General features: G+C 30.0%; 2 protein-coding genes and 2 pseudogenes across 3 annotated transcripts; 1 reads left to right on the top strand and 3 right to left on the bottom strand.

Moving 5' to 3' along the window:
- Nucleotides 1–22,220: 22,220 nt before the first annotated feature.
- On the bottom strand, nt 22,221–23,014 carry LOC125857541 (uncharacterized; annotated as a pseudogene).
- A 203-nt stretch (nt 23,015–23,217) lies between these two features.
- LOC125858746 (uncharacterized) lies at nt 23,218–23,996 on the bottom strand (annotated as a pseudogene).
- A 13,944-nt stretch (nt 23,997–37,940) lies between these two features.
- Nucleotides 37,941–44,374, top strand: LOC125858501 (S-type anion channel SLAH2-like). Of its 2 annotated transcripts, none has more exons than XM_049538293.1 (5): nt 37,941–38,083; nt 41,617–41,811; nt 42,282–42,740; nt 42,829–43,599; nt 43,704–44,374. In XM_049538293.1, the coding sequence occupies exons 2-5, from the start codon at nt 41,632–41,634 to the stop codon at nt 44,130–44,132; spliced, it is 1,839 nt and encodes a 612-aa protein (XP_049394250.1). In that variant the 5' UTR covers nt 37,941–38,083; nt 41,617–41,631; the 3' UTR covers nt 44,133–44,374. The 2 variants fall into 2 exon arrangements, with proteins under 2 accessions (XP_049394250.1, XP_049394249.1); XM_049538292.1 differs by lacking the exon at nt 37,941–38,083 and adding an exon at nt 40,605–40,871.
- A 12,238-nt stretch (nt 44,375–56,612) lies between these two features.
- Nucleotides 56,613–58,660, bottom strand: LOC125859366 (probable membrane-associated kinase regulator 6). Its single transcript, XM_049539098.1, has 2 exons — nt 57,774–58,660; nt 56,613–57,201 (listed from the first exon to the last, which is right to left on the bottom strand). Exon 1 carries the CDS (start codon nt 58,448–58,450, stop codon nt 57,776–57,778), a length of 675 nt encoding a protein of 224 aa, XP_049395055.1. The 5' UTR covers nt 58,451–58,660; the 3' UTR covers nt 56,613–57,201; nt 57,774–57,775.
- Nucleotides 58,661–65,104: the final 6,444 nt, after the last annotated feature.

The following is a 65,104-nucleotide window of genomic DNA, read 5'->3' as shown; positions in this document are numbered from 1 at the left end:
TTTTTTTTTTTTTTTTTTTTTTTTTTACAAAATCGCTGCTGTGGCAGCGATTTTTAATAAAAAAAAATTTAAAAAAAAATTTACACGAAATCTCTGCTATTTCGTCCTTTTGTCAGAGGAAAATCGCTGCTGATGCAGCGATTTTGCCCTTTTGGCTAGAATAAAAAGTGATGTACCCTTTTGGAATTTTTGACAATTTTTTTTACCCTTTAGGCTCCGGACTCATTATTATAGACAGATACTTATTGGTGTAGGTCATATATATTATCTTGATCGTGTAAAAACAAAATACATTATCGATGTATATAAAGTAAACGACTTTATTGAATGAGAGGTCTCAACTATAAATTGCTCACTATTCCATATAGGAGCTAGGTAGCTACGAATAAGAGGTTCAATTGACTTTAATTTGTTCGTTGAAAAATTAAATTATTGAAATAATTAAAAAAAAAAGTGTTTGGGGTTATATATCAATGTTGAATCTCTAGGTAAATTCTTGTGTATTGTCAATGGAAATTCAAAAATTACTTTTGAAAATAAGTTCAAATATAGTACTTATTGACTCCGAAACTAATCCCTTAAATAAATTAAACCAATAGTATATATGTATCTCCAATGAGAGAAGTTACGTTGCTGGGGTAACTAGTATATATATCACTATTTTTTATAGGAAAAAAGTCAAATATATCATCCAACTATCATAAGTGGTTCATCCATGTCAATTGTCATCTAAAAATTGAACTCAGCTACATCATTTTTGGTGACGATCGAAACTTCAATTGTAACTAGAGTATATATATCACCATTTTTTTATGAGAACCACAAATAGAAGTTAGTCCATACTCCATACTTCCTTTTTAAGGTTGCAGTTATAACCCAACAGATGGAGAGAACAAATTAGGCTAAAGTAGGTAAAAAAGGTGGCCACAAAGTGTATAATATGGGCTTTTGTTTCACTATTGGAATCTCTAATTAAATAACGAATAACAGAGAAAGATTTAGGTATTTTTTTTGGTTAATTATCCGCACCAAAGCTATTGGAATACTTCCAATTGGAGCAAACCTAAAGTTATAAAGTTAATTAGTATATAGTATAATGCTGCATATTTTAACAACACCACTGCCACGATTGCCCCCGACAAAATCTATGAGAAAAAAAAAGGGGTACAAAATAAAAAGTATGAGAAAGAATCCATTAATTGGTTGGTGTGTGTGTTTGGACGATAGAGAATATCTTTTTAAGAAAAGAAATAGTTTTAATAGAAAATACATAATTTTCTTTACTTATTTATGATACTTAATAAGTAAGGAAACAAATACTGTCCCAAAAACGAATTTAAGTATGGAAATAATTTTGGTTAGAATCCTAGTATGATTCAACTACCTGTTGATGTTCTCTTTTTTTTTAGTAAATTATTGATTTTCTTTTTTCATGAATTATGATTATTTTATTAAAGTAAGTTACAATGATTAAATTTAATTAAAAATAATTGATGATATAGAAAATTTTATATATCAACGGTGCACAAAACTTAAACTCTTAGAAAAGTAATATATATTGGTCTCTTTTCACTCTTTGCAACTTCAAAAATGCCTTCTTTATTTTTTTGGCCTAGCTGAAATTTTTTGATGGGTCCGTGGGATCTGTGTATGCATGACTAGATTGCCTCGTGTGATAGTAACTTTTCCAAGAAATAAAAGAAAATATTATTGGGCCACTTTATTAAATTATAACGACAAATCATATACATGTATGCACGTTCTAAAGTATACAATATAAAGAAGGTAACTAGGAGTCTCTACCTTTAATTTCTTCTATATATATATAAGCATCTTTGAGCTGTGGGACTACTTATAAATCAACCCAACTTAACTTTAAATGCCCCGGCCACCTTGTTAATTTATACAATAGTGATTTTACTATATACTCTTATAATATCCAAATCATATATATTTGTACCATAAGTCATTTCATTACGCATAATTTTTTTTAAAAAAATATACAAAAATTTCGTCCTTTTTGATAAATTTTAAAAATGTAAATCACAAGAATTGAAACATAAAGATCACTAATTATTTTGTCTCAATTTTTTTTAATCAAGCATACTATTATTTATTATCATTTCATTATCTAAATTAGTAATTAGTTATTTGTAAAATCAGTTCAGCACGTTACACTTATGTAGGAAAGTGACTGACAATATAAAATTGAACGGTTGAGAATAATGAATTATTAATACCAACATAAGTTATGGTGCAGTGGTGAGACTATTTCACCCTTAATTAGAGGTTTAAGGTTTGAGCCCTAAGTATAAAGAAAACGTTGTTGGGATGTCACCAGAGGCGGACCCACACTTTTCGTTGGGGTGCACGCAAACTTCGAAACTAGAATATAGATCACAGTGCATCCATGAGAAGCATAAGAGTGTCATTGTGTTGTTGGTACAAGCTAGAAAAGTCACCCCTAAGACCAGGTTTTTGAATCCAACTAAAGCCTTTTTCATTGTTTTTATTTTAAGTTTTGCTTAGAGATAATATTGGTGCACCTGAAGTCTTCAAATTCTTGATTCGCCTATGATTATGTCACCCCCGAATGGATTCTACCGTGAGCAACTCGAATTTAGTCGGGACTTCAATGAAACACGGATAGGGAAAAAGAAGAAATTATTAACAGAGTAAGAAAAAGGTAAAAGAAGAAAGTAGGGTTAGGGTTAGGGTAGGGTCTGGGCAATGAGAATTAAGAAATAAAAGAGAAAAAGAGTGATCTGATACATGTTGGCATCTACGCAGCAGCCAAGTTATTCAATTTATTTTACACATCAGCTCCACATGATTCCTTTATATTTCTTTTAATTTAATAAATCATAACTTTATGATTTGTGGATGACACCCAATCCCATTATATTACACTCTCTCCCCTACTATTTTGACATATCTTGACCCCACCTCCACATTGAATCTTATAATCTTTATTATTATTTTCTTCATAATAAAAAAAAATGGAGACCCCAAAATAATTTATTTTTATTTTGAGGGAGATACAGCGACATTCGAATCCTCATTAATCCCCAGTCGAGTGAGCGATGAAGGTGTGGATAATTCTCTAATTAAGATACACTCTAACATTTAATTTTAGGGTAAACTACACAAATCCCACTAGTTTAGGTCCTAATTACTAGGATTCACGTTAGTTTAAAATATTACTTCCTATATCATATTTCGGTATTTGGATACATGTATCATGACTTGTCAGATACATGTATCTGATAGTTAAAAAAAAACGAGATACATGTTTTATTATTTTTTAATTAAATGTGTGTAACTGTTATCCTTAATTAAAGGAGTAATTGAGTATTAATTAAGAACTCTAGCAAATTTTGGCCTTTGAATACATGTATTTGAAGGTTAAAAATCGAGATACGTGTATCCAACGGGTAAAAAAGATCGAGATACATGTTTTATTAATTTTGAAATAGATGTGTATTACTGTTTTCCTTAATTAAAGGAGTAATTGAGTATTAATTAATAACTCTAACAGATTTTTCCTTTGAATACATGTATCCGAGGGTTAAAAAATTGAGATACGTGTATCTGACGAGTAAAAAAGATCAAGATACGTGTTTTATTAATTTTGAAATAGATGTGTATTACTGTTTTCCTTAATTAAAGGACTAATTGAGTATTACTTAAGAACTCTAACAGATTTTGGCCTTTGAATACATGTATCTGATGGTTAAAAAATTAAAATGCGTGTATCTGACGGATAAAAAGGATCAAGATACATGTTTTATTAATTTTCTGGGTTTGTATCCTTAAGAGGATGTGTTAGAAACAACATCTTGCACTAGATGTGTAACTGGGTTTAGTGATGTATCTATTTTGCTAAGTAGAGCTTCGCGTAGTTCTTTCATTTATATTGGGTCGTTCCCGTGCTTAGATCTATTCTCGACTTGAATGTTAGCGGATGGAGATTAATTCAACCCTGCAATGAAAAAATCTTGAGAGAAAACAAAACTATAAAGTTCATATCTCATAAACATATTGTATATTAATGTTAATGTGTTGTACATTTACAGAGAATCATTCAATTTTGGGAATGGTCACCCATGACAGAATAAATAGCAACAAGATCATACTATGTAGAACCTAATTTGTAAAACCTTTTAAAATTGAAATTTAAAACGATATGAACTCTATCATAGATATATGAAAAGGGGGAACTTTATTCTAGATACCTGAGAATAATGAAACAAAGTTGCAAATTTCTACATATAATTTTGAATGCCAATATTTAATTTTGATAATTTGCTATTAAAACGTAATTTGAGAGAAAGAAAGAAGAAAAAGATGGTTGATGAGAGAGAATTTTTTTATGTTAATTCACCATTAATTTAGGTGTTTAAATATATAGGATTTGCATATCTGATTGTATCTTTTAAAATATATGGTATAAAATATTAAAAGTGGTAATATAAGTAATTGTTTGAAACTAGAGGTAAAATTAATATATATGATAGTGATGCATGTCTAATTAAGTAGTTTTTCCTTAATTTTATATCTGCCCCGGGGCACAACTCGATTTAGATCTCCTTTAGTTTTAGAAAGTCTTATTAAAAAATATTTTCCTTAATTGTTGGGTTTTATTAAACAGATTACACATGAAATTCAATTTTTTATTTAAAAAATGAGTTACTTTTGCGAAAAGAAAATATAGTTAATTCATTTTTAAGTTAAAAGTTTTTGAAGTAAGATTTTCAAATCTCTCGGAAGGCATAATTATTCCTTAATACATACTATATGAGAAGCTCTCGGAGCGTTAGCGCAAAATAATCGGCCCTTCACTTGCAGCTCGTTTTGAAATATTTGAAAAATTGATTTCGAAAGTCTTCAAAAGAAAAAAGCAGATCGAATAACAGTTCTCTTTTTGTAAGCAAAAATCCAAAAACAGTTTGGTATTGCCAGGGATGGTGGATGGGGCGGCGGTAGGGTACTAACTACTGTCTACTAATATGACTTGGTCATATCAGATAACTTTCTTTCTTTTAAGTGTTTATCAAATCTTCAAGTATATACAATATGAACCCTTATGCTTCTATTTATAGTGTAACATAGAGTTAGAGGCATACAAAAGGTTAATCATAAACATGACATTAACATGAATATAATGGAGGAGGTTATAGAAGTGAAAGGCTACAAGAATAATGGTTATAAAGTTGGAGGTTATGGTTATCTTCATAATAGAGGAAAGTAATGGAGTAACTTCTTGATGTAGTGGATATCCACAATATATTATTTTATAACACTCCCCCTTGAATGTCCATAGATAATATGCCTCCTTGACTTCCACTACTATAAACATAGCGTTTTTCATTGCTAATTAATGAAAAATTAGTTTGTAAAACATGTTTTTTCCATCCATTTTTACAGCCGGGCTAGTTTATGTAAAAATGCATTATGCGAACAGATTTTGACTAAAATATTAAGAAGTTTTTTTATTTATTCGTGTAAAAATAGCGATTTTTAATAGTGAATGTTAACGGTCATAAAAATAATATATCCTTTGGCTACTTGAAATTAAATCTTTGACTGGCCAATTTTATGGCCAACTTGCCGTTTTATATTACTTATCTTAATTCTGATCTTTGCAGAATCTACATCCAAATTCAGACTAAATAGAAAAATGTTTATCTTTAGAACTTCAAAATATATAGCTAATTATTCGTTCATTTTTTATTTCTGCAAGTAGTTTACCAAATTCTAGTACATCAATCTCACAGTTGTTAAATGTATAAACTTATCATAATGGATTAAACCTGTATACACTCGAGTACAATATTTTTCTTTTGCACTATTGGTGTATTATTAAACTAATTAATTATAGCAGTAATTCAAGATTTTTTAATTAGAAAATAGCCAAAAAAAAAACTCAATCTATTAGCTAATTCTCAACTACATACTTATTCTATACGGGGTCCTATTACCCCTGAACTATTTAAATATGGAATAATCACCTCTCTAAAAAGTCATATATCTAACCAGTTTTTTCAAAATTGTGCAGCACACGCGATGAATCACTCTACATTCATTTTTTTAATTTTTTTTTTGTTGTAAATTATAAACCTAATCAAAATAATAATTTAATAATACCCTGTAAAATTATGTAAAGTTTCCATGTTTATCAAACCTGAAAATTAAAATTAAAAAGAAATGTTTTCAAATAGAGATTGCTTTTTCAAAATACTAATGATTTCTTTAGAGAATAATAGAAGAAAATGATGAAAAAATCTCTACACCAAATTAAAGAAGAGGAACAACTCCATAGCTAGTCTACATAAACTTTCAATTTGAAATTGAACCCAAAAACAAAATCCACAAATTAAGTATTCACAAATGTGGGAGTGAAAAACAAATTTGGTAAGAATGATATTAGAAAGTGAAATTTCAAATTCACCATTGTTGGTTCATTGTGGTTTGACTTCTTCTTTTTTTTTTTGCGAAAATTATGAGGGGCATAAGAAAAAACTTGAACTCCATTTTTGAGCTTCATAGATGAAAGTTTCTTATGATTTAGGTGATTGTTATTGCTAAAAACGGTTAATGTATGATTAACTAAGCAAAAATCTGTAGCTACAAACTGATTTGAATCTCCTAGAGAAGAAATTTAGAAGACCACCATTAAAGGACTTTGAGAAAAACTTAAAGAAATCATGAAATGGGTATAACAATTTTGTGATATAAGAACAAGGAAAGAATTAGAAAAAATGAATTAATTGTATAATCTCCAGTGAGAGACTGCCACATGGACTATTTGATTCAATTTTAGTCATTTTATGTTTTTTTTTGAACCCTTACGCGCCTACAAGAGGTGTATTCACCTTCTTGGACAGGTCATTAAGAGTCACAAAATATCGAAAATCAAAAATTCAGGAGGGTAATAGGACCCCCGTAAAATATAAGTGTGTAGTTTAGAATTGGTCAATAGGTTAAGGGGGCATTTGGCTATTTTCTCTTTTTTATATAAACCAAACTAGGATTATTATAGACAGATACCTATTCGTGTAGGTCATATATATTATCTTGATCGTGTAAAAAACAAAATACATTATCGATGTATATATATATATATATTTTTGCTTAATTAAACGGAAGGTTTTATTTATTTATAAAGAATTATCCATACAAAAGGGAACTGATCCTTTGTTTTTCTTCCGTATTCAGCTAAAGCATCAACGACTCCATTAGCCTCCCTCGGAGGATGGTGGAGTGTTGGTCCTTCCAATTATTGCTGGAGCAATCAACACGTATGTTTGAGCACAAAGCATCATCAATGTATAGGGAATTTAGAAGTACTTGTGAGTCGGTTTCCACCAGCACTTTCTTTATATTTTTTGTTTTTGCTAGTGTCAGGCCATGTAGTAAGGCCAATAACTCTGCTTGGTAAGCACTGTCCACCTTTGACTGTTTTAGGCTTAAAGGATCCATCAATGTTTAGTTTGAAGTGGTGATCAGGTGGTTTCTGCCATGGTAAGCACTGTTATCGATGTATATTAAGTAAACGACTTTATTGAATTAGAGGTCTCAACTATAAATTGCGAGCTAGGTAGCTACAAATAAGAGGTTCAATTGACTTTAATTTGTTTGTTGAAAAATTAAATTATTGAAATTAAAAAAAAAAAGTGTTTGGGGTTATATATCAACGTTGAATCTTTTGGTAAATTCTTGTGTCTTGTCAATGGAAATTCAAAAATTACCTTTGCAAACAAGTTCAAATATAGTACTTATTGACTCCGAAACTAATCCCTTAAATAAATTAAACCAATAGTATATATGTATCTCCAATGAGAGAAGTTACGTTGCTAGGGTAACTAGTATATATATCACTATTTTTTATAGAAAAAAAGTCAAATATATCGTCGAACTATCATAAATGGTTCATCCATGTCAATTGTCATCTAAAAATTGGACTCAGCTATGTCATTTTTGGTGACGATCGAAACTTCAATTGTAACTATAATATATATATCACCAATATTTTTTTTATGAGAACCACAAATAGAAGTTGGTACATACTCCATACTTCCTTTTTAAGGTTGTAGTTATAACCCAACAGATGGAGAGAACAAGTTAGGCTAAAGTAGGTAAAAAAGGTGGCCACAAAGTGTATAATATGGGCTTTTGTTTCACTATTGGAATCTCTAATTAAATAACGAATAACAGAGAAAGATTTAGGTCATTTTTTTGGTTAATTATACGCACCAAAGCTATTGGAATACTTCCAATTGGAGCAAACCAAAAGTTATAAAGTTAATTAGTATAATGCTACATATTTTAACAACAACACTGCCCCGATTGCCCGACAAAATCTATGAGAAAAACAAAGGTACAAAATAAAAAGTATGAGAAAGAATCCATTAATTGGTTGGTATGTGTGTTTGGACGATAGAGAATGTCTTTTTAAGAAAAAAAATAGTTTTAATAGAAAATGCATAATTTTCTTTACTTATTTATGATACTTAATAAGTAAGGAAACAAATATTGTCCCAAATTTTTTTTTATCTCTAATCTAGTAAAATATTACAAGGCCCCCAAGGGTGGCCTGGCCATGAGTTGGGTTGATAGTGGGCAAAGTCAATGAACTTGATATGTCACAATAAATTTTAAAGTGATTGAAAATAAATTGTAATCAATAAATAGTGTAGTTACTATATTGTTCCTTTCCTTGATTATTTCTCGAACATAGGACATCACATCTTAATCTCTTTATAAATATTCCATGAATTTATGGAATTTTCAGTTGTCTTTTAAAGAGAATATAATACTCTTATATAATCATATGCTAGGTATAACTCATTTTGTAAAGTCCTACAAAATTTAAATATTTACCGTGACTTAATTATAAAACTCATTTTTCCTATTTCGATGAGAGAAGTCATTTTTTCTCATTTTAAATAAATAAAAAAATCTGTAAAAAATATTTTGACCAGACACACAAGAATTGAAAAATGTTTTCTCTAATTAGAAAAGTAGTATATATTGGTCTCTTTTCACTTTTTGCAACTTCAAAAATGCCTTCTTCTTTTTTTGGCCTAGTTGAGAAATTTTGATGGGTCCGTGGGATCTGTGTATGTATGACTGGATTGCCTCGTGTGATTATATTATTGGGCCACTTTATTAAATTATAAAGACAAATCATATATATGTATGCACGTTCTAAAGTATACAATATAAAGAAGGTAACTAGGAATCTCTACCTTTAATTTCTTCTATATATATATAAGCATCTTTGAGCTGTGGGACTACTTATAAATCAACCCAACCTAACTTTGCATGCCCCGGCCACCTTGTTAATTTATACAATAGTGATTTTACTAGATACTCTTATAATATCCAAATCATATATATTTGTACCATAAATCATTTCATTACGCATAATTTTTTTTTAAAATATACAAAACTTTCGTTCTTTTTGATAAATTTTAAAAATGTAAATCACATGAATTGAAACATAAAGATCACTAATTATTTTGTCTCAATTTTTTTTTAAATCAAGCATACTATTATTTATTATCATTTCATTATCTAAATTATTAATTAGTTATTTGTAAAATCAGTTCAGCATGTTACACTTATGTAGGAAAGTGACTGACAATATAAAATTGAACGGATGAGAATAATGAATTATTAATACCACATAAGTTATGGAGCAGTGGTGAAACTATTTCACCTTTAATTAGAGATTTAAAGTTTGAGCCCTAAGTATAAAAAAAAACGTTGTTGGAATGTCATTTATGTCACCCCCGAATGGATTCTACCATGAGCAACTCAAATTTAGTCGGGACTTGAATGAAATATGGATAGGGAAATAGAAGAAATTATTAACAGCATAAGAAAAAGGTAAAAGAAGAAAGTAGGGTTAGGGTAGGGTCTGGGCAATGAGAATTAAGAAATAATAGAGAAAAAGAGTGATCTGATACATGTTGGCATCTACGCAGCAGCCAAGTTATTCAATTTATTTTACACATCAGCTCCACATGATACCTTTATATTTCTTTTAATTTAATAAATAAATCATAACTTTATGATTTGTGGATGACACCCAATCCCATTATATTACACTTTCTCCCCTACTATTTTGACATATCTTGACCCCACCTCCACATTGAATCTTATAATTTTTATTATTATTTTCTTCATAAAAAAAATGGAGACCTCAAAAGAATTTATTTTTATTTTGAGGGAGATACAGCGACATTCGAATCCTCATTAATCCCCAGTCGAGTGAGCGATGAAGGTGTGGATAATTCTCTAATTAAGATACACCCTAACATTTAATTTTATATCTGCCCAGGGGCACAACTCGATTTAGATCTCCTTTAGTTTTAGAAAGTTTTATTTAAAAATATTTTCCTTAATTGTTGGGTTTTATTAAACAGATTACCCACGAAATTCAATTTTTGATTTAAAAAAATGAGTTGCTTTTGCAAAAAGAAAATATAGTTAGTTCATTTTTAAGTTAAAAGTTTTTCAAGTAAGATTTTCAAATCTCTCGGAAGGCATAATTATTCCTTTCTACATATTATACTAGAAGCTCTCGGAGCATTAGCGTAAAAGAATCGGTCCTTCACTTGCAGCTCGTTTTGAAATATTTGAAAAATTGATTTCGAAAGTCTAAAAAAAAAGCACATCGAATAACAGTTTTCTTTTTGTAAGCAAAAATCCAAAAACAGTTTCATNNGAATCCTCATTAATCCCCAGTCGAGTGAGCGATGAAGGTGTGGACAATTCTCTAATTAAGATACACCCTAACATTTAATTTTATATCTGCCTAGGGGCACAACTCGATTTAGATCTCCTTTAGTTTTAGGAAGTTTTATTTAAAAATATTTTCCTTAATTGTTGGGTTTTATTAAACAGATTACGCACAAAATTCAATTTTTTATTTAAAAAAATGAGTTGCTTTTGCGAAAAGAAAATATAGTTAGTTCATTTTTTAGTTAAAAGTTATTGAAGTAAGATTTTCAAATCTCTCGGAAGGCATAATTATTCCTTTCTACATATTATACGAGAAGCTCTCAGAGCATTAGCGCAAAAGAATCGGTCCTTCACTTGCAGCTCGTTTTGAAATATTTGAAAAATTGATTTCGAAAGTCTAAAAAAAAAGCACATCGAATAACAGTTTTCTTTTTGTAAGCAAAAATCCAAAAACAGTTTCATATTGCCAGGGATGGTGGATGGGGCGGCGGTAGGGTACTAACTACTGTCTACTAATATGACTTGGTCATATATTTTTCTTAATTTTTTTTAATCGACATTGGATCGATTGACGTTTAATTAATGACGGTAAAATATTTAGCACTCTTTGTTAATGTGTATATATTTATTATCGCTAAAAGTTATTTTTGTTATAGTGAAAAGGCAATATTGAAATGAGAAATTGAACGAAATTATGTTGTTTATATATACCAATTACCAAATGTGTTTCTAATTGAAACTGATGTTTTAACTTCCATTTAATGCGTTTTAAAAGAGTTGTTTAATTTCATGATGGTTACTCAAGCTTATCAAGGGTAAAGTAACACTTATTCTGTTTTAATGAGTACTACTAATTCATATTTTAATGGATAAATTATTGTAAAATCCCAGAAAAGGACATTTTGTAAACCATGTCACCAATTACATCACACAGGGGATTAGCACTTTTTTAATTATTACTTCATGAAGCAATAAATATAGTGTCAAGTTGTGCATTATTCTAGTGAGTGAAAACTTCAACATTAGGAGCAAAAAAAAACCATTCATTTATCAATAAGCCAGACGTTGTAATTAATGTATTAACATAATAAAATAATAATTATACTCTAATAATAATAGGATTAACACATGGGTTTGAAGGTGCTAATAATTGTTAATTATATATGGCAACATTAGCCAGACTCATGTTGTATACTTGTATATAATATAGATAGAATGTCTTATAGGAGAATGGACCATATATAAATATCTCCACTAAGTCCATTCCTAGTTATTTAAAGAAAACCATTATTAATCTTGACAAAAGTATCTCTACGTATTAGTTGATTTGTTGCAGCTGGTTATATCGTTAGAAATCAATTTCTCCAATTAATATGTTTTCGGTTGAGCTCATGGTATTGTACTTACTTAATGCAATTTACATCTCTATTAATGCATGCGCAATGGAAAGATAGCGATTGCAAATTTCGTGAGGATTAAAAAAAGGATCTGAACAAAGAAGAGTTGTTATAGTTATAATATTTGTTAATGATGAACGACAATTAGGAAGGGTCAAATGTGTGTCAACTTTTAAACATCTAAAATGATGAGTATTTTGAGCTAAGGTATTTATAATAGGGAAAAAGTTCTGAAAAATATTTTAACTTTTGGCCGAAATTGTTGTTACGATATCAAACTTTATGGAGGATCTTTTACCCCATGCACTATTTAATAGTGTATTTTAAAGGTATGTATGTGCCCACTTGAATACATTACTATTTATAATGATGCAACATTTATGATGTCCATGTGGACACATATATACCTTTAAAATACACTATTAAATAGTGCATGGAGTAAAAGGTCCTTTCCAAAGTTCGATATTGTTACAGCAATTTCAGACCTTTTTTCCCTTTTAAGAATTACAAATATTTTAAGACGGAGAGAATAATTGACTAGGGGACTTCAAACATGTCGTTCACCTTTGTCATTGAACTAATTAAGTAACAACTCTCAAGCAATTTTAGGCTTAACTCATATGCATAATTGAATAAATCCTTTTTCAATAAATTAACAAACATGACATTGAAAAACTTTTAATTACTTGTAGTGCAGGTCCCTTTTTAAGTTCACTTCCATGCATATTGCTTCAAAGTAGCAAATTTGCTCATGGTATTTTTCACACTAATTTAAAATTTTCCATCCGTGTCTAACAACATAATTAGCTTGCCACTATAACAAGAAGGAAGAGTGAAACATATATATACTTGGACTATTCTCGATTATTACTATCCACTTTATTCTAATTTACAGGATATAGTTTGATTTTTAAAAAAAAAAACTTAAAGATTTGTGAAATTGTGAGAATATAAGATTTGGAACTTGTAATCTTAAAGTATCATTATATTTATATGATATAATAATAAACAAAAATTTTACAAAGCTGTTGGCTATGGGAAAGTGGGAAAGAAGAACTATTCCAAAATTACGTTGATAGTGATATAGACCACTAAAAACCCAACAGAATATTATATTGATCCTATTTTATTCCCCACTTAATTTTTGACACGTCACACACACTAAAAAGCAAATCACACTAAGTCAAATGAGTGTGTCCCAAGAGTCTTGAATTTTTATTTTTTCTCCTAGAAGTGGCTATATCTTACTGATAGAGGAATTTGCTTTTGTTAATCAACGTAGCTTTCAAAGCTTTTTAATTACTAGTAGTAGTGTAAGTTTCTTGTTGGTTATAGGATGGCAACATGGTCATGGAAAAGAAAAAAAGGACTTTCAATTGTAAAAATAAAATAAAAATAAAATTATTGTCTTTTTTAAAAAAAATTGACAGATAAATGAGAAGGGGATTACAAGGTCGATGAAAATAACCCTCACTAATATTGTGAACATTTAGATAGACAATCAACTGAGTTATCTGAATCTCCAAAAAAGACTTTTGAGTACTCAAAACTTGCCGTCATTAGTGATAGTGTTGGATGTTGCATATTTTGATTAGGCCTTACTATTTACGTCTCTCTTTGAAAAATTATACTCATCAGATTGTTCATCTCAATAAGACAAAGCATGTCAATATATTTTAATGATGATCCCTAATTCAGTCATTGAGTGATAAGTTAGTACATCAGAGTGTTCCATATAATAGCTGGTGAGAAGGTATTGCTTAGTGGCCAAATCAAAAAATTTGAAAAAAGAATTCAACAAAATATAAAAATAACATATTTTTGTATTTTTGAACAGCTTTTTGCCAACAATGTGAGCTAAGAATTATAGCTCCTATGTTTAAATTTAAACAGAGAAAAATATTAGATGATTTCTTTTATTTGTCCAAAAGAGTTACTCGATAACTGTATTAATGAAAGGTAGCAAATATATATCTAACGAAATTAGGTTGAGCTGTGTGAAAACATACTTAGACACCACTGCCTGGTAGTTTTGCTGGTGGGTCCATGTCATGAAATTAGTCGAGTTGTGTGTAAGCTAGCTTGAATAATAATATTAATCGACATCAATTTTGGTGTGAGGTAATAGGTATGCTGTGAAATTAATCAAGCCGTAATTAAAAGTTGATCCAGACACTATCTTCATAGAAAAAAAGGTTATTTATTGTTGGTTTTTTTTAAAGAATGTGTAGCAAAAAGGGCTCAAAATATTAGTGAAAATGTCTCTCAATTATTTTATTAAGCATATGAAGGTTTTAAAGCTAACTTAAAATTAAACACAAAATTTGTATAAATTAAAATTTGAAAAACCTAAAATATCTATCCGAAATTCAAATACTATAAATGAATTAAGTAGATTCCTTCAACAACTATACTGCTTATTATTCAAATCAACAAAAGTAATTTTCAATATAGATACATAAGAAAATGGTTTTACCTGAATCCCTTCCTAAAACGTGGATTTTCTGTTGATTCTTTATATAATTTTGGACAATTTTTATCTATTGAACTAACCCGACCAATAAATTTCAGCATAGTAATAGCCTATCGAAGTATTTTATTTTATTTTTTAATGTAAAAAGGGATATTTGTAATTTTGATTTTGCAAACATAAGAGCCGACCCATGTGATGCAAAGCAAATATATAGTCAGAAAGGGTCTTTATTAGACCAGGCAACGAATTGCCGCCCGTGCCCACTATTTCATTTCTTGGTCTTGCTAGTGCCCGCATGCATGCTTACATGGAGAAGGGTCATTCACCGTGACAAAGCGATACGTACTCCTTCACCCTTAATCATATATCTTAGATTCAAACTCTAATCCGTGCAAAATTGCCTTTGTTAAAGAGTTTTTTTCTGAACGTGCGACTCCATCCAAATTTATCAAACTTCAATATAAATACCTGACCCCAAACGAATAGGAGGAAAAAAAGAGAGGGTCTACTCAAGTAGGTCAAAAGTGAGGCCAATAGATGTAATAAACAATTCTAGTCAATTTTAGGACCAAAACAGGACAATGAAATATCAAATCAGGGCCCTCAAAAAGTTTTCAAAGCATATGAAAGCCACAAATCTTCGATTGATGGGAGATATATTAAAGAGCTTGTTAAGATTCAATTTGTTAATGAGCCATTTCTTGGACCAAAGGCCAATATTTCAAGGTTGTCATGATATAAAATGCCAGAATTGAAATAGTTAATTTAGATCATTAATTAACCACAGCATGTTGCATTGCTACGTTGATAGGGTACCACACCCATGCTTTGTTTGCCCAACTTGTGTCCAATTATTGACTACGACCTTCATATATATGCTACTATACCACCCATGCCTTTGGAGTTACTATCAAACAAAATGTCTAATCATTATATTTTTATTTATATATATAAAGCAAAGACTAGAATGAGAAATTTGCTTCAAAATATCACTCTCGCGACTTGTGATCAGAGGCGGATCCAAAATTTAAGTTTTATGGATTTAACTGTTGTATTTTAAAATTATGGATTCTTATTGCAGTTTTAATACTTTTTTTACAAATAAATTGAACACATTATATTCAGACGAACGCGCAACTATTAATTAGTTGCATCTACCCGTTTCAGTGACAATAGACAACACATTCTCTAAAGAATACATAATATTATTGTCATTTCTAGTGTTGAAATTATTTCTTTTATTAGCATCAATTTGATTTGATTTGAACTTTTTGAGTCTATAACATGCATTTATGAGCTATAATTTATTTTGGACCATTCAAAATTTTAGGTTAAAGCTTGAAAAAATGTGTTAAAAGACAAAAATATTGAAAATTTTAAAGAAATAAATAGAAATTATATTTTATTTTTACATATAAGGCCGAGTTAGTTTGGTTTTTTCTCTTCAAATTTTGATAGTTAGTTTGGTTCAGTTTTTTTTTTTTTTTAGTTAAAATCAAATCACACCAATTATAATGGGTATTCTCAAACAACAAATTCAATCGCTAGTTGATTTGTTTTTAGGCCAGCCACAAACTCGAGGAGCAGAGGCTAGCTTTCGTCCTTAATAAGGATTCATTAGAAGGCAAGTCTGGTGCCAGCAACCGTGGTAATTTCAGCTTCATTAGAGTATATTTTAGTTAATACAGTTAAAAAAAACTTGTAACTGAACTTTGGGATGGGTCGGTCGGTTCACCCAAGGTGTTATACATCATTGTCAACTCTCTATTTAGCCCGTCCAATACCCAAAAACTTTTTCTTTTCTATTTGACTTTGTAGGTTTGTATTGGGCCTTCAGATGAAAGAAACTCAATCCCTTAACTTAGATCTTCTTACATAATCTGGGCCTCTATGATGAAGATCCCATTCTATTGTAAAAAAACTTGGGATAATTGTACACGATGGCAAATTATTAATGTAAATAAATAGAGTAGCTATCATTTCATTTATTTTTTTTGAGAAGCAAAAATCTCGGTCAATTTGCTATTAATGGGCCCCACCGATTTGTATAAGTAAAAAAATAAAAAACTAACGTTATTTCCTTTTATACAATCTCTTCTTCTCGTTTATATCTCCTATTTCCTTCAATTTCTCTCAAATTCTCTCCCTAAAATCACTTTTGAAAATTCAAATCTTCACCACCACGTTCTCAATTGCAGTTTCAAAAATTTCAGGTACTGCCAAAACTTATCTCAATCGATTAATTTAAATTTTTGTCTAGTTTTTTTTTCCCGTTTTTTCAAGCTATTTTTCACATCAGTTTATAATCCATACAGAGTTTCATTCGAACAATTGATCACAAGAGGTATACAATTGCATAGCGAAAATAGTGTTGAACAACCATCGTTTTCCTTGGGTCTAACTCAGGATTTTGGGGAGGTTACAAGTTCAATGTCCAAATACAATGCAATGTAAGAGATCAGATCCAAATTGAAAAATGACCTAATCAGATTGAAGGAAATGAGTGCAAAATTGAAGCAATCCAACATCAGAATTGTGGAGGGAGGTAAGAAAGATCAGTTTGATGCTGGGTCAAGTAAAAAAAGGAAAGAAAAAACAACTAATTATACATATGACAGTGCAAAAAGAAAGGAAGTGGCTGTTTCTGGCTCATTGAAGCATGATGAGGTATTTGTATAATCATTATTTTTGCATATGTTACTATTGTCTATTATTCTTGTATTTTCTCTGTTGATTCATGTCTTGTATCTGTTTGTTTATACAGTTGTGTATAGTCACTATGTTAATATCCAAACTAAATGTATAAAATAGAACTATTTAACTATACATACAAGGTAAACAATTATTCATTTGAAATTGGTTGTATAATGTTTAATATTAATAGTTATTGTATTAGTAGTGTCACAACAACTTCTCTATATATACAGTATAAACATTTATACATTTGATACAATTTTGTACATTATTTTATGTATAAGTTTTTGCATTTGTATAAGGATACTTTATGTACAATGGTCATTTAGACATATACAATTGCACAAACTTATACACATACATAAATTGTTTGTATTTCACTATATATATAATGTAAATAATTATACATTTGAATTTGTTTGTATAAGTATAATATCAATAGTTGTTGTATTAGTAGTGGTACAATAATTTATCTATATATACAATATAAATATTTATACAATTGAAATCAGTTTGTATAATGTATTTTTTCTTTATAAAACTTGTATAGGTTATTTTCATTTAAAATCTATGTCATACATTTTGTTCACTATATAATTTTGTGCATTGTTTATACATAAGTTTTTGCATTTGTATAAGAAAACCTTTTGTATAATGTACAGTTAGATATAATTGCGCAAAATTATACAAATGCATACATCATATTTGAATGGTTTATTAATGAATATGTCAATATGAATTTGTCTATAATTTGCAGCTTGTTTTTCAGAATCTAAGTCCAACTCCAATGGAACTTAAGATTCTTGAATTGCCTCCTGAGTATGTTCAATCGGGTCAACATCCAACAAAAATATCAGCTGCAAATGATTTGGACGATGATTTTCAGGATCCTCCACGTCCAAAAAATAACAAGGAAAAAGAAAAGGTTGATACTTGTTCGTCTCCTCCTAAGAAGAAATCAAGGCAAACAGTCACTCCTATTCAGAAGAAGACACAACCCAAGGTTATTTCAAAGCAGCCTTGTTTAAGAAAGTCTCCTCGACATGCCAATGTTCCAAAAAGATCCAAGCCACCACTTCCAAAAAGGCAAGCTAAAGAACGTGCTAATGTTGCTTCCTATACATGCACTAAGCAAAATGTTAAGATTAAATCAAGTGTTTCTTCTGAAATATCATCCACCAGCAAGTCACCTGATTTCAATATATCGCGTGATGAGTTTGATCAATTCAAAATATCGGTATTAATTTTTTTAATTTTCTCTTTATTCAACTACTATTTAATTTGTATATTTAACATTAAAGTTACTTATACATGTCCAATTTTAGATGGGGAAACAATTTACTGATTTAAGGAACTTAATTGAAAAGAACTTCAAAGTTGTGTTGGATTCTATCAAAACCAAGAATGCGGAGGATAAGATTTGTTAATAGAGATCAATACATAGATTTTATACATAAAAAACAAATATACAATTAATGTTTTCACTTCAGGGCGATGGTGTAGAAGTTACACATAAAGTGCCAACAGACAATGTCGATTAGTCCGAAGAACCTTTTCGACATTCACCTTCTGAATTGTAATGTCAATCTGTTTATAATGATCTAAATGATCAAGAGGTATTATACTTATTTATCTTGTTGATCATTCAAACTTTTATGGCATTTTGTATATAATGTATATTTTCTGAAATCTTTTGCAGAAGATTGTCCGAGTAACAGTCCCATCATTTAATCCATAAGTTAGTATTCATCAGTCACATTTATAGTCTCCAGCTGGACACTCAAGATTTAGCCCTTTAGGTCAACAATTCAACACTCCCGAGCCACATATAATTTATTAATTTGGTCTTATAAACAACATTATCAATTGGTATATACAAATAACAATTTAAATTTTTCCAAATAAATAACATACATATATGTATACGTATACAGATATGGTCAGCAATTTATTAATTTTTTCATATACAATTAACTAACTATCCAACACATGTATAATTGTAAGTTGTATAATTTAATATCAACATTCAATTTGTATAACAAATTGTATAATTATGTACACATAATTATTATTAATATATCAAGTGATATTTGCTGCGGGTTCATAACAATTATGAGGTTCCAATCACTTTTGAGGTTCAGAACACTTCAAAGTTTTCAAAAATGTGTTCAAAACACTTCAGAAATTTGGATTTTTCAACAACTGTTTTTATATTTTTATAATACATAAATATTTGTTTATATTACATCTATTATATATTTAGAAGGAGGATTGTCAAGATATTCCAATTGAAGTTAACAAACAGGGATCCCAAATCATGAATGATCAAGCAGACTTCAACAACTCATCATTTGTATGTAGTTCTCAATTTTTATCTTCATAAATTTGACTTTATAATTGTATATAATCCGTTCATTTGAATTTTTTTTTGTTTATTATTTTATAACAGGCAAAATTTATTAAATGTTATATACGATCAAATTGAAAAGATGGAAAAGGAAGAATTTACAGATACAAACAAATCAATATCATTCGATACCAATAAATTAGTTGTTGAAGAAGTTTTCATGTGTCCATCACCTCTTCAGATGGTACATGATGACCAATCAAACCTTAATCAGAAAGAAGCATGGTGTTACATCCTTTGTTAGTTGTGGACGAGCGCACACCATTACCAATTTCTAGTGAAAGGCGTCCAGGCCTATTCAACACCTCGCCTTATGTGACATCATTCGAATCACAGGCTGGTACAACAAAATTTATTATTTACACAATAATACAGACATACCAATAAATGTTAAGTCTTATAATGATTATTTATGACTTTATACATTTCAGGTAGTTCATCAAGGTTTCCTTTCACCTTTAATTTGAAATATTCATTTGCTTCAATGTTGGATGTGGATCTTATAACTCTGTATATGCATTTTTGGAAATAGTTAAATGAAGGCATGCTTGTTAAGCACAACACAAAGTAAATTGTTTTGTACTTACTAAATATACAAATTTAATTATATATACGTATATTTGTATAAAGCTTTTGATTTTGATTTGTTAGGAAGGGCAAAGAAAAGCGATACAAAAAGGAAAAGGTTGTCTTACAATTGTGGTTTCATTTTGGAATTGTCACTGTCCAAACAAGAACTGTTCTATAAGCTTGCATACAAATATCAATTGCTTGATGACTCAGTAAGTGTGATATTATTTATTTCATTATACAATTGATATATTCTGTATAAATGACATTTTATATAAATTATACCTACTTATTTTTACAACACATAGATGTCATTTTATATTACATACACAAAAAAGCCAAGTACTCCGACTACAACACATTCAGTTTTATCACTGCTGATTGCAATTTCAATAATTTGATTGACAAAACCTGGAATGCTTATTATATCCATTACTGATATGGTCTGCACAAGCAACAACAATAGTCCACAATTGTTGAAAATAAAATACATCAAATTTTATGGTCAGTATAAAATTAACAATTACAATAGAAATAAAAATAACTATAATAAAACTTACAAGCTTCCTTCAGTTTGTTGTGGTATATCCTTGACATAAATCATTTCAAACGAGTCAAATTCAGAGTGGGACTTGTATTTTGGGTGTGAATATATGCCATTGTCTTTCTTCCCGTAAAAATCAGACTTAGATAGATACATGGGAATAAGCTGTGCATATTTCTTGATCTCATTTCCAACTTTTGAATCATGTAGTGCACCACCACTAAGAGAATCATAGATCTGTATACATCTATCATTAAAGAACACAACGATCAAAATCCAGTGAAAGATCTCTTTAATGTTAACAGGAATGATAATGTTATCAATTGTGTGCCAAGGTGCAACAACATGCATTCGATTCAGAGTTCACACGTATTCGATATGCTGCATTATTGTGGAATTATGGAATGCAAAAGATCCAAGCTGATGCCACTATTGATAGCGAGGCACCAGAAAGGCCAATCAGAATTCATAGGGATTGCGATAGCAGTGAAAGGATCACAATTAATTAGAACAGTAGTACTAAATTTCCGTTTTCTTTTGTATATGCAAATGACATGCATAATAACCTTGAATGTTTTGAACTTTCCAGTTTTTTGGTTGTAATATACTCGTTTGATCATTTAAGTCTTTTACTTGTTTGTTTTTTGTTAATTTCATTATACATGCAGCTTAACACTTTAATAATTATACAATTCAACATATATAATGTATATTTATACATTAACTATATAAATCTAGGAGTATATTTTATGTTGAGTATGTATATATATATACACACACACATTGTTAGGCTTATACAGTCGTTCATAAAGTATAAATATACAAACCAATTTATACAATGTATATTTTTACATTAACTATATAAATCTGGAAGTATGTTTTATGTTGAGTATATACATATACATTGTTAGGCTTATAGAATTGTTGATAAAGTATAAATATACAAACCACTTAAATAACAACGTATATTTATACATTAACTATATAAATCTAGCCAGCTTATGCAATCATTCATACAGTATAAACATAGAGTGTACATATACATTTTCTGTTCAAAAAGAGAAAAATATTTCAATAGAACAAATACACATAGAATTATTTGTACTAGCATAAATACAAAGATAATAATATGTTCAATATAACTTATACATATACAATTTTTGTATACGATGGACAATATATACGACAACGATAACTCATAGTATATACAGGAGCATGAATACAAAAAGAAGAACAAAAATGCTCACTGTTAATAGGACATAACAAATTTATTTCATCATCACCATTCCAACACATATAGCTTTAAACACAAAATCAGTTGAGAATAACATTCAAGTATCTATAAAATCTAATATTACACTCTAATATAATCGAAAGAGCTCATTAAACTTCTTGAGGCCTGTTTCGACATGAACACCTTTTGTGAGCTGCAACTCCATATGTGCTACATGTATGCTTCCCTTTGAGTCCAACCAATTCACGTGTTGTTTTTGAACGAGGTTTCTTTTTTGGCCTTCTTGGAGGTCTTTGAATTTTGGAGTCCAAACTTCATCATACATTATGTATTCAAGTATCACCCATTCTGCTACATCAGGCAGCAAATAAATCGATATCTCATAAATTTTTAAAACTGTCATTGGTTTATACAAATTCGAGCAATATCCATCAGCTACTAGACTTTTCCGCTTCAGTACAGCCCAAGCATGTTCACATGGTATTTCTTCGTATTGAAACTTTCCACAACTGCATGTTTTATTCTTTAAACATACACCAAAACTTCTACCATCGTCAGTCACATTGTGTATATATTCAGTCGATGGCACAACCTGTTTCATACAAACAGATTTATATATATGTATAAGTTTATGCATTTGTATATGTATTAATTCTAACTGTGTGCACAATTGCCTTTATACAATTTTAAAACAATTAATTATTGATTAATCAATATTAGATATACATAAAACATACCCCCATTCTTGTGCTCATTGCTTCATTTTCGACCAATATATTCTGAAATTTTTTAATCAACGGAGTAAATGTGCATGCTACCTCGTGTTTGTTGTCTTGATTTCATCTCCCAAACATCAGTCTAACCTCTTTCAGAAATTAAAAATTGGTAATTCCCTCACAGACACTAGTGCAACATTTATACTCTCTGCAATATTAGACGTCATGCCCATCCCCGATGAGTTTCAGCATGACACCTTGACCACTTATCATATCCAGCTAGCTCCAAATACTCTTTAACACCTACATCAACCTTTTCTACAGTATCTAGTAGCCTATCAAACTCAACTTTATTGCATGTTTTTGTCATTGTATAAAATACATGACTTAGCTCCTTTTAGGACTTTCTAAATTTCTTTTCAACATTGCCTCACAAGTGCCACATACAAGCATAATATAGCACATTATTATACACTCTTGTCACTGCCTTTATAATGCTTTCATTTCTATCAGAGACAACACACATATTACTCCTTTACCCATACGCCTCCCTTAGTTGTACAAAGAATCAAGTTCAAGCGGCGTCATTTTCCGAATCAATGATACCATAGGCCATGGGAAAATATGTCCTACATTTTTATTTATATACAAATTAACATAAAATCAAAAATAGATATTCAAAAACACATTGAACATACATGCTCCATCCATTGTACTTGCAACCACAAACGTCTCATTATACGGTCCTCTTAGGTGGCTTTCATCAACAATGATTACATGTCTGCAATGATCAAAGCCTTGTATGAAACTATTTAACGCAACAAAAAGATATAAAAACTCATTTTTATCGATTTTCTTTAGACGTATATGCGAGCCTGGATATGTAATATCCATCATATACAAGTATGCTGGAAGTTTGTTGTAAGATGCAGATGTGGTGCTCCTCAATGACATCAAAGCCTTTTTTTTAGCCATTCAAATCAACGAGTAATTTACATCAACTCCCAGATATATTTTCACATCACTCCGAATATCAAAAGGTGTATATTTTCTCTTGTGATCAACAAGATTAGGCTTAACAAACCCACCAATCAGTATGCTTATTGCATGTTTTTGTGAATATACTTTATCCTTCAATGGACAAGTATGATCTATATTAAATGCTCGGATCCTAAACACTCCAGACTTGTTGATATTTGATGCTTTCATTAACCATTCACATTTATCAGAAATACATTCCGACGTATAACTAAATCAACAAATAGAGCATAACACATCAATATACGAATAACTAAAACAACATATACAATTATGTATTTGTATGTACAAACTATTTTCCTAATTGTATTTGACCTCACTGTCCTATATTGAAATCTCTTTTCAATTGCATATTTTTTCATCACAGATTTCAAAGTGGCTTTATCCTTATACACTTGGTCAACCTTCACGTACTTATTACATGTATCTGAAATGACTCCATCACAACTCCCTGACCCCAAAATACAAAGCGGCTCTACCAATTCACCAATTGTCTTCTGCCTAGTCCCAAATTCAACAATACCATCTATACAAATAGATCTAACCATACTATTCTCCTGATTTGAACTTTCACACAGTTTAGTGGTATTATTACTATTATCCCGTTTGCTTATACAAATTGGATACTTGTTGAAGTTATTTGCAGCCTTTTTAAGCATGATATACACTCTAACATCCATGTCGTTGTGAATCAACATTGGTGTGTTGCTTTCTTCAACCTTATACTCAATTTTCAGCTTAATCACATTCATATCAACTCCGAGTTGCATTGCAATAACATTATACAACTCTTTATACGATGAACTTTCTTTAAAAATCACCCCCTCAATTGTATAATCAACGTAACAATAGTCACCGTCCCATCTACCAGAATGCATAACCAACATAGCTAATGAAGCCATTTTTAGAATTTATGTATAAAAAATTAAATTATATATACATATATATTTATATGATTGAGAATCTCAACAACAAAAAGAACATATACTTATACAAATACTAGCGAATTCAGTTTTTCAGTTATATACATATTCCCATTATATACTTATATAAATGATTATATACACAAATTAAAGCTTTATACAAATATACAATTGACAAACCTAAAATAATTGACATATACATATACCTATTATATATAAATATACAGAATCAAATATCCAAAATAAGGACGAATCTGCACTGTATAAATATACAAATTTGAATAAACAATCAACAATTTCATATATTTATACAACTCACAACAACACTAATAGGTATATGTATATAACTTACAAATTCGAATAAACAGTCAACAATTTCATATACTTATACATGTCACAACAACACTAATATGTATATGTATATAACTTACAAGGAATTTAGTTTTTCATTTATATACATATTCTGAATATACACTTATATAAACGATTATATACACAAATTAAAATTTTATACAAATATACAAAGCTTTATACAAATATACAATTTCACACAGTTCAGTGATTTTGTTACTTTCACACAGTATAAGTTTTTGCATTTGTATAAGAATCATATATCCAAAATTAAGATGAAGATGCATTGTATAAATATACAATTTCGAAACAAATAGTCAACATTTTCGTATATGAATTATACATATCTTACTAACACATATCAAAACACTTATACGTATAAACTCTAAACAAATCATAATACAATTTCATCTTCATTCATAGTTTCAACATCAAATATATGAATTCGAACAAAAATATTACTGTGAAAAAAGCGAATCTCCGATCAAAAATTCAAAATAATCACAAATTTTCTTAGAATTAAAATTAACTATACAAATCATAAGTGTTAAACTCTATTACGAACAAAATATACACCTCTGAATCTAAATTCTATTGAAATTGATGAAAGTTTAAAAGAAAATTTGATTTTGAATACAAACTGAACACCAATTTCGACCAGAAAAAAATAAAATCAGAGTATTTTTTCATCATGAAATTACCTCCTGTTGTTATCTCTGAAAATAATATGATCTCGATTGTTTGTATAGTACCATCACTAGCTTGATAGATATTTTGAACAGAGTTACAATGGAGTTCTTACTGTTGAAGAAGACGTAGAAGGAAGGAAATTCAATTGAAACATAATGTGCGTGACTTCATTGATTTTTTTCCTTTTTTTCTAACCGAAATTATCGCCTAATTTTTATTTAACTTTTAAAAAAATCAAAATGTATATTACATTGAAGGAATATCGACATATACATAAAGACAACTTCATAGCAAAACTAAAAATTTGCTATAGAGTGCAATTATATAAACTATAGCCATAACATACAATTATGAGTTTTATATTTGCTATACATAAAATTTACTCAAAAAACTTCACGGCCTGACCTATTTAGGCTCAAGCAAGTCCAACTAGTTTAGGCATCGCCTTTCAGACTTCTAAAATTGTATTCATTTGTAAAAACTATTTAACTAATACCAACATTTCTTCTTTAACCACTCTTCAGTAAATTATAAATTTTGTAGAAGATCGGATGTGATTTAGAGGTGATATTTGGAGTTAAAATCGACCTGGAAAAAATTACAGCGATAATATATCATGTGTATATATCATGTATATCATGCGTAAATTTTCTCGGATGTGCTAGACTGCTAGGAATTCATTGAAAACATCTGCGTGAAGCTATATAATTATTTTTTTAGGTAGACTGGTTTGAGTCAAAATTTAAAGTTGAAATCAATCTACAAAACGTCACGATAACACGCATATTTATAACTTATTCCACCATTTTAATATAAATGATGTGTTAAGTAACTCCAGAGGTATGTCATGTCACTTGTGCAAGGCCTTCTTCTACATTTCAAGCATGATATGATCTGATATTAATTAGTACCATTCAACAAGTACTCTAATGTGCTCTTTAATGATGAAAGGAAATATTTCATTTTTAATCAGAAGTCTCAGATAGAGTCTTAAATATGAAAGTGAAAATTTTATAAATGACATATATAAGACTAATATTTTCATGTTATGACAGTATAATAAAACTTTCAAGTTGTAACAATAAAAAATTTCAGGTTGTAACATTTTATTAAAAAAAAAATAAATTAAAATAATAGTAAAAAATGTTTTTTTGAAAATCATAAAAAGAAAAAAACGGATGTCATTAATTTGAATACATTAAGGATAATCAATAATGCCATAAATTTAGGGGATTCAAAACAAAATATTTTGTTTTCCTTTTTTTACTCAATTAGTTAAAATTAATTCAAAAAAAAAAATATGTGTTTTCCTTGTTTAGCTCAAAGCCATTAAAATTCATTCAAACATATTTCTTTTCTTTTATTGGAAGATTTCTCTTTCTTCTCAATATTTTCTCTGTAAACTGTCACTCTCATCTAATTCATATTCATTTTTATTCAATAATCTTTATTTTCTTGTAATGGACGGCTTCTTATGCAACACCCCATAAAATTTTTTAGCTAAGACTCGAACCGTTTTTCGTAGTGAGTGAGATTTTTGCAAGAAATTTAAAATTTCTTGAGTATTAAGGTCACTAGATGTAGCACCTTGAGTTCCAAGAAGAACCAAAGAGAAAAGCATTCAAGTCATTCCTAGTTTTCTTAAGTTTTGGGTCAACTTCAAACGATCATAACTCCTAGTAAAAGATGAGTTAGGTGATCTACTAGATATAAAATTAAAGCCCTTCGAGTCCCCTTTCCAACGCCACCGTGCTTGCTAAATTTCGAGCTCTGAGTAAAAAGTTATGACTGATTTACTAACGATGCACAAACCTGGCAGCAGCTCTGAGTTACGGAGCCAATACAAACCTCACTGCCTGGTGGAAAATTATTTCGACTCCTAGCTCGTTTCAATTATTTCTTTGAGGGTATTTTAGTCATAAAAAACCTTAGGAAGTCCTCTAAATTACCCTAAACGAGTAGAAAATCAGTTTTCTTAAATCAAACCCTCTCATTCACTCCAAAAATTCTACGCTCAAGGGATTCAAGAAAACTCTAAGGCTAGGGTTCAGCTTTCAAAGGTTTTCCTTCAAGTTGCTTCAAGAGGATAATTCTTTCAGGTATGTAAGCCTCCATAGTGTTGGGTTTGCTCATTCACACGCCAATCATGTAAATTTCAGCGTTAAGTTCGTTCTAGAAAGTTGAAAATCTGATGTTATTGATATGCGTTCTTGAATTTGCTTTCATTCTTGAATTGGGTTGAGATTTAGGAGTTCTTGAGATTATTGTTTCGATTTATAGAGTAGTTTGGAGTTAGATTCTTGTGTACATGTGATGGTTATCTGAATCTAAAGAGAGGTTGAGCAAAAGAATCGAGTTTAGGTGAATTAGGGTTAGAAAATGAAGAAGGAAAAATGTTGGGTGAATCTGGCACCTTGTTCCGCGTCGCGGACCTGCCTCCCCATTTCATAAAGTTTGTCTTCGCGTCACGGCGAGGTCACAGACCTCTCTGCCTCAAAAGTTAATTCGCGACCAAATAGTTTAATTCATTGGAAATAATAAAATAATCAAAATAAAAATTAACTAATTAGGAGAATATCAAGGGAAAGATTTATCTTGTCAATTATAAATTACTATATTTATGGAATAAATATTTTGAGAGTAATGTGAGGGTGGGGTGTGGGTTGACATGTTATAAGTTAAAAAAATCCCTTAGAAGGTGTAATAGATAATTACAAATTGATTCTCTCTCATTAATATTATTTCTCTCACCTATTAATTATATAACATTATATAGTATATATTAGTTAATAATATATAATTAATTAATTTATAAATCAAAACTAATATGTTAATACTTGTAATTAAAATGTTATAAGTAGTAATATAAAAAAAGTAGATCTAAAAGTTGTAATATTAACCCTTAAATAGATGTGTGGTGTGATTTTTCCAATATGAAATTATCTTTGGTAGGATGTAGAAAATGCATATATTACCTCACAAAGTGAAAATTTTCAGCGTGAATTCAAACTAATCAAACCCCAAAATAAATACTAGACATCAAGTAAGAAACAAATTAAACCAACAAAAAAGTTGATGAAAGAAAATGATTACTGTATTTGCTACAACAAAAGTATGCAATATTGTTTGATCCTAAAGTTAAAACTTAAGATAGTTAAAGAGTTGTACCCATAAGTGCGGTAATGCCAATTTATTATCCAATAGGAAAAATGCTCAGTTTAGTTGGAAAAACCAATTAATGCAACTATCATATTGTCCAAGATTTCATATAATCATTGTGGGACTTCAAATACCCATCACACATATCGCTAGACTGATCTAGATCGTAAATAATATAATATGAGACTTAACATCGAGTTGATCTTACTCTAATAATACTTCGATATGAAATAGATTTTGGGCCTAGTTATAGTACCATAACCTTGGGCCTATGAATGGACACATCACTTTGCTTTGGTAGAAGTGAATGAAAAAGTTAATTGAGAGATGCTTTTGTTTACTTTGAATAGTTTAAAGTTCAGTTTTTTTTATATTGAATGAGATATATATTATGTGGATTATACATAGTGAAAGCTGAGGAAAATAGTTTTTTGGATGGTTTTGCTAAAAAACTCAATGAAAGTCATAAAGCTAATTAATAGTAAATTAAAATGGAGTGATTCTAACATTCTCCTAAAATTTTATTATAGATTACTAATGTGAATGGATAAGTAAAGTAATAGAGGACAAGAGTTTAATTATGCCAAACTTAACAAACTCTTAGCTATAAAAGAAAAAAAAAGTGCTTTAATGATAACTAGTGCTCCATAATTAAAACAGCCTATGGGTATCTGTGAGATATTGTGAAAAATGCTACGTGTTATGTTATTAGGTAAAAGTAGATGACACCATTATATTAGGACAAAAAGGAGCTACCTAACATATGCTTTTGGTAGAACCAAATAATAGTACTCTATTAATTTTCTTAATTTTTATTACATGCATAAAAAGAAAAATAGATCATACTTCACCAAGACTATAAGGATGGATTATTGATGATATATAATTGAGATAATTACAATTCAATGTCTTTGAGTGATCTTGTTTACAGAGTACTGAATAATCAATATATTATTTGTATATTCAAGTGTAATATACATAATTTTGTTAATAAATTTGATCGAACTATACATATTGATGAGTTTCCCTATATAATTTAGTGCATAGTCCTATTCCTATTTTCATTTCCAAAATATCGCAATTATATTGAAGTCTACATATCTCTGTCCTTTTTCACTTAGGTCCCATTTATTAATTAGACAATTGCTCTTCCTTTTTTTCCTATAGCAACTTTATATATAATTGGCTTAAAATTGAATGTGAACCAAAAAAATACACACTCATCACTACTATACAAATTATGTGTGGTCCAATCTTTGAAAGGGTATAACATATCTTAGAATATGGATCTATTGGCGGCAGTACCTTTAAATTGGTACAAATAATTGTGGTAGACAAATTACATATATTTTAAAAATATATATAAAGAAAACATTTAACAAAAATTATGGAAAGAATAAAGCTAATAAATTTTATGATAGTAATGAGTTGATTTGACATCTGTGAATTGACTTAAAATGAGGTTTGAGTTATGGACAAAAATATTTGGTTTTTGGAAAAAGTCAATATACATTTAATGTCAAATCGTCCAACTTTAATAAAATCAAATGTTTATTAGTGAGAAAAATGATAAATGATAGCATGCCCCTCGTAAATAGCTTAGAATAAATCTATGGGCTCAAGAAAGTTTAAAGTCTCGGATGTACCTAATAGAACTATATTACAAGTTGTCCAGGTGGAGCTAGAGGAATAGAAGGAGTTTATTCACATTTTTTTCATCGAAAAATTATAAGTATATATATGTAAAATTGATTTATTTATGTTCTTAAATTGAATTTATAGTAGACAAAAATTGATAATGTAAAGGTAAAATAGATATTTTTAAAAATTAATTAGAATAAACGAGGGAGATGTTTATATACAATAATTAAGAAGGAGTTTGATTTTTAAAGCAAAACTACGAAGTGTATATGATTTTTACCCTATAGTAGATGATTAACTCTTTTGGTGAAAAATTTATTTTTGTTGCTGACTCCAATATCTACACTAATTAGATTGTGTATCATTGGATTGCTCAGATAGTCAACACCATCCACCTCCAATTCTAAAATTGTAAATTTGAGTAGAAAAAAACAAAAATTTCTAGAGAGGGGTGATTTTTATTTTTTTTCTTTTTTGTGTACACACAATATGTGCTTTTATGGAATAAATTAAGGTAACAATAGCTATCAAAATTATTGTATCTACCTTTCTAAAGCACCTCTATGGGGGACTAGAACTAAACCCAGAAATCTCGAATTACTTTAGTAATTAGTTGCAAAAGTAAAAGAAAAACCCTTCGCAGTTCGCACAAGATGAAAATGTGTGACTTGGCTTATGGTTTATAGTTGTGAATAACTTAACGAGATAGGTTGGAAAACAATAGTAACGACTCTTATCTTGCCAACAAAATTTGTGTACAATTAAAGGAGGAGATTATTTCTCCCAATACTATCAAATAGACGTCATCTAATTACTTCATTAAAGTTGTGATAAATGATAAGTACTTCTACATTTTTAATCCAAAATATGGGATTTCAATGTTGGGTATGAAGTCCTTTTTGATGGAGGCATTTTACTTCAAAAGTAAATATCCGACACAAAATAAAAAATAATATATAAAAAAAGATATGACGCATCCTTAGTCTCTCATAGTATTCCATTTATGTATCAATAAATAACTTACCTAAAAACTTTTATCTTGCCCGTTTAAGTTGAATATGACATAAAAGTAATTTCATAAAATAGGATTATTTGAAAAGTGTTTTACCTAAAAAAAACTATTGTTATTATAACAAAAATATATTTAGTGGTAATAGATTTATTTTTCTTTTAAGGGTAATATTTATTGCCGTAAAATATTTATCAATAATTGTGTTAATGTCATGGCATCTTGAGTCGCTAAAGTTTTTAACGAAATTTATATAGAGTATTTGTTATAAATTTTCATATTTATTATTATCAGTACTTAATATAATATAACAACAATTATATTATTTCCTCTAAATAATTGTAACGTGTACTACTTGTTACCTTCTTTTTTTCTAAACGTTTGTTGTCTAGCTAGCGAGTATATAGGTATATGATATTTTATAGTTTGTTTATCTAAGTTCTTAAGAAGTTTTAAAATTTTTTTGGGAGAATTAATTAAGGTGACGATCAAGATAATTTTAAAAGTATTTTCAAGCATTGTCATGGAAATTCTTTTTCAGAGGCTTAAAAATGAGCTTCTCGCAATACTCTTTAAAAGTTTAGCCAAATTAATATATTGCTATTTTGTAGAAATATTTTTTCAAAAATCAATTACCATAAAAATGACTTGTGATACGTAAATGTTATAAAGTCATTTTCTCGATCCCACTTGTTGGATCATAACCTTTTTAGGGGAAAATTTAGTTTAAGATAAACTTACTAAAAAGGATGATTTTTTTATTTCACCAATAAAATAATTTAGATCAGATCTTTAACCACTAAAAAGATAATCTTAGAAAATGAAGATAAAAGGCAAAAGGGTAAAGTGGATTTTGTTTGTCTTTGGTGGACGAGAGCAAAATTTTGTCAACTGCATGTGTTGTGACCAACTTTAATTTTAGGTATTTTCCGGTCACCCCACACACACACACACAAAAAAAACATTAAAAAAAGAAGAAAACCTATGTAATTAGGTGGTATTTTACTATCATATATACTATTATTATTTATACTTTTAAAATATTACGTATATTTTCACTAATTACGAGTTTCTTACCATATATTGAAGAAAATATACTTAGATACATATAACTTTTTCTATCAGATACATAAAAATAGGGAGAGAGACGAGCGAGATTGGGAAGGAGGCAAGGGCGTAGCTATAATTGGACACCCTTCATCGAAAAATAATACCGTATTTATAAGTAAAATGATACACGGAGTGATTAAATAACAAGTTTTGGACACACTTGACAGAACAAGGTGTTGTGGCCTAGTGAATTTAAATGCCTTTTTTTTATACCCTTAGTGAAATTCCTAGTTCCGCCACTGGGAGGATGCAAGTGAAATTCATATATATCCCTAATATATGCAAATCTCACACACACACACTATATATATATATATATTATGTATTCCAAATACAAGCAAATTCATTTAGATATATTGTATTTAGAATAAATTACAATTAATTTTGACCATACATATCCGAGATACATGTATATCTGAAGCCACCAAGTTCCAAACAAAGAAACACAAAAATTAGGCCCCAAATTCTGAAAAAAGATTGGACCAATTCCTATGTGGTGGGCATATTCAGAGTCAGAATTCCACTTATTACAAGTATCCACATAAGTTTATTTTGATTTTATTTAAAAAAAGAACTAATTGTGTGACTCAAAAATGGTGGATTTATTTGAATTGAATCTCCAGTTTTTCTGCTATATATGTCTACAACCAACTCATTGCAATGAGCAACTTGTAATTCGTCATTCTATATAAAGTATAGTGGAGTTCGCTTTCCGCTTTGGAAATATGTGTTGTTCCCTTTATTTCAATTCTTAGACAATGACTACTTTTTCTCATGTCACTAGAAGCAATATCCTTTGCTTGGACTTCAGAGGCGGATCTAGGATTTAAAATTTATGATATCGTAAATAATTGGATTCAAAGTCATAGATATATTATGACGTTTTTTTTTATTGAAATACAAAATCTATAGAGAAGCTAATTGAGTTCTTATGAATACATAAACTATTCTTGAGATCCGCTTTTAATCCTCTATAATTAGTGTTTACCACGTAATACTATTAGGTTATCGAGTTGTTTAATTATGTTACATGGTGCTCAAAATAAAGTAGAATCCAATCTAGATTTGAGCGACAGTGTTTAATAATGATACTAATTGCAAATTTTACCAAAGTTTAGTGTACCTAAAACAATACTCCCTCCGTCCCTAATTACTTGTCTACTTTTCTTTTTATAGTTGTCCCTAATTACTTGCCCATTTTGACAAATCAAGAAAAGACAATTTTTTTTACCTATTATACCCTCAATTAAATGACTAATTACTTTGAAAAATATAAAACTTTTCATCTACTTCATAATAAATAGGGGTAAAATGGTAAACTCACTATTTCATTAATTGTTTTCTTAATATGTGTGTCAATTCAAAAGTGAACAAGTAATTAGGGACAGAGAAAGTAATATATATGATGTAATCGTACAACATTTTGATGAGTATGTTACAACAAATGATGAATTCATATAACACAACTTTAAGGTGTTAGATGTATTGTGTCTTTTTTCATCATTTTTGATAATGTGGTAGCGTGCATACTCATTCAATCCTACCGTGAAATATTGTTATATCAGTCATTCATTATAATAACATATTATTATGATAATATAATTTTCTCTAGAATTAATTTTTCATGTTATATTTTACTTCTCTCTATAATAACATTCTCCCCATAATAGTAGTGAGAATAATTATATTCNCTATATGATGTAATCGTACAACATTTTGATGAGTGTGTTAAAACAAATGATGAATTCATATAACACAGATTTAAGGTGTTAGATGTATTCTGTCTTTTTTCATCATTTTTGATAATGTGGTAGCGTGCATATTCATTCAATCCTACCGTGAAATATTGTTATATCAGTCATTCGTTATAATAACATATTATTATGATAATATAATTTTCTCTAGAATTAATTTTTCATGTTATATTTTACTTCTCTCTATAATAACATTCTCCCCATAATAGTAGTGAGAATAATTATATTCATAAAATTATCCCTTTAAAATTAACTTGCTCAAATCTTGTTGTGATAACATATTATTATGATAATTTGATTTTTTCTAGAATTAATTTTTTATATTATATTAAGAAAAATGTTATGTATAAAAATAAAATATTGAAACACTTATGACAATCATGAACATCGATATAAATATCAAAACCAAACGTCAAATGTACTTTTGTTATAACAACTAAATCAAAACCAAACGTCAAATGTAGTATACATATATATAACAATAATGCCTTATTAGTATAACAATCCAGGAATTTTCAAACAAATATTATAATTATAACGAGATTTTATAGTATTATTTTACATTATGCTATACATATATATCATCGATATAAATATCAAATAACTCATTTTCAAAATTTTCACTTGCTTCATTAACCACCACTGAAAATATTTATACTTGGTGCAAATTTTCACTTGCTTCATTATATATATTTTCCTTTCTTGCCACCACTTTGTTTCTAGTTTCCACTATGAATTCCACTAAACCTACTCAATGTACGTCGACCCTTTATTCCACTTGCTCTCTCTCTCCATAGGCATGCACCCGTTTTGGACACGCTTTATTATGTCGTACGTAAACAAATTGCACTCAAGTGAGCTTCCTAGGTTTCAAATTAAACACCTTCTATTGGATCCACTTGGATTATATTATATACCCCTCCGTTCTAATGTGACATATTTCAGATTTTGAGATTTAAATAAATCTATTTTTTATCATACATTTTTTTAAATATTTTAAATTATCAATTATTGTAACTTAAAATACTTTTTACGTAGTGTACAAATATATAAATTTTATTTCAGAAAAGTTGAAGATTTCATGCACATATTCCTGGTCAAACTTAAAGTGTTTGACTCTCGAAAAACAAAATGTATCATATCAATTGAAACAGAGAGAGAAACATATTATATTCCTGTTTTTTTATGCTTAATTTGTATGACGTCTTTTCTTTCATGTGGAACAATGTGAACGCTTCATTCCTAACAATATTAGACAAGTCCACATTTTTTTGACGTACGTAGTTTCAAGCAAATTGATCCGATGCCAAAAACATGCTTAGTCCGCGTTGAAAAAAAGAAGAAGTTAACACACCTTAAAAATGTGATGACAAGAGGCTGATTTCTCACTAGATCTAGATGACGGTTTTATTTATGACTTCTTTTGTTAGAAAAAAAGTGTTCTTTTAAGAAGAATTAATTGCAATATTATTCTTGAAATGTTTAAAAGTTAAAGACTAAGAATCAAATACTCCCTCCGTTCTAGTTTACTTGTACTTATATATATAAACAAGGACAAATTACTTAACTACACTCCTTTACTTACCTTAATATCCATTTATCCCTACTTACTTTAAAATTTTCAAAAATCCTTTATTTACCTATGTATCCCGCATGTATCCCGTGCACAACGTTATGTATCCCGCTATGTGGAATGTATCAAACGCTATGTATCCCACATGTATCCCGTGCACAATGCTATGTATCCCGCTATGTGGAATGTATCAAACCTAATCTATCTCGTGCACAACGCTATGTATCCCGCTATGTGAAATGTATCAAACCTAATGTATCCCGTGTACAACGTTATGTATCCTGGAAACATCATTTTTAAGGGATTTTTGGTAAATAGAAAACTAGAAGGGATAGGATGTTATTTAATACTTATAATATGTGGTTCCTATAATTTATACTATAAACAATAATAATAATATATTCAGTGTAATTCTACAAGTCGGGTGTGAAGAGGGTGTTGTATATATACACAAATTTGTTTTTATTTTGTAAGAATAAAAAGATATGATATTGCAAAATAATAGTATTTGAACAAAAGTTGGAAAAAATATTTCAAATTGAATTATTTTTTAACATGCATTTAACGTGAAAACAATTGAAACTAGTAATGTAACAAAAAATATAAATATTTGAAAAAAAGAACAATTTTCCCATTTAAGATTTGTGCAACATTGAGGCACTTTAAACATTTTTCTCCCTCCAGCCTAATTTACTAGTCAAATTTTTATTTGGTACACCTANTGTGAAGAGGGTGTTGTATATATACAAAAATTTATTTTTATTTTGTAAGAATAAAAAGATATGATATTGCAAAATAATAGTAATTGAACAAAAGTTGGAAAAAAATATTTCAAATTGAATTATTTTTTAACATGCATTTAACATGAAAACAATTGAAACTAGTAATGTAACAAAAAATATAAATATTTGAAAAAAAGAACAATTTTCCCATTTAAGATTTGTGCAACATTGAGGCACTTTAAACATTTTTCTCCCTCCAGCCTAATTTACTAGTCAAATTTTTATTTGGTACACCTATTAAGAAAAGGGAAAAAAGATAAATATACCCCCGAACTATCGTAAATGGTACACAGATACCCTTCGTCATACTTTTCGGACATTGGTACCCCTGCCGTCCAAAAATCAGAGCATATTTGCCCTTCACTCTAACAGAAAACTTATTAGGTACACGTGGCGCAATCCTACAGCTCAATCCGATTTAACCAATTAATTAACCCAAATTCAAATACCCGTCCATCACCCGTTTAACCCACTCGATACACTCATTACTCAGAATAACTAATCTATCTAAAAACCTAAAAAAAATCCCCATTTCTCTCGAGTCTTTCGTTCATCAAACTAAAACCCTAGTTTATCATATGTAAACTACTTCGATTCTTCGACCAATTTCTCTCAACTTTTCCGTCGATTCTTCGACCAATTTCGTCTTTTCTTAGTCTATTCTTCAACCAATTTTTGTACATTTTTTTTCTTATAAGAATTGTATGAGGAATCTACTACTTTCTTCATGTGTCTACACTCTTTTTTTTATGATTGATAAATTTATATTCAAAAAAATCATTTTTATTTTCTACTTTCCGGCTTGGATCTCTTTCCAAAACAATCATAACAAGGTGAAATTAATTGTGACAGTTGAGGGACCATATCCTTTTTTTGTTTTCCATTCGGTGTTCGATAATTAAATTGGAGCTCAATTAAATCCAAATTTGCACTGGAAAGTTCCACATTGAGGGTAAAGTCATCCCTAACAGAGACAATTCCATATTCAGAGAGAATCAAACTTGAGACCTTTAATTAAAAACGAAAGAGTGTTTATCATTCCACCACAATCCTCGTGGGTAGGGACCATATTGTTATTTGGTGGGTGATCAACTTCAATACATATTTTTTTTAATAAATGAATAGTACTCTTCATTGCTGTACAGTGGGGACTCTCTATGTGTGTATATAATCTCTTAGTGTATAACATGTTTGACCCACCAATACACTTGTTTGTCCATTCTTTAATTTCCGTGTATAAGTTTCTAAGATTCTCCTCAATTCACGGTAAGATATTCCTTTGTGCTTAAATCTACTCGTGGGCTAGTCTATTTTTTCTGAGGTAATGAAAAATTTTCTACAATTTAAATTTGAATTTTTTTTTCTTACACTATAGTTTTCAATTAATATTGGTTGACAAATTTGTTACATTAATTGAGCATTGATATAGACCTATAATATTTTTCATGGAAGGGAAAATATCTTGTAATATTAATTTGTCACAGGTTGTTTTTGTTGTCACCTATTGCTTCCGTTGATCTTTATTATATTTATTATGTTAAATCTTTGATGATTATGTGACGTTAATAGTAAGCTAGTTTATTTGGAGAACTATGGAATATATATTTCTTTTTGTTTTTTGTCAAGAACCTCCGATGTCTCATGTTCTAACAAGTACAAAAAATGATGTAATTACCAGATCTGTATGCTTAATTAGTTTGCTTGCCAAAATAAAATAGTATCAAAAAATAATAAAAGCTGCCGTAATACAGTATTAATTTTTTGAGCTGTCTTTTTCTTCAATTTTATTTTTCTCATTAATCGTTATCTTTTTCGCCAAATTTTAGACTAGCTAAATTTTATCTAGTATTTTAGGGTTAGGTTGAAATGGTTCACGTAGACAAGTCGCAATTGGAACTGATGGTTCGTGATTTATTTGTGTGTAGAGTCAATATGGGGTAGCCCACCCCATCCGGGCTAATCCATACAGACTTTGACATTTTATGGGTCAGGCAGGGCTAGCCCATTTTTGGTGTGGGCCAGAAAACGGTCAGCCCAACCCACAAGTACGTGGGCTACAGGCTTGCCGAGCCAGCCCACTTTTTTAAAAATTATATTTTTTATAATTATTAAAATAAATTATAAATTATAATTTAAAAATATTATCATAAATATCGACAAAACAATATTACATCATGTTAATGTTACTACTTGTTAATCAAATCCACAAATAAAATTATCTTTATAATATTTATTAAGGTTTTNTAATCTGTGTGCCATTTCTAAAGTGGACAACTAAAAAGGGATGGAGGGAGTAGTATTTTAGGGTTAGATTGAAATGATTCACGTAGACAAGTCGCAATTGGAACTGATGGTTCGTGATTATTTGTGTGTGTTTGACTTTAGTGCTTTCGGAATTAAAGTTCCAACTACAATAGTATTCGTCAAATTCAATAGTTTTAGCCATGACTCTTGATTTGTTTTGAACAATTCACAAGAAATATATAAATAATTTATTTAGAATTTAATATGTTCAGTAATATTTTTTTAAAAAAAGAAAAAACTTAAAATCCATAAATTGAAAGTTTTAAATCCACCTCTGAATCATAGTTGTTGTTTCTTTGTCTCTATCTTGTAGTTATCTTTCAAAAGGTGGCAAAATTGTTCCTTAATTTAATAGTAGTACCAATTTGTTAGAAATGTTGAAAATGCCTATACATTTTTGTCCAACTCCATGCCTTACTAATTATATACGTTGCTCCGCTTATTCATTACTCCCTCCGTCCCTATTTACTTGTCCATATTTCCTTTTTTAGTTGTCCCTATTTAGTTGTCCATTTTGACAAATCAAGAAAGGACAACAAATTTTTTCCTATTATACCCTTATTTACACTTCTTGAAAATTGTAAAAGTGTATGTTGTTTCCCTCTAATTTATTTCACTTGAATTCAAATAAGTGGTTGTAATTTTGAAGTGAAAAGTTGTCATAAGGGTAAAATTGTAACTTCACTGTGCTAATCATTGTTGCCTTAATCTGTGTGTCATTTCTAAAGTGGACAACTAAAAAGGGACGGAGGGAGTAGTTGGCAAATATTTTGAAGTCAAACTTATTCTCCAGTCAATGGAGGACAAATAGTCAAGTTGTACTTGTTATATTCACGTACTATTATATTTAAATAATCTAATTTATATACATCGATAAAATAAAAATAAATTAGAAAAATAATAGTAGTTAAATTAGTTGACTACCTGAATTTTTACTTTGTTGGTGAGCATACGATTCTCCTTAAAATCCTTTACCCCCAATTTAAAAAAACGAAGAAAAAAATCTTTTTAGTATAATTTTATTGTATTTATCAGATTACCATATACCAGACTGCTATAAGAAATTACTCCCTTCCAATTTATACGGCACCATATTTTTTCTTAGTCCGTCTTAAATCGAAAGATATCTTTTTGTATTGAACAACAATTTAATTCCAAACTTCCTATATTACCTTTAGGTTCTATGACATGTTTCAGAACACAAACCTCAGAAGTGTTTTTTTTCTTAAACTTCAGTTAAATACCTTCACATAAATTGAAACAGAACAGTACACAAAACTTAAAAAATAATATTTTTTAAACTTTCTTGTCGCATATGGGGTTTTATTTATGTTTTGTTGAACGGATTGTTATTAATTTTTTTAAAAATAAAATGGCAGCTGTAAATTGTAATAACACATGATGTGACTGATGTCTGCTTCCAAGAACATTGCACGACTAATTTAATTCTATTTATACTATTCTTTCTTTGGCTGGCAGAGTCGTAGTTTTTTTCTCAATAAATTTTGGTCCTTCCAAAGTTCTCCATTCTACTCTATTCCTACATATATATTGCCTGTTTCATCTCTCTCAAAACAAAACAAAAAAAATCAGATTTTTTGAGTGCCACAATTTAGATCTTCAATCAATATAATTATATAAATACTGTAGCTGGCCTCTTCAAAATTGATTTGCAATTGACATAAAAATCTCATACTCTTATTGGACTTTATTGCATTGTCTGCATTTAAGCAACACAACTATTAGAAAGGTAAAGTAGTGATTTTTTTGGTCTATTTTCTTTTTTTCATTATGTCTGCAAAGAAAGATGTTCAAAATCTAGAGAGGTCACCTGCTCTCCAGAGACTATTGGTTATCAATCTTAGCTTTTCAATTATAGTATTTTTTTCTTTAATGGCATACTTATTTTGAAAATGTTACTTTTCAATTTGTGTGTCTGGTTTTGACTTTAAACATCTCGTATTGGAAAGTTGATTTTAAAGAGTGGTAAAAAGGGAAAACGAACAAGTATATAATGATACTCCTTTTGGTTTGTGCTGTTGAGAATTTGTCTACGTTTGTCTAAAATATGCGTGCTGAAGTTTCTTTCTTCATATGGTTGAGCATAATTTTTTTTTATTTAAGTTAGATACACGATAGTGTAATGAACTTGTAATTACCCTTTAAGTGAGCTGATTGTGTGAGTACGTAAGTTTAAATATGGAAAAACTCAAAGTATCGCTCACACTATTAGAAATAAACACTTTTTTTTATCGTGAATTAATTAAAAATTTGTGTTATAAAATGTGATTTTACGATCGTCATTTTCACCGAATCAGCTCACCGAGAAAACACATCGTGGGGAATAGATTTTCATTGAAATACTGAGAAGCTTCCTAATATATATTTTTTTTCTTGTGAAAACACTCATTTTTTCTTTTCTAAATATCTGTGAGAATAACCACAAACATTTTTCTTTTTAGTAGTGTGAATAATTAATAATATTGTTCTTACAGGACTATTAAATTAGGATGGGAACAAGTGATCAACAAATTCATCCTGCAGACGAAGCTTCTCCAGAAGGACTTCCATCACTTATCAGATTCATCAGTTCTGAAATGGACCATGATTTTGATGCCATAGTGAATGACCATATTAATAATCAGTCTGCGCTTGCACCAGATTCTAACTCTTCAAACTCAGCAATTATGGTAAATCTTTTTTCATTAAAATCTTAATTAATAGTACTAGTACTTAATTACTATCAGCCAGCTGCTTAATTAGTGGTTATTATTCAGTTGTATTTATTTTATTGACTCTGCATCTTTTGCTGATAAAGGATATGTGGTACTATTAGCTAGCTTGATGTATAATATGTATTAATTTTTCTTGAGGGACGTATAATTTTGATGTTATCGTTGACTTAGATGATCATATATTTGAATTTATCGAAAGAAATTAGATCAATTTCTGGAACATAACAAGGATAATATATACGTACTTAAATTTAAATGCTTGATCTTTGAAATTGTCTGATTCTATTATAGTTGCAACAACTATGAAAATCCTCTGTTTATTGTTGATCATGTAACAAAGTAGGAGGTATATTTGACCTTATTTCCACCTTGATATGTAACATACTGTGTGACACTTCATTAGCCTAAATGTATACTTTCTATAGATATCTGAAGCTGCTGATCGAGAGAGCGAAAGAGTTCATGCAGTTTCCATTAGCATGCCACCCACTCCGAAAAAAGTTGGTTTCGCTGAGAACCACGAGACTATAGATGCTCCTGATTCTGCTGCTGCTACATCAAAAGATAGGAAAACAAAGTTTTATTCTCAGCCTATGCCAAGAGCTAATACTACTACTGCATCTTCAGCTGGAGCTCATGCAAGCTGCGAACTTCCTAGGCATCCTAGGATTACCAAGCTGAAGGATAAAAGATTTGACAGCTTCAAAACATGGTCTGGTGGGCTTGAGAGACAATTATCAAATTTGCGCGGAATTAGGAACCAGGAAACAGAACAAGAGTCTGTAGCTCAACCCTGTGCTGAACCGGAGCCTAATACTCCTGTTAATATTCCTGTGGATCGATTTTTTGATGCCTTGGAGGGACCAGAACTTGATAAGCTAAGGGTATGCTTTTATCGATTAATTTTGGTAATAGATTGCCTTTTTAACTATTTGTGTGAATTAATGGGTGTTTTATATCTTTCCTATGCAGGCTTCTGAGGAAAGTATCCTTCCAGAGGACAAGACATGGCCATTTCTACTCCGTTATCCTATTTCATCGTTTGGTATCATTCTTGGCGTTAGCAGCCAAGCTATAATGTGGAAAGCCTTGGCCACTTCTGCCTCCACCAAATTCCTTCACATAAGCATGGATGTAAACCTTGTGCTTTGGTGGATCTCTGTTGTCCTGATGGTGATTGTTACTTTTGCTTATGCGCTGAAAATCATTTTCTACTTTGAAGCAGTTCGTAGGGAGTACTACCACCCGATACGTGTTAACTTCTTCTTTGCTCCATGGATAGCACTTCTATTCTTAGCACTTGGACTTCCACCTTCAGTCTATCAAAACCTTCCTCATGCTTTATGGTATGTCCTTATGACTCCATTCTTATGTTTGGAGCTCAAGATTTACGGACAATGGATGTCTGGTGGTCAACGAAGGCTCTCAAAGGTAGCCAATCCATCGAATCATCTCTCAGTTGTGGGAAATTTTGTTGGTTCCTTGCTTGGTGCATCCATGGGATTAAAAGAAGGGCCAATTTTCTTCTTTGCTGTTGGATTGGCTCATTACACCGTTCTGTTTGTAACTCTCTACCAAAGACTTCCAACAAATGAGACACTTCCAAAGGAGCTACATCCTGTGTTCTTTCTATTTGTTGCTGCCCCTAGTGTTGCTTCTATGGCATGGGCAAATATCCAAGGGTCCTTTGATTTTGGTGCACGGATTGCGTACTTCATTGCCTTGTTCCTTTACTTCTCACTGGTAAATATTACTCTCTTTACAAAAATATTTGGAGCCTCTTCTTGTGTTATGTCATGACAGCAAGCTGATCCATTTCCTTTGTGTTTTTCTTAATTCATTTACAGGCTGTTCGGATTAATTTCTTCCGAGGCTTCAGGTTCTCATTGGCTTGGTGGGCTTACACTTTTCCAATGACCGGAGCTGCTATTGCCACGATCAAATACTCAATCATGGTTAACACGGTTGTGACAAAGTGCCTGGTTGTCATACTTTGTACCCTTTCTACATTCACAGTGACGGGACTGCTTGTGACAACCATCATTCATGCCTTTGTTCAAAGAGACCTCTTTCCAAATGACATTTCTATTGCAATTAGTGAAAGAAAGCCTAAAACACATAGACGATGGTATCATCATAGACGAGCTGGCAGCACAGATATTGATCAATTCCTTAAGTATGCTGATTCTGCTGAAGCCAAAGATATCGAAGCAGCTCTATCTGGCAGCGTAGAGTTAATAAGCACCTCTGCTCCAAAAGAAGTTAGTCAAGATTGAGTCGTTCTGTTTGAGGATCCTGCATTAAAATAGCTTGCATCGCTTGTAAAGCCTTGAGCTTTTAATCAAGTGAGGAACACCAAGAGTTTGGTGATCCTGTGAACTTGATATAGGAGAAGGCACATGAAAGGTCTTGTAAAAAGAAGGATGCAAGAGGAGGACGAGTGTCGTTCCAAGTTTGAAAGTTTTCCTTTTTGTATAAAGTGTTTGAGATGAGTATCTATAATAAAAGGGTCCTTAGTATCTTTTTTCACCTCTGAGGATTGCTGTCTTTTTGTTGTGTTTTATACAGAAGGACTGAGACTTTTAAGCATTTCACCTAGGAGAATATATAAAGTATCTTAGTATTCAACTTAGGGAATCAGATTATCTAACATACTTAACTGATCATAAAATAACAAGTCTCAAGTATTTGAAGCCAAAGATCAGAGAAGATGTTTACCATCTATATCGTTTAAATATCTTACAAAATCGAAGTGATTACTAGCTGAAAAGGAAGAGAAAGGTTTTCAGAGAAAAAGGCCATCCTCATCAGTCATCGCGGCAAAGCTTTTTCAGATGCTTGAACAATTGTCTTCTGCACCATGATACTATATCTGTAGAGCCAATAATTTTATATATGAGAAACTACTGAACTCACTCAACTATTGACATTACTATCCAATTTTCTATTGAGGTCTATTCTACTGGTAGTTGTAGTATTGCTCTGGTACTTTGATTTTTGTTAAGTATTATTTATTGTCTTGTTCTTTGACTATCATATTATGTTGTTGTAGTTACCATTTGTTACTATCTGCTATTTCTTATACTTATGTTACTTCTACATATACTTTACCCTCCTCAGACCCCACTTAGTGGGGGATTATACATGGTATTTTGTTGTTGTCAATTCTTAAAAACATGCGCGATCAAATTTAGATTGATGATCAAAGGTATAGGTAAAAGGAGGGGTTCCATGACATGCATGTATCTTCTTTACCAACTTTTTAAAAGGGAAACAGGGTTAACATGCCTTCTGAGAAGCAAGTAGCAGGACAACTCATTGATAACCTACCCTTCCAATATGTCCACAATGAATGTTTTAGTCACATGAAATTCATTTCAAATTTTTGTTTGTCCTATGTATACCTTCAAACAATTTCATTATATGAATCACTCGACAAGATTTTTTGTCCCTCATAAGTGTTGTCTCTTTTATTATATACTAGTTCTCGACACGTGTTTTGCACGTGTATATTACATGTTTAAGTTATTACTTAAAAAAAGGTAAATTACTAAAATTTAATCGGGTACATAGTCAAAATGTTTAAATGGATTTATAAGACAAATATTTGAAGTATTTAAACTTTTTATTAGTTTATTCATAATAGAATATTTTTAAAATATCTATAAAATTTTAAACGATGTAACACATAATTATATTGAAAATTGCTCAAAGTGGTAACAATGAGGTGACTTATATAGTATATAAATTTTTATATGTTGGTGTATATTGTATCCTACTATTTAAATTACTTTTATCATGATTAAAACTATTGTCACCAATATGACATAAGGGTTAACAATGCATTTTAAAGGCATAATACATAAAGAGGACCTTTAACTTGACATCAATTCACAACTATGACCCTAAACTTTGCCAGTGCACAAGTAGGCACTTTAACTATTACAAATTTAAACAATTAAACACTCATATATCCCAGGCAAAATGTGTGATATACAAATGCTTCTACGTGGCTGCCAACTAATTAAAATAAATACAAATGGATTTTTCAATTAAAAAATTGAAAATAAAAACAAAATAAATATCAATTAACAACTCTGACCTTATGCTTAGAACAGAGAACAACGTTTTCCTCTTTCTTCTCTACAAAACCCTAACCCTAAGTTCCTACATTTCATCTTTCAAATCAAAGGTAAAATTGTTCAAGAAATTGTGAAGAAAGAGAGGAAAATGGCAAAAGGCTATTGAAGAAATTAGAAAGAAGAGAGTAAAGTGAGATTTTGATTTCAAAAAGGGAAATATATATATATATATATGAAAGAGATTCATTAAGGGTAGAAGTGTCATTTAAGTGTTTTTTTACCGTTGGGGCCCTTTATTTTTACCATTGACGCGCCTAATTGAAGTGTGCTTCACGCACTTTGCCATGTAGGATTAGAGTGTTTAATTGTTAAATTTTTGGATAGTTGAAGTGCCTACTAGCTTGTGCACTAGCAAGAGAGTCATTTTTTGTGTTACATCTTTGAATTCGAGAGAGGGCTTTCCTCTTATCTCTCAAATTATAGGCATTGAAGCGATCAAAACTATTGCACACGCCCCCCATTCGCCCTTTACTAATATAATAGAAGGTAAGGACGTTTAAGGTCGTAGTTATGAATTGATGCCAAGTTAAAGGTCCTCTTTATGTATTATGACCATTTTAAAATTATCTTGATTGCACATAACCCATCATATATGCATACAATGCGAACAATATCATTTACAGAAAAAAAAAATGATAAATCCTTCTTACAAATATTTATCAGATCCTAATAATCACGATTGAACCTGAAAAAAACCCTATTAAATTTACGTGTCAAACTGTTAATCCAAAGACAATATAATTTATATATTTTTATTATTAAGCACTAGAACTTATTAAAATGAAATATTAAAATCAAAGCATAAGGACAAAGACAAGAAAATGAATGTAGTCACGATTGTAATAGGGTGTACACCAATTTATCCGAAGAGTAAAGTTGTATGGACTAACATATGTTCTTGGCATACTCCTATTAAAATTGCAGCGTATATAAAACTTTTCGAATGAAGTTCACTTTTCCCTCATTGTACTTGAAACTTCAGATTTTGTCCAAAAGAAAATTACAATATAATTAAAGTGTCAATTACAATAAATAGGAAAAGAAAATAGATATAATTATTGTATTACACAAATCTAAAAAAGCTGTCTAGATGATGGTATCGACAAAACACTAAAGCAGATAACGTCCTATTACAATTTACAATATGTAAGACGAAAAAAGAATATCTCTTCTCTAAATAAGGAATGAGAATTAGCCAAACAATTACTGCATATTTTGTCAAAATGATGAAATTAACTTTACCATCTTGTAAAATAATTGGATGGATAGTTGCCATTTACCTTCGAGCAATTTGGCTGTCATATGAAATTTAGTTTTTCAACTTTCTTTATCCATTTGTGGAAAAGAAATGGTATTTATACTATGGAAAATGATCAACTATGCCTCTAAACTATTCAAAAAGGTCTAGATATACCCTCTGTTTAAAGTTTGGCTCACTCATGCCCTCGCCGTCCAACTTTTCGTCTAGATATACCCTTATGGGTGTTATATTAGTTGGCTAGCTGGAATTGCCACGTCATTTTTACATTACCACGTGGCATTTATATTAAAGGGAAAAAGGGTCAAATATGCCCCTAAACTATTCGAAAAGGTCTAGATATACCCTCCCGTTTAAAGTTTGGCTCACTCGTGCCTTCGCAGTTCAACTTTTTGCATAAATATGCCCTTATGGGCGTTAGTTGATACACTGAATATATCCAGCTCATTTTCCCTTTATTTAAATGCCAAATGGAATTGTCACATCACTTTAAATTACCATGTGGCATTTTTATGAAAATGGAAAGGGAACAATTATGCCCCTAAAATATTCGGACCCATATCCGAATTAGGAAAATGAGCTGGATATTTCCAGCGTATCAACTAACGCCCATAAGGGCATATTTATGCAAAAAGTTGAACAGCGAAGGCACGAGTGAGCCAAACTTTAAACGGGAGGGTATATCTAGACCTTTTCGAATAGTTTAGGGGCATATTTGACCCTTTTTCCCTTTAATATAAATGCCACGTGGTAATGTAAAAATGACGTGGCAATTCCAGTTGGCCAACTAACGCCCATAAGGGCACATTTAGATGAAAAGTTGGACGGCGAGGGCATGAGTGAGCAAACTTTAAACGGGGGTATATCTAGACCTTTTCGAATAGTTTAGGGGCATATTTGACCCTTTTCCCTTTATACTATTTTATAGTAGTTCAATTGGAGAAGTCTAAAGGTTAGACTAATTTTAAATGTCCTACATTTATTGTATGTGGTGTGCATTGAATTTCTTCTCTTAGAATTCTTCATGCTTTGAAAAAAATGTAAAAATGTTTTGAGTAAAGTACGGGTCATTCTCATTCACATATCTTACTTAATTTCATCATTAAATAATTTAATGCACATTGAATACTTTTTAAACTGATTTCATCTATATCTAATTAGTTATTAGAATATATATTTGGTTTTGTAAAAAAATAAATAGAAATAGTGTTTTGAAGGGTAAAAAGGTATTTCAACTTTTCATTTTGATGTTCCCACTTTTAATATATATATATATATATATATATATATGATAAGTCTAAGCATAAAATTGCAAAAGCTTATAAGCTCTAATATTAAGAATCTATATAATAGACGATCCCAATTACATGAGGATTGAAAATGTTTTTTGCTTTTTCAAGTAATAGCAACTTGATAACTTCCAAAACTTGGAAATTGATCTACTTTCATTTGTAGCCAATAGGTTGAAGATGTCACTGTTGACATAGAAACATGTTGCTAATAGTACATGTAGTGTCGTGTGACAAGTAAATCAGCACAATGGTGACTCAACTTACTTGGTGCTGCTGATAATAGTAGCTACAGCAATCAAAGTATCAATCACAAAATTGACTAGTATAGGTAGCTACACATACATGATGAGTTCTGGTCCCCGGCCCCCTCCCCATCACCATTGATACTCCCTCCGTCCCTTTTTAGTTGTCCACTTTAGAAATGGCACACAGATTAAGGCAACAATGATTAGCACAGTGAAGTTACAATTTTACCCTTATGACAACTTTTCACTTCAAAATTACAACTACTTATTTGAATTAAAGTGAAATAAATTGGAGGGAAACAACATACACTTTTACAATTTTCAAGAAGTGTAAATAAGGGTATAATAGGAAAAAATTTGTTGTCCTTTCTTGATTTGTCAAAATGGACAACTAAATAGGGACAACCAAAAAAGGAAATATGGACAAGTAAATAGGGACGGAGGGAGTACTAGACATGGGGAAAAAACTATATTATTTATAGATGCCATTATTTGGTTGCACTTTTTTGGGCTCTAACGAAATTCGAATCATGCCACATTCGGATTCAAAATTGCAACCGAAAATAAATTGAGTTATTTGTGGCACTAGACTATAACTTTCGTTATGTTAGGGGAATATAACTGATTGATTATACATACACACAAAAAAGTATATTAATTAACTCTATTATATTTGCACGAATGATTAAAACAATAAATTCAATTGAACCTCTTCAATACAGGTAGCTCCAACCCAGCAAAGGGGGTATATTACTAAGGAAGAGCAGAAAGAAAAAACAGACTATCTTTTGTCTATGCTTCCTTTTCCCTCCATTTCACATGTTATTAGTACCTAATTAACCTAATTTGCTCTTGGGAAAGTTCTCCCCATTCACTTTTACTTGTCCTGTATTTTGTCATCGTATCCATATTAAATGATATAATTTTTCTTTATATACTAAAAGTAAAAATATACTACTCCATAAAGTTGACAAGTAAAAGTGAACGAAACATATCAAAAGAGTTAGGGGAGAGCCAAATTATGGGCCCAACCGTGAGCGAGGCCCATGATTCCTTTATTTTGGGTAAAGAAACGGATTAGTTCCGTCCGCTATGGGCTTGAAGCATGCAGATGGTTTTTGAATTATTTGATGCTTGACTTAGACATTGATTGATGAGGATGGTATTTGGATCTTCATGTTAGACAAGCAAATTGGTCGGCTTGAAGCATTTAATGAGATAATGTCATATATTCCCTTCGTTCCTATTTATATGTCGTCAAGTGCGGAGCTATAGCCACTCAAGGGTGTCCAACTGAACACCCTTCGATCATCAAAAAATTACGTTGTATATATAGTCAAATTCTACATTCAAAGGGTATATATTTAAAGTTGGACACCCTTTACAAAAGCTATGTCTTTGACACAGTGATAATGGATGTCCATTTGAATGGAGAAGTTTTTGGTTCGAACCCCAAATAGCACAATATTTTGTTTTGTTTTACACCATTATTCTTGGACACATTAATAAAATTTCTGGCTCTATTTTATCCTTGAGAGTTATTAGCCTTGAAAGTATGACATAGGAAAACTAAATAATTAATTCATGTTCATTGATCAATTTAATTAATAAAAATAAATTATAATTCATGATCAGTTATTGAAAACTTGACTTCAAGATAACACTAAATAAGGGTACAATGATAAATTTTCCTAATTTCTTAATAAACGTGAAATCTAAAATGGTGACAGTTGACAACTAATGGTAAACTTGGTTTTTTTTTCTAACACGTAAAATGTTCATGCATGATCAACATACAACCCTTAGTTCTTAACAAAGAGTTATTTCATTTTATTAGTTACAAAAGTGATTTACTTTAGCAAACTTAGAGATTAAAACTGCTCATGGGTATTATTTAAAAGATAAAAGTAGGCATACCCTCAACCGCAAGGACAATTTTTGGTAACTATACTCCATAAAAAGGTTAAATTTAAGAGTTATATCAACGAAATTGCAAATTATAAATCATAAATATAGGCTCATTATATATTCTTAATAATAGTAGTCTTTTAAATGATGTTTATATCTTATTAAATACAATGTTTATATTTTAATTAAAAGAAGGGCTTACCCAATATAGTGAGGTACCTTGATAGATAGTTAATCAACTCACCTGCATATATTTGTCTGTAGTTTGACACGTAAAGATACTTCTAAAAATATTGTCCTAGCACAAAAATCTCAAATAATTTAGTTAAGCATAAAATATTCTTCTGTCAAATAAACTTTAAAAAAAAAAAATCAAAATGAATTAATTTTAACAAGTTTACCAAATATATATTCTTTAGAAAGTGAAAAGTTTATGTTGAATTTGAATCAACATCTCTCTTTATTTGAAAAAGGATCAACAATGTCTCTCATATATTAAAAGAATGATTTAAATTTCCTCTATTTTCACCTATTGATTCTAATTATTTTTAACGTTCGGATTAAAAATTCTTCTCTTTCTACCTCTTGGCCTCCAATAATCCTTTTTGTGAATTTTTGGGTTAAAATTATTCCCCATTTTACGAAATTATGAGATGAAGCATGTATATATGTTGGAACATGTGCGAGACTACATGAGGCTTTATTGACATGCTTTATTGATCTACATGAATGTTATACTATTGACATGCTTTATTGATCTACATGAATATTATACTCAACTTCATAAATAACTCGATCAATCTGAGTTTGTTCGTTTGGTAATTGTTAAGGCTGAATTTCTAAAATTCACCATATTTGTAAACGATAAAAAGATGTTGAGTATGTTTATACCAATTTTGAATCAAAGTTGCATTTTCAAACAAAGAAGACATTTTCAAGTTTGTGTTTTTGGGAAATATATTTTGTAATAAAACTATCACTACAATAAAAATAACTTTTAGCGGCAATAAATATACACATTAATTAAGAGTGTTAAAATCTTTACCAACATTAGTTAAGTGTCATTACATCTAATGTCGCTAAAGACTTTAGAGACATATACAAAGAGTGCTAATTGCCGCCAAAAATACATCTTTAACGATAATTAAGCTATTGCCGTTAATTAATTGCCACTAAAGATTATTTTTTGATGCAGTGTATGAAATATATAATTGGATAAATATGAAGGAAAAGTAGTGGTGGAGTAGGGATTGGTTTAGAATTATGTTGTCAAGAATTGAGGTTTCAGAAAAACATGGTGGAATGGGCAAAAAACCATAAACCATAACCAATGTCTAAAGTTGAACATACAAAGCCAAGGGGATAACGATTCTTATTATGCTATTGACTTTCACATGGTGGGTCACTCTATCACATTCCATATAAAATAATAAACTAAGGTTTCCTTGTTAAGTAAGTGGTTCAATTATGGACAATCAAACCTCTCTAATAATTATATTTTCGTGAAATCATTAGGTTATATTATATGTTTTAATATTTTTCTATAGCAGTTAAAAATTATCGAAATAAATGACATTGTTATAAAAAAGTTTGATTGTTCTTATTTAAAATTTTGTACTAAAATAAAGTAGTAAGGAAAGGAAAGGAAAGGAAAGGACTACCGAGTCTTAAGAAAGAGAAATATTTTTAGGAAAATTAGCACTTTTAGTTACTTAGATATCCATAAATTCTAATTTCCGTCCTTATATTTTTTAATTAAGCACATATCAATTTTAATTAATTGAAATTTGATTTGTACATTTTTTATCTCTCGGATCATAAATCTTCACAAAATTAACAAATTATTAAATGCTAAATTATTCAATTATCGATCTGTTGTGTTAATTTTTATTGTTACGAAAAAACATATTTTAGTTAATTGAGATTAGAAGTGCTTAGGAAATATTAAATGGACCAAAATCAGAATTTATCTATAACTGAAGAATAAAAGTGCAATTATTCCTTAATCTAAATTTCCCGAATTAGAGCTACTTTTTTTTTTCTTAGGTAATTGGAGTAGTCCTTAGCATAAAATGTAATTTTTTTATAAAAAAAATAAAACTCTAGGCAATTAGCACTTTGTTTGGATGATTGTTACGTTTTATTTCATAATGTATCGTATTGTATTGTTTTAATGATTACAGTGTTTGGATAAGTTGTATCGTTCTGCATCGTTACATAATGTCACACATCCATGATTTGAATAAACCTACAAGCAAAGTAGGGTACGGGGTAGAGATACTATGAAAAAGTAGGGTAAAAGATGAAATACAATTATTAAATAATAAATAAAGATAAAATGAGAAGAAAATATTAAGGTAACAACGCGATCACACCAAACTGGTCTTCATGGGTCTTTTCAACGTTACCTAACGATGGATTTAAACAATACGATATAATAAAACTTAAGTACTAATCAATATTTAAACTAACAATACAATACCACGGATAACAACTATCCAAAGAAGATGTAAACCGTACACACAGAAAACCCTTTTTTTTTGGAATATTTAAATTAATTGTTATAGGCTATTAATCGGAGCAACATAAAATGGTCATGTCAATAAGAAGGGGCCAAGAAAAAGTTTGAATTATTATATTCTTAGAGCCCCATCAAAACTTTGTAGTTTAGAGGAAAAATGCATTACCCCCAAAATCTATGCTTGAAATTTCATAGACACACTTATACTATACTAAGGTCCTATTATCCCCTGAACTTATTTTATAAATAATTTTCTACTCTTTTTTGGCCTACGTGGCACTATCAATCAGATAGCCTAAAAAAATTGTCAACACGCGTTGGGCCCACAAGATAGTACCACGTAGGTCAAAAAGGGGTAAAAAATTATTTATAAAATAAGTTTGGGGGTAATAGGACCTTAGTATAGTATAAGTGTGTCTCTGAGATTTCGGGCATAAGTTGGAGGTACTTATGCATTATCCCTAGTTTAGATCTTATTTAATATAAAAATAATACTAGTAATGATTGCCAATAAATCACAGATGGAATAAAAGACAATATAATGACTAGTAAACTAAGCTTTTTATTTTGTGAAAAAAATGAAAAAATTAAAATAGACCATATAAGATGGAAAAAAAAGATTATAGTATAGTCTCACGTTGCCTTCAGCCTTACAAGGGATTTCAGAAAAAGTATGGTCTCAACATACTTTAATTTGTGGATTAATTATTAGGGTAATTATAACTTCGTACGCTTGAAATAATTATAGAAGTATTATTATTAGTTCCTTCTATCTCAATTCATGCATTATTTGCACTTTATGATGTACTAAAATACACATTAATTAATCAGTAGTATTATTACCATTTCCATATGATTCAAGAATTGAAAATCATTTACTATTCAATATTCATGCTGTGTATCTTACCTGATTATCAAAGAAGGATATTTTAAGAGAAAAATATGCCATGTTAATTAATTCATTTATTTTAGGCCCTATATGATTTTTATGAGTCTTTTGATATTATTAGATGATTATTATATTATTATATTATTATATATGCCAACAGGATATACAGTAAACTTCTTAGCATTTTTTATTTTTATTTTGTATAATATTGTCCTGTAATTAATTCAAATAAAACATGATTAGTGTAGAACTCCTTTTTCATTTTTGTTGCTTGAATCTCTTTAAAAAAAAAATGAGACATTACTGCTTCAAATTGAATATTTATTTATTTATTCTTTATCATTTATATTTCAACCGAAATATATTATAATTTATGGTATATATTCCAACATTTTACTTTTTTTTAAACAATAATATATTTCCTTATTAATTTGACAACTCTTTAATATATTATGCATTTTTTTTCTAAATTTAAAATCATAAAGAATTAAAATCCTTTCTTATTTATTTTTTTCTCTAAATTTTCATATTCAATTAAGCTAAGACAGGTAAATTGAAGAAGTATATAATTTTGGTGACAACATGAGATTATTTGTAGTACGTACATTAAGCAGTCATTTCATCAAAGGCCCCTATCAAATAATCATAATTCCTAACCCTTCGAACTTTCGAGGGTACATGCACTTAGCTGACTGACGTGGAGGCTTTTAACCTCATTGTTTATGTAGTATAAAATTTCTAATTTTCTCTAACTCATATATTTTCTCATGTTAATTAGTAGAAATTCGTTATCTTATTAGGATAAGTAATGCCTTAGCATCCTCTCTTTTACTCTTCTTTTTGAGATTTTTTTTAATTTTATTAATTAAAAGAAACTAGCCCTAAACACCTGCCCATTCTTTATATATATATATATATACTTTTAAAATCCGAAAGACTGAAAATAAAAACTAAAAATATAATAATGAAATAATCAATTAACATGTCTCTAGGCTCCAAATATTCTCATTTTGTTCTTCTTCCTTTCAATCTTCCCTATTCGTATTTCATTGAATAGTGTTTACATTCAAGTTGCTGTAAATTCTTTGCTAAAACAAATGGTAGTGAAATGTTGGTAATTAAAGGTACAACTTATTCGAGACTTATTATTTCATTAAAATTATGATTAAAAAAATTGATTTGTTCATTTTTATTTGTCTATTTTGAACTTTGCAGCCTTGATCTTCAGAAATATTTATTGATATAGTTATTTTACCATAAATTTATATTAATCGATGTTTGGTTTATGTTGGAAAATGAATATGGGAAATACGTAATTAACATTAAGAATAAAACATGTTTTTTTCTTAATAAGCTAAAAGTGACAAGTAAATATAAGAACGTATTATGGATAAATAAAATGAATTGATAGACTAATATTGTCTAAATTATAAGCTTTCAAAGTAAAGAGTTTAAAATAAACAAGCAATTAAAAGTGACCAATTTTTTTTTCTTAAATAGGCACATCACTTTCGAGTGGGGCAAATTTATATTTGTCGACCATTTAAGCAGCCATTAATGAAAGATATGTTAGAATATAATTGAATAATAATAATAATAATATTCTCTTTGATAACTTAATTTTTTAGATAAATAGCAAATTATTATTTTAAATTAAATGTTATAGCCATAATTTCTTTTATTTGTAATTTGCAGTAAACATTCCATGTATTTTGCCATTCCATTTGTATATATACCGAAATATATAAATAGACTCATTCGGTATACATATGTGTTGAATAAAATTAATTGCAGGACCCATTTGTATACCAAAATATACAAATAGACTCATTCGGTATATATATGTGTTGTATAAAAATTAATTGTAGGACCCATTTGTATACCGAAATATACAAATAGACCCATTTGGTATTCATATGTGTTGTATAAAAATTAATTGCAGAACCCATTTGTATACCGAAATATACAAATAGACCCAAATACATATTTTTATGTATATATATACCGAAATATACAGATTAATAGCCATAGCAAACATAAAATTTGTTATAGAACGCAATTATACAAACTATAAATATAACATACAAATATAATTTTTATGATTGGTAAACCTAAAATTTACTCTAAATTATAACACATTTCAATATGATATCAGACCAGACAGATTAAATATCACCATCATTTCACAAAATGTCCATACACTTAACAAATTTATGTTTGTCGACCATTTAGGCGCCATTAATGGCAGATACAAGGCATGCAGAAAACGATATGAATTCTCTTTCGAATATATTATAAAACTATTACTTCTAGTAGTACTAAATTGTTTCAATCCCATGAACGATAAATCCTAATTTAATTACTAGTACTTTCTTCATAGGAATATAGTTATTATCATTATAACATATTTTAGTATATGCTTGTTATAATAATTAGCTAGAACAAAAGGGTAAATGCAATAGGGGAAGTACGTAAGTGATGACATACAATATATTAATTCTGAATTATTATTATTATTCCCATAAAAACTTTATACAAATCACAAAAGCAAGACAATTTCCTAGTTGAAATTGTGCAAAAAAAAAAAAAAAAAAGGACAAAATAAAATAAAATAATATGAGTCATGATGAAGATATATCGTATCTTCAAAAATCCCAAAGAATATTTTTCTCATGGCTGACACAGTCCCTTCCTTACAAGCTTTTTCCACTTCCTTCAAGAAGACAAAAAAATCACAATCCCATTCTTGAAGAAAAGAGAAAGAGCTATACAAAGTGACAATTAATGTATTCACGGTCGTTTGGTTGGGAACAAGTTATTCCAGGATAGGTTATCCTGGGATTAACTATTTTGGGATAACTTATCCCACCATATATACGAGATAGATTATTCCATCACTATGATATAAATGGTGAGATAAATTGTCCCAAATATGATAACCAAACAAGATACAAAAACTTTATTCCATCACTATTTTCGTATCTCATCACTAATTATTTCTATCCCTCACACCAAACGACCCCTCAGTCACATGTGAACTTCTTTAGACCTCTCATCCCATATTACTTGCTTCTCATTTTCTCTATTTACCTGAAATTTAACAAATTAACCAAAAAAACAATATTATAATCTGAGTGACAATCAAAAAATCTACAACATGCATAGATGGATCTAGAGAAACCGATAAGAAATATGAACTTTGACCCTAATTCAATTCAAAAGTTAACTTATTCAAAAAAGATGAAAATCTAATGTGGGACAACCTCAACATATTTCACACGTCTAGACTTGACAACTGTAGCATGGACAACATAATATGAGGATCCAATATTGAATAAACCAAAAACTCAAAATGAGTCTTAATTCTAACCATGATAATAAATGGATCTTCGGTGTAAATTAAAAAAAAATAGTTCTGAGGTGAGTATATATTGTCTAAGATCATAAAAGAAACAAAAAAAACTAATCTCACGATCCATGTGGAATAAACTCAACAATAAGTTCTGAGTTTAGCTACAATTATTGCCTTTTAACTCGAACTACGTATATACACACGTATGTGAAATATTCAACTTATTTCAAACTCTGCAACTCTAGATCCTGAATTTATTCGTTTGAAAAAAAGTAGAAGAGAGAGAAAGTGAAAAGAAGTAGTAACATACCATTAATGGTTTCTTTTGCAATGTAGAACAGCTTCATAAATAGAGCTTTCAGAATCACAAGATCTGCGCCAATTATCAACAGAATAAGCTACACTTGTCCTTGGAGATGTTGCTGCTGAACAATATTCCCACTTCTTCATCACTTCCTTTCCACTACTTGATCTGCACCTACCAATTCTACTACACCTTCTTATTTTCTGGCAAAATGGCCTAAGAAAATCAAAATACTTCAATAAAATCCTCCTCGACAAACTCCGGCATCTCCTCAACGATACACACCGATTCACCCTCCTACAAGAGGACGAACGCGATTCATCCTGCTGCTGCGCAGCAGAAGATGCCGGAGAATTGGGGATGGAGTGGGATTCAATTACATCGTAATCCGACTCCATCTTCATCGGCTTCTTGATGAACAGAGGCATCAAGAAGCCGTTTGAAATGAGTTCATCAGCATGAACAAGAGTTAAAGAAGAATCTGATGTAGGAAAATCAAAGTTCAAATCCTGTGGATTCACATTAAAAAACCTCTTTGAAGGAGGTAGTGCAGGATCCATCTCAATAAAAGCAGTTTCATAATCATCTCCAGAATCATCCATAGAAGCTCTGAAAGAATCCCCCAAATCTACTAACCAACTATACGAAAAACTCTCAATCGAGAGAGACTGCGAAGTTTCCATATCTCCTCGATAATCAAATTTACTACGGAAACTAAAAAAATCACAAAGAAATTAAAGAGAAAAGATTTTATGAATGAAGAACTCTAGCTTCATTCATATAAGGAATAAATATTATATATGTATATATATAATAAAATAAATAAACCAGTATTGATTGAAGGATGTACTATCCTTTTTCTAACAATAACATATGGGGTGGTCTACTACAGACAAATTCAATTAATAACTGAAAACGAAATGAAGAAAGAGTGAAAAAAAATTGAAAGACAAACCCCATATATATACACTCACGGATGTTGTTGCTACATTACCTTAATTTTAGTACTATTATAAAATTTTAATTTATGCATACAAGTTGATGACTAAACGTTTTATTCTTGAAGAATTAATTCTACTGGCATCTAGATCATCCATAAAGCAAAGCAAAAAATTATTTTCTATTATTACTTTGTACTATATATAGTACTAGTTTATACTTTATGTCACATTTGGATTTTTGATATACTAATCTGCTAAAATAATATTCTCATTAGTATATTAATCACAACCATGCATTACATTGTCTACAGAACGAAGTACAAACAGCTTTTCAGCATCAAATTGATAACTTTGTTGAACTTGAGGGAAGTTCTCATATACAAAAGGTGGTACCAAAATTTGAAATTTATGAATTTCTATGACAGCCTCGAATTGATACACAATAAAAACTGAATTCAAAATCAAATATTTAGTAGATGTTTTAATATATATATAAGGTCTAGACAAAAGGTACTGATTCTGGTAAAGCTACATGTTTTTCATTTAGTGGATCCGCCTCTGCTCATATAGAACTTAAAACTTACTGAATATTTCCTCTGTTTCCAATTCTGTTGTCAAAATCATTAGTGCTTGTTGTGGTAAACACTAATGTTCTTTTTATTTTTTTTTTGGAAGTCATAGGCTCATAGCTAGAGTCTAGGTAAGTAACATGTTATGGTTAAGTTATAAAAGAATATGATATTTTAAGAAACAAAGATCTTTGGTTATTATTGATTTGTTACTTGCTAATATTCCCTTTTCCTTTTCATGACAGCAAATACAACAGTCATTTCAATAGAAATATGAAAGCATATCTTGATTTTACATACTATAAGTCATATTAAGAACTTTTGTATCATTCGTTGGTGGGATGTATGTGCAAAATCCAAACAAAAGAAATATCAGACTAATTCTCTTGGTAAAGAAATCTCAGACTTTAACATCCACCAATAACCTGAGTGGTAGCAATATTTCAAGAAAAATTGAAAAAGTTGTAATAATAATTTATTTACAAAGAGCAGAGAGAAACAAAAATACCAGACCAGAGGTCCCCATTAGTGTTGGAGAAAGAGATAGACATTGAGGAAGCCCTTAGGGAGCAAAACAAGTAATTTGAAAGTGACCTAAAACCAAATGGTCCCCTCACATGTCTCCTATAGAGTTAAAGCAAATAGAAAAGTATACAAATATTCTCAAACAATTAAGTTATCATAGAATTGTCTTTAAATGTGGACCATTGCAAAACACTTTATCACCACAAATAATAACCTCAAAAAAGAATTAAAGATTTAAGTACAATTGAGACTCTCATCAAAATCAAATACTTTTGTCATTTGATTTCCAATGAGCAGAGGACAATTGAAAAGTCTGAAAACAGTCATCTATAAACATGAATACAATGTATGTGGCCATTGGCCAAGTCTTTGAATCTAGTCGTTCGGACTGGATATGAAAATTTAGGTTTAGATTTTTGGTTTTCAGATTGAAGAAATTACAATTCAAATAAGCTCGTATTGGATTGGATTTTTTAAGTTCGGTTTTGGATTAATTTGTTTAGATATTTTGAATTTTGAATTTTAACTTTTGAGCCTTTAAGACAGTCAATAACAATTAACAACCTCAATTCACTTATTAATGATATGCACCTTAGAATGTATAACTTTATCATGGGTAACATGAGAAAGACGAAAAACGTATATTATACTGCCTCTGTCCAGTATTGACTTTTGCACATTTCTTAAGAAACTATAAATAGAAGGGTAATTTTACTATATCATCCTTTGAATATAATAAATACAATATCTTGAAAAATGTAATTGGGACGTAATGGTAAATTAAGAACTATGTATAAATTTATCCATTTATTTTATTAAATGGACAAGTATTGTTGGACATCCAAAATAGTAAAGTGGACAACTATTGTTGGATGGAGGGAATATTTGATTTAGTAGAAGTTTCATATAGGGCTTAATATTGTATTAGTGAGTAGGGTTGTAAGGCACTTTCTCTTTCTCTGTCCCTAATTACTTATTCACTTTTGAATTGACACACTTATTAAGAAAATAATGATTGATATAGTGAATTTACCATTTTACCCTTATTAATTATGAATTATGAAGTAAATAAATTAAAAATTTAAGATTTTCAAAAAGTTCTACCTTTTTCAAAATTAATTAATTGAGAGTATAATAAATAAAAAAAATTGTCCTTTCTTGATTTATCAAAATTGACAAGTAAAAAAGTAAAATTGAACAAGTAATTAGGGACAGATGAAGTACTACTCTGCACCCGTTGGAAACTGAACTTTATTAGTAATGGACACATATGATATACGTAGAATTGAATATAATGTATAATTTTTTTTAGATTTTCGTATGATGTCCGAAAATCCATAGCACCAAATTCAATATTCAATCCGAAATTCATAAATTTTAAAAGTAGAATCTGAAATCCAAACCAAACATCCAAAACGTTGGGATTTCGGGTTGGCATCAGACAACAAAAACTAGCCAGTTACCTATCATGTCATGTTTCTCTTGATGTAGTGAATCCCCTGTTCAATGACTACATTATACATAGGATTCCCATAAACATAACTTGGAGAAATATTTTGTCCAATAATGTTAATGAAGCATGAAATGTTGATAAGAAAGTTACAAAACCAAATATTCATAAAGATAGGGTAGTACTCAACTTGTATAAAGCAGCATAATCAAATAAGAGATTCAAACAAGAAAGATGTTTTTTCATCAAATGTAGAAGTACAAAGTATGTGTAACATCACATATAGTAAAAAGTTCCTGCAGAAACAACACCTATTAGTGCCAAGGGAATCCAATCGAACTCGACAACACTGAGCACCATACATGCTTATACCTTACAAATGGAGGCAACAAACTGAAACAATCACAACATAAAGGGAAATTATTACCACCAAATTCGGTTTTAAGGGACTATGTGTGAGAGCAAGTTGATCATGTGAAACAATAGTCAACAAAGCCTACGTCGAAATAACACTTCATGAACCTATATATAATCAGATAGATTGATTGAGGAACAGCAAAACCTTCTGCAACGTGAGTCGATAACTCATCCTTGATGCATCAGGTCTAAGAATGGAATAATTTAAGACCCTGTGGACCGTAAGGATACTATTTGCAGAATCACTTTAGTTGCAGCACGGAGATTCTGAATTTCAATCATTAAACTTTTGATGTCCCATTAACATTTCCATAGATAAAGCAACTAAACATGAAAGTGATTGTTCAACTACTTATGGGTTCCAACCATTTTTCCTGATTGAAAAGGGTGTGACATATTATTCAATAGCACATGGATAAATTTTAGATGTCGTCACAAAGAAACAATGATGTAGTTGAGCATTCGAAACACATTAGCCAATAATAACCATTATTGAATTCTCATTCTCATCTTTGCTCCATATCAATAGGTTCACTTACTTACTCTAATCTAATCTGAGATGAGCTAAAACAACACTTATTAATTGGAAAATAACCTTTATGCAGATTATCACTAAATCAGAATTCGTCCAATTCGCAAAGGCAGGGTATTTAGATGGCTAAAGCAAGAAAAAATATGTTCCTAGATGCTTTAGTTCCTGCTTACATTATCTTTTGCTTGGTCCAAGTTCTAACTTCTAAGACTAGACTAGCTTTGAATCCCATATTTGATGATAGGCGGAATTCGTTCCCTTGGGCATGTCCAGAGTCTTTTCCCTTGATCTTCATTATAAATTTACCGAGTATGCTACTAAGGTCTAAGGCCCTGTTAATTTTTTCATTCAATTAGCACTTCTTGTTTACATGTATAACCCATTGATGATTCTCAGTGAGATGATGAATCTGATCATAAAGCAAAGGCCTCACTCACATGCCTTTATATATACCTTGGTAGTCCAACAAACGTTATAGGCCTAATCCTGCTAAGTTTTTTTTTGGTAGTATTTCAAGGATAACCCAAAAATGTACTAGTACTTTAATTATCACTCTGCAACATTTTCATTGCATAATTAACTTTTCTTCAGTTACAACCCTCCAGGTGAAGAATTTGATAAAATTTCATCCTGATGAGGAGGTGCCTATCAAAGATCTCACTATAAGGAGTATACCAAAGTATAATACTTTCAACTACTTGCATTTGATATATGAAATTAGAGTATTCCATTTGTTCCAAATTATAGGTGTTGATTTTGCCTAGACATGAAATTTAAGAAAATAGTTTAGTTGATTTCTCAGACAGAAAATCACTTTCTTTATTGAATAAAATTGGAATCAAGAATGAAATGTGACTTTTTAACACATTAACTATGACTATTTGAGAATTCAACCCGATAATAGTTGAAATAAAAGTGAAAGGGAAAGTTGACTTATGTATCTTTTTTAATCTCCTACTGCAGAGTCCCAGATTCTTTACCATTATATGATCTTCTGAACAAGTTAAAGAAAAGATACAGACATATGGCTGTAGTGGTGAAGAGTAGTAGGAACACTAAGGATAAATATCCTTCTGGCCAATTCAATTCAGCAGTGCTATGGGCAAACGATAGTCTGTGTACTCCTCGTTGGCTGTTTGCCTTCTCTTCTTTATTTCCTTTGGTAGTTTGGCATGGACTAGATCACCAGAATTGTTTTCCAATGCAGGTTGGTCAATTGCAAGCTCAAAAACAGCTCTGGCTCTCTCCGTTTTAGTAAGACGGAATGACCTAGGAGACCCCGTTTGTCAGTTGGACCTTCCTACTCACCATTTTGCTAACTAAACCCTTAAATCCATTGAAACATGACATTTTAAACCCTTATATGGATGACTCATTGGTGTATGTAATACAACTAAATACACATTAATTTTCACGTCATTAAAAATGCCACATAGAAAATTATATGTTAAAAGTCTAAAAATTCCTATTCCACTTCAGCTCTTTGTTGAAACAAGAAAGGATCTTGTTGGTACATTTTTTTAAAATTTAACTTTTCTCTTTCCTTTGCATATATGAAGAATTCGGTTAGTGGTTAACTTATGAATCCTCTATTTTCATGAGTATTTTTGGTGGTAAAACTATGATTGAAAGAGCTTGTTACTAGATAGTTAGAGTGAAACTTTCATTTGATTAAAGCTTCATAAGTTTGATTGCAACTCAATTCGCTTTTTAAATATTTTTTCATGATTTTTATTAATCCTATATTCTAATTCATTGTTTTTAGATTTGGATTTGTATGTTGGTGCAATAGTTAGTTTTAAGGGAGTGTAAGAATATTCTTTACTTTTTGTTTAGTGTAATGGATATTAATGAATCACTCAATCGCCTTCAATTCTTGCATATGTTAGATTTTAGAATTTAACAATTTTATAGTAATTATCGTGTGATCTTTAATTTTGGAGAGTTTTTCTTATTTTGAGTATTTGATGAGATTGAAAAAAAATCAATTCTTTTCTAGATATTTCTAGTGAGATCGGAGATTTTTATTTTTTAGGGTGTTTAATGAAATTAGAAAAACCTTAAATCTTTTTTTGTGTGTTAATGAAAATGGAGAATTATAAATTTTTGTTCAGTTGTTTGATGAAATTGCAAAAAGAATCATTTTTCTTTTCTTTTCTTTTCTTTTCTTGGTGTTTGATGAAATTGAAGAGAGACTTATATATATACTGAAATTTATGGGCTTGATCAGAAGATTTAGTAGAAGAAGAAGGTTTTGTGGAGGGAGAATATTGGAGAAGAAGAATTGAGTGAGAGTTTATAAGAAAATCAAAATTTGATCAACAATGGTGTTGAAATAATTGGAGAAGAAGATAATTATTGTTATAAAGGTCAAAAGTGGTTGTCATTGCCTTTTCAGAACCCCTCACGCGTCCAAAATATGTGCATCACACGCACTTTGGACAAAAAGCGCCACATAGGATGATAAGTCAAAAAAGGGGTTTAAGATGTTGTGTTTCAACGAGTTTAAGGGTTCCGTTGATAAAATGGTGAGTAGGAGGGTCCAACTGACAAACAGAGTTAAGTACAGGGTCTCCCAGGTCATTCCGCATTTTAGTAAATACACCTAAATCTATTTTCTTAGCTTTAAGGGTGTGTTTGGTAGGGAGGAAAATGTTTTCCTATTTTCACATGCTTGGTTGGCTTAAAATGTTTTCAAATCAACTTATTTTCCTCAAATTTAAGAAAAATGATTTTCCTTCCAAAATTAAGGAAAACATTTTCCAACACTCAATTTTATCCTTTAATTTTTTTTTCTTACCTTACCTATACTCCGTAGCCGACCCTCCCCATTAAAAAAAAAAAATCAAATTATGAATTTTTTTTATTTTTTAAATTTCAAATATATTTTTATCCCTACCTGC

Source organism: Solanum stenotomum, chromosome 3 (assembly GCF_019186545.1).
Source record: "Solanum stenotomum isolate F172 chromosome 3, ASM1918654v1, whole genome shotgun sequence".
Lineage (NCBI taxonomy): Eukaryota > Viridiplantae > Streptophyta > Magnoliopsida > Solanales > Solanaceae > Solanum > Solanum stenotomum.
Note: the sequence above shows the minus strand (reverse complement) of the source record. Positions and strands in the feature narration are given on the sequence as shown.

What these genes read in the sequence shown, in the direction of transcription:
- LOC125859366 (XM_049539098.1), bottom strand. Translation starts at nt 58,450, where the DNA reads ATGGAAACTTCGCAGTCTCTCTCGATTGAGAGTTTTTCGTATAGTTGG.
- LOC125858501 (XM_049538293.1), top strand. Translation starts at nt 41,632, where the DNA reads ATGGGAACAAGTGATCAACAAATTCATCCTGCAGACGAAGCTTCTCCA. An exon ending in CTTCAAACTCAGCAATTATG is followed by an intron (nt 41,812 to 42,281) that starts GTAAATCTTTTT and finishes TACTTTCTATAG; the next exon opens with ATATCTGAAGCTGCTGATCG. An exon ending in CAGAACTTGATAAGCTAAGG is followed by an intron (nt 42,741 to 42,828) that starts GTATGCTTTTAT and finishes TTTCCTATGCAG; the next exon opens with GCTTCTGAGGAAAGTATCCT.